The 72,089-nt window shown below is 36.6% G+C and overlaps 1 protein-coding gene across 3 annotated transcripts; it reads left to right on the plus strand.

The window, feature by feature from the left end:
* The first annotated feature begins 41,153 nt into the window (after positions 1–41,153).
* On the plus strand, positions 41,154–54,097 carry LOC110694685. Of its 3 annotated transcripts, none has more exons than XM_021871852.1 (10): positions 41,154–41,439; positions 41,532–41,612; positions 49,914–50,013; positions 50,118–50,314; positions 50,593–50,695; positions 52,191–52,291; positions 52,372–52,546; positions 53,187–53,357; positions 53,456–53,556; positions 53,760–54,097. In XM_021871852.1, the coding sequence occupies exons 1-10, from the start codon at positions 41,317–41,319 to the stop codon at positions 53,835–53,837; spliced, it is 1,230 nt and encodes a 409-aa protein (XP_021727544.1). In that variant the 5' UTR covers positions 41,154–41,316; the 3' UTR covers positions 53,838–54,097. The 3 variants fall into 3 exon arrangements, with proteins under 3 accessions (XP_021727544.1, XP_021727558.1, XP_021727550.1); XM_021871866.1 differs by having other exon boundaries at positions 41,388–41,439; positions 49,878–50,013; XM_021871858.1 differs by lacking the exon at positions 41,154–41,439 and having other exon boundaries at positions 41,446–41,612; positions 49,878–50,013.
* The last annotated feature ends 17,992 nt before the right edge of the window (positions 54,098–72,089 follow it).

Below are 72,089 nucleotides of genomic sequence, written 5' to 3' on the forward strand. Positions count from 1 at the left end.
AACAAAAGAGCACGAAGAAAAAGATGATCTTCAAATTCGCAAAATGAATTACATAGGGAACAAACGGGAGGGACATCAATATTCTGAGAAACCAAAGTTTGTCTAGTAGGAAGACCGTTTAGGAGAATTTTCCGTAAAAATATCATAATTTTGGGAGGGATATCTAAATTCCAAATCCAATGAAATTCCCATTTAAGGGGTAAGATAGAAGGAGAATGAGCTAACCAAGTTGTAAATTTAACCGAGAATTGATCATCCTTAGAAAGTCCCCAACAAGGTTCATCTAGAACAAGGGAGAAAGGAATCAGAATACCTCGAATAAGGTGAACAAGATCATGTGGGAGACAAGATTGTAAGAGGGAAACATTCCATGAATTTTTGTTAGTGATAAACATATCAACGGTAATATCAATATTGGAAATAGTATCCAGGTCCAAATCCAGTAAGGCTATAATATTAGTGTCAGCACACCAAATGTATACCCAAAAGAGGATAGAAGAACCCTTTCCAATCTTCCAACGGAGACCTCTAATCAAGAGTGGTCGTGTTTGTAGTATTTTTTTTTCCAAATCCAAGAGTCTTTAGACTGAGAATGCTAAGTTAAAAAATGGCTAAGATATTTAGCTGTAACTAATTGAACCCACAAGTTAGTAGTATCCAATAAGAATTTTCCATCCTAACTTAGCCGAGAAAGCAGAATTAACAGCAGCAGATTTACGTAGGCATAAACCCACTTGACTATTAGGTTGACAAATAGCGTCCCAAGCAACCATAGGCATACCATTCTTAGACGAAGATTGCTTCCAAAATAAATAACGATTAATTTTGTCTAGAGAAAAGGTAACAGAAGAAGGTAAACGAGCTATAGTCATGGCATAGGAGGGGATAGCCTCAAGATGACTTTGAATTAAAAACACCTTTCCAGCTTTAGTAACCAAATTTGAGGTCCATGAATTCATTTTCGTATCAGCTTTTGCAATAAGATGCTGAAGATTATCTTTAGTATAACGCGAAGAGTTAAATAAACCCCTAAATATCGACCAAGGAAGGACTTAGGGGTCATATTAAAGAAACCTGCTAAAGAGGATTTAGTATTATTAGATACATATTTAGAAAAAACCATAGAAGATTTATAAAAGTTAATAAGTTGACCAAATAACATGGAAAACACGTCCAAACTATTACGAAGAGTAGACACGGCTGTAGAAGTGGCTATACAGAAAAAGAAAAATATCGTCCGCAAAAAGTAAGCAAGGTATATTAGGGGTTGCTGGTGTAATTTTAACCTCGAGGCCTAAAGATTTTGAGTATGAATGAGGATCATAAGAAAAGAGAGAAAAAGTTAAACATAAAATTGCAAGTGGGATTGGTGTGATGTGAGAGTAATTATAAAATATAGAACAATATATTACCTTTTACTAAATTAGAAGATTATGATGTCACCATTACCCACGTGTTGCTCTCTTAATAAAAAAATTTCCGCCTAAATGCAATGATGTCATCTTTTTTATTTTTTTTGTTGGTAGAACTATCATTCTTAACATTTTTAAAATTTCTACATTACAGCTAAAACCTATCAATTTATCGTAGGAAATTGAAATAATTTAAAATAGCACTCTAATAAATGACCTCGTACATTGAACTATGAATTAGACGATGTTGAACAGATACTATGTCACAATTTTGATGAAAATGAAAAATTTTAAAATTACAAAATGTATGTAATTTTTATTTATATTCATGTATAATAGAGATTTATTTTTAAAATTTTCAAATTAAAAATTGATTTTATATAAACCGTGCATCACACGGGTTCTAACCTAGTGTTCCACTAATTTAAAGAATTGTTACATTGTTCAAAACAAAAATAATATAGATTTTGTTATGAAATATAAGGTGGATGCCCATTATCCTCTTGTATTAAAAATATTCTAAATCTAGGGTTTATTGTTATTCAAGAAAACCCTAATTATATTGTATGTATTTATACCCCGTCATATGGAATAAAGGTATACAGATTAATTCTCTCTCAATCTCTCTCATATTCCCTTTATTTTAAGACAATTATATAAATGCTTCAGTCATTATAACTTATACCTTCCAATCACTACAATAAGTGTGTCACAATAATTATAAGCTGGGATGATTAAAATAGTTTAAGCTTCATCATGTAGCATGTAGAGTTGGTGGAAGATTTGGAGTCCATGAGTGGTGAGAATCTTCATTCTTAATTACATTTGATCCTACTGTCAAACCAGGTAATCTAATTACACAATTTTGGTGGTTTTAATTAGTTCAAAATAATCTTTAGTTAGGAACTATCATTCCGAATTGATTTTGTTTGCTCTTCAGTAATACCTAGCATAGATGATTTTATGACTGAAATTTAAGTTTTATGGTAATTTTGAGATTATTTTGTGATGATTTATTGCATCTTTGTATATTCTAAATTCTATATTACAAGTATATGTGTGTTGGTAATATCTTACATTATTTTGAAATCATATGATATTACTTTTATTATCAAAGTATGATCTATAAGTTTCAAAGAATTAAATATCACAGGAATTTGTGGTCAATGTTATAAGTCTTATTGCTTGATTATTAAACTCCTACTTAGATACATAGTGAATGATTATATGTGTAATATTATGTTTTGAGTTTTCCAAACATTAATTTGATTAATGTTTTAATATGAATTTTTCAGAACAATATTTTTAATTCCATTTGTATTTTAATTGACTTCAAATCATATATTAGGAGAAGACTTGGCTTTAGATAATATTTCTCCTATTGTAATTTTAATTCAATTATAAGCCCAAATTTAATACCAAATACCGTTTGATATGCTAAAATGTATAACCATGTTAATTGGCCTTCACTACGAGTATGTCAAAATAGTTTGCGGGTTCTATGAGATATATTTTAAAATCAAGATGTATATATATAATTCTATAGATGCAAATAACGTATTGAATGTGTTCATTTCTTCCAATCAGTATTCTTCTACAGCTTTATTGAAATCCCAAACTAGTTATCAAGAACTAATTTATTACTTGTATAATTTTTACTGAATACGCATTATGAATACTTGATATTGGAAGTCATTGCTTTGCAAAAGGTGTTTGATTAATTACATGCATTTACAATTATGTACTCCATAATTGATTTCAATCAAATTTGTATTCTGAAAGCCAGCTTTGCAAGTCTTAAATGAAATTATAAGAATTAAACAATTATGATATTTTAGACTCAGTTTATTAATATAGGATAGTTAAGAATTTTTTTATTTTTTAATTTTTTATGATGGTGGACTTAATTAGCTTATCAATTTAGTAGTATTTATCTTTTGCAAGTTAGCTGATTAGCACTGTTTATTTAGCTAATGATTTACTAATTTAATATGTACATTTAGCGACCATACTGCCTATTTAAAGCTCATGCTAGGCACTTCAATAATTATTCAAAAATCAAGAACTTTGTGCGGACGATCGACCATGAATTTTAGTTGACCATGAATCTTTATGGAACATTGATTCAAGACATAATTTTTTTATTCTATTAATGTGTCTATTCATCCTCTTAGAGGCCTACTTAAAGTTGATCATGAAGTACATAAAGTTGATTTTTCTCCGTAGAAATAATATCTATGGGTATGTTTTGGTCCTTCATAAGATATAGCTAGCATTACTTTTAATCACTCTTATGAGGGAGATTGCTATATTGATAAGATATAAAATATGCATGATGTTATAGACTAAATTTCCTAGATTCACATTTTATAAATAATCTCAAACTATATTAATAAATATCCATCTAGCTTAGTGTTCCACATACAATAAAGAGTTGATTATTAAATTAGTTTGTGACAATAATAATAATAATGACTATTACATGAAATACATATTTTTTTTATGAAATAGAGAAAACAAGTAGTGAACTACTAGTAACTTGCAAGTCAATACTTTACAATTACATACTCTTTTAAATATATTCGACTATAAGTTCTAGATCTTATTAGTTAAGTTTATATTTTATGAAGCATAAACAGATTGTGTGATTTCATTTAATTAAATGTGATTTTATAAACACAAAGTTATGAGGTTGATTTTACAAAAGTTTAGAATAGTATTCTAGATATCGAATTTTGGGTCAAAATTGATGATACATAAATTACTAGAATTACTGAATCCCATAAGTGAATAAGTCTTGTATGATTGGAAAGAAGTATGTTTTCACGATGTTTTTGTTATTAAAAATTATTAAAAAGTCAAATTAGAATTGCAAACATGATTATATATATCATTTATTTGACCTAGAAATAATGTTATGAGGTCAAGTAATTAAACATGTTATTGTGAGAATGTGAGCAACTTGCATTGCTTGAAAAATGTATTTATTATGCCCATAATTTAAAAAAATTTCAATATAAAGATTAATATAATTGGGAAAGAGTTACAAGTAAGAGTTTATAAGAATAATTTTATTATGCTTGATACAACATTGCTAATAAAATTTACGCCTTAAAAGGTTAAAGAGATTTATATATTGTTGGATTCATTTCATGCCTAATATGCAAGGATTAGAGGGAGATTATATCTATTCCATCATTTTATGTAATCCTTGCACATATTAATTAAAATATATTGATGGTCAGTTTGGTACATACATTATGTCTACGTTTTGTTCAATGGAAATGGCTACATGTTAATTCATATATTTTGAAATAATGCCATCCTGAAGATGGATAAAAAAATAGATGTCATTAATCGTATATATACTATTTGTAAATTCTCCAACTAAAATTGGTGTCCTAAAAGGAGGACAACGTCTATTACTTATATACCTATAGCACGCCTAAAGCATGATAGATAAATAAGTTCTAAAGATAATTAAGTATCTTCGAAAAGAAAGAAGCCACGACAATGACAAAGTTAAGGAAGTGATAAGTCCCATTATATTTCTAGAAGAAATAACTTTTATTGAAATTCTTATGTTCCATGATTATATAAAGACTCTAGAAGAGTACGAAATGTCCAAAAAGATTAACATGTATCAATTTATAGTCAAAATTCCAGCAGAGCATGAGTAATTATTGGATAATATATTAATTGATTATCTTGCCAATTTTATAAAGAAACACATGTTAGTGTTCTAATATCACATCATATTCATGGCCATGCATAAAGTAAGTTTAATAAAGTGATCACTAGTGTGCGAAAACTGATTAGATTTTAATTTCAGAGATGTGATTGGATGTGATAACAAAATTAGGCCATTCGGGTTTAATAAATGCTCATTAAGGAAACCAAAAGTTTTATTTGGTAATGTGTTGACACTCTCTCAATGTCAGATATATAAAATGAATTGAATGTCAAGACATAATATTGAGATTGAGCTATATTTGGATTGTGATTTTTAATGATTTGTTTTGAAGAAAATTTTAAGAGATAATATATTTGTTTTGAATAAATTTTCATACAAAAGAGTAATAGGTGACTAGAAGTTCACAAAATACAAGTTGTATGTGGAAATTTTTAATATTTAATTAGTATCATACTTTAAGGTTTCTAGTGATATAGAAGATCATCACCTAGTAGAATTACAAGCAAGTTTATATTTGTATAACAATTTTATTTATTGGGGCTATTGTATGTTAGTACATAAGAAATAGGAAAAGAAGGAAATTCAACTGCACAACATATTTCTCCCCATTGATGTTGAATTTATTGATCTCCTGAAGAGAACAAACTATGAAAGATTTAATAATAAATACATATGCAATATGAAATGTATAGTTAATGAAGAAATGATTTAAAATTTCTCTTAGAAGAGATAAAAGCTTGTTTAATATAATTCTTCTAAGAGATAAATTTTGTTGATTATGATCCTCCCATGAAATGAATTTTATTGCAAATTTATATACAAAGTTAGAGAAGAATTGTAATGCCCTATATATGAGATATTTTACCAACTTATGGGGAGAATAGGAGTAAGTTGGCAAATATTAATTAAACTGATGATCCCTATATATATAATGGTAATTTGAAATGTTTTCTAGCAAACTTTCGTCCATATGTTATCAAGATATGTTGCACATGTATGATTTAACTTGTATACCGTTATGACCCTTGTAGATTTGGTCATATCATGTGTTTACATTGAGATAAAGCTTGCCAAGTATATATACTTGAGTCCACCCGAAGCGTTGTAGATTATATAATCGGCTCCAAAATAAAGATATGATGTATAGCAAGATAGTGCAGTTGACACTTTTAATAGTGTAATAATATATTAATACCAGGACAACCAGGTATATGAAAAACCCTAATTGAAGTTGTGTAGATATAATAATTATTATTCCAACAGATGTCTTATGATGTAAGAAAAATTATGATGGTACTAATGAAAAATGTATTCAGAAATCATTGTCTAAATAGCATGCAAATTAAAATTGTACCTGTATATGATGATACTAGTATATGATGGAACCGATAAATAATGCATATGCATGATATAATGGACTAGCGAATAAGGGATCTGAAATGTATGTCCATTTGATGTCGACATAATGATAATCATCATAAGTTTATCAAGGACCAGAAGACCAATGGTATATGTGTAGGAGTTTATAGGTACTATAAAGCGGAAAACCATGAATCATATTGATAAAGCACCTAATCCCAAGATTGCATGCATAACATAAAAGACACATAATCATACATTTAAAGCATGAATTCCATGTAGCTATTTGACAGGCAAATTAGGGAGAGAATAGAGCCCCAAGAGTTGCTCTTCTACTTAGTCCACGACATTCGAACGAGTCATCCACCAATACTAGATTGGTCGAGTGAAAGAGGAAAACCGCGATTACCACCTTTAATGGACTGAACCGACCACCACAAACCACCACACTAGCGCCGAGGGAGGAGAAGAGAGCCGTGAAAGGGAGGGGTTTTTAGAGGGGTTAGGCTTGTTTTTGCTAATTAGGGTTTGATCAAACTGATCACTTAATTATTCTAATGAAAACCCTAGGCAATTAATCTATTTATAATCCCATTATAATTAAACTAAGTCACGAATCCCAAAACCCTCTTTATTCCTCTATATGGCCGTCCATGCTAGGGGATGAGGCCCATTATGGGCCTCGTCCTCTCGTGCTTATTCTAGGCCCTTTGTGTGACCTTATAAGATCCGTCCAATTGGGCTTTGGCCTATTTTAATAGCCCAAAGATCGTTAGTACTCTAGCTATGATATAACGACGACCAAAATGTATGAACTTAATTATCTCCATAATTTGTTCCATTTACATATCTAGTAATTACACACAACGAAGACATAAATCTTTCAATCTCCCACTTGTCTGACACAAGTGTGCAATATTCAAATTCCTTAAGTTAATGTGTGTCGATTTGATTATATCATTGCATCACATGTTGAGATCATATTAATCGATAAATTGTTTCTGTAGGGAATATTTAAAGCCATCCGACAATTGAGCCCCACTTTGGTCATACACTTAAGCATGGTGGCGTCCAAAGGGAAGGAAGCTAGAGCAACAGAGTCGCCAACAAGTTTTAGGAACTTGTAAACCATTCACAGGGTAAAGTTTAACCCCTTAACGATCTAGGAGATCGTTAATTCCAATAGGTCTGGAACCATGACTGGAAGTTCGAGGAAAAAGGTAGAAATCAAACCTAAAAGAGATTGAACCTGCCCTAATAATGGGCCTCTACTTTATTATTCTCGTAATCATGTGCGTTTTCTGACTAACATGCAATCAATAGGTTTACCCTAAACCAGTTTAATCTATGTTGATTAATGCACAAACAAAACTATTATTGGCGATCACTTTAATTATAATCATATTAACCCTTAACAAGATTATTAATTATCTTTATAAGTATAAATTCCCTTTAAACATGTATAAAAGGTGTGATCAAGCAATAAAAATAAACATCAAGCAACATAATAATCATAATAATTATAATCATAAATCATGTTAAGCATAACATTAATAGCAAGATCCTGGACATGTGCAGAGAATATTTCAAGCATTACCCCAAACTTGGACCCCACTGTGATCATACACTTAAGCATAATGGCGTCCAAAGGGAAATAAGATAGAGCAAAAGAGTCGCCAACAAGTTTTAGGAACTTGTAAACCGTTCACGAGGTGAAGGTTACACCCCTTAACGATCCAAGAGATCATTAACTCCAATAGGTCTGGAACCAAGACTGGAAGTTCGGGGATGAAGGTACAAATCCAAACTAAAAGAGATTGAACCTGCCCTAATAATAGGCCTCTACTTTATTCTTCTCGTATTCATGTGCGCTTTCTGACTAACATGCAATCAATAGGTTTACCCTAAACCTGTTTAATCTATGTTGGTTGAATATTAATGCACAAATAAAGCTATTATTGATGATCACTTGAATCATAATCATATTAACCTTAAACAAGATTATTAATTATCTTATTAAGCGTGATTACAAGTACAAATTCCCTTTTAACATGCATAAAAGGCGTGAACAAGCAATAACAATAAAATATAAAGCAACATAATAATAATCATAATAATAATAATAGTAACAATAATAATCATGTTAAAGCATAATAATAGCAAGATCCTAGGCATGATACTAACAAGATTAATAACAAACCCTAGCATGTCACTAACATGATACTAACATGATATTAGGAAAGAAAATAGGAAGCATTCTTTTACTCATACTTGATATTAGAAACTTATTCTTTGCCCTAAACATCATACTAAGAAAAGAATCCTAACATGATACTAGGAAAAACATCCTAAACATGATACTAGGAATCAAGATAACAATCTAAACGTGATTTCTATATCTAAATATCAATTAAACAGTTAAAGTACTTACATGGAAGCCTTGTATCTCTTTCTAATAACAAAATACACACGTTAATAACTTTAAGGAAAATATAAAATTAACAATTAAATTAAATAATTGAAGTAGAGATTTGGGACCAAACCCTCAGAAATATCAAACCTTTCACGTCTAGGGCAAAGGCTACTTCGAATTATGCTACGTGTGTCTAGATCTTGTGAATGCGGAATTTTATTTGTGAAAAGGGCTAGTTTAGAAAAGAGAGAGAGAGAGTATCAAGAATTTCTTGATGGGAGTTCGTGATTAAAAACGGAGGTTCAAGGACGCTATTTATAATGAAAATCAGCCGGAATATGATAAAAAAAAAAAAAGAATTAGAGTTTCAAAAAGAATAAAACACGATGCTATCGCCACACACGCCTCTGTTGCAAAATGACAAAGCCTGTTGCCGAGTGTAGACACCTAAAAATGTCTCCCCAAAACCAAATCCGATGATAAATAACCTTTCACCGCCACTATTGGTCGGGTTTAGTATTTAATCCCGAGAGTGCTTAAAAAATCGTATTTTATTAAATTCATATTTTTGAAAGGTCCATGGATTAGTCTTGATGTTTGGTAAAAGCATAGTTTTAATTTTAGCCCAAACTTGTTAATTAATTTTAAGCCCAAACCTTTTTATTTTATTATTTTATTATTTATTATTTTTGGCCTAAATATTTTATTATTTTCTTATTTTAGCCCGAATAATAAAAGTCAGAAAAAAGCCCGAAATTATCAATCGGCACCTTAAAAGCCGAAAGAAACTAGGGTTAAAAATGAATTTAGACGGAAAAATGGACTGGAGCTGACCGTGTCACGGTACGTCTTGACCGTGTCACGGGAACTGTTCCGTCTGACGGTGGGACTTCCCGTGACACGGGAGGTCTGCCGTGACACGGGAAGTTCCGTGTGCTTTCCGCGTAAACCCTTAACGCGTTTTCCGTCCTGTTTTCTGAAAATTTCCCGCGTTACTCCAAAACTGACTGTGTCACGGGAACTTGTACCGTCTGACGGTACAGTCTTACCGTGTCACGGTACAGTCTGACCGTGTCACGGGATACTTTTTTAGGGTTTTTATCATTTTAGGGTTCCGTGTGCTCCCTCAGCACATTTTCCCTATAAACACCCCCTCATTTCTGATGTACAGGGCAACGAGAATTCGATTATTGTTATTTTTCTCTCTTCTATGCTCTTAACCTAAACACTAGTCTACCCTTTTCACTTCAAAATTCCTTCTTCAAGCACTCAAAGGAGTCCATATTTCACTCGAGGTTCTGTCCTTAAACCAAGGCGTGAAAGGTAGAATCGTTTGAGGGTTTGGCCCCAAAATCAACCTTATTTAATTTAATTTAATTTAGTTATTGTTTTATTATTTCCTTAAAGTTACTAACTCGTTTATAATTTTGTAGTTGCAAGCAAACAGATTCAAAGTAAGGATCATGCTCTTGTTATTATTATTATTTTTCTAACGATTTTTATATTGTTGGAATTATGATTAAATTTGTTTTTATATTAATATTGATTCTATTATTATTTTTGATCACCATATTGCATGTTAAAGGGAATATGTAATTGAAAATCACGCCTAATAAGATATTTTGGACAACCGGTTTAGGATCCTTTTAATCTTATTATTAATTGAAGTGATCACCAAATTTTTAGAATTATGTGTGCATTAATTTTAAACCAATTTAGTTAAATAATGCCATTCGGGTTGAAAACGCGGGTGCCACCTACCAAAGAGCAGCTACAGCATTGTTACATGATATGATGCACAAAGAGGTGGAGGTCTATGTCGATGATATGATTGTCAAGTCTAAGGATCGCCCAGGCCATATCGTCGCACTTCGCAAGTTTTTTGAAAGACTCCGTAAGTACAACATGAGATTATATCCAGCAAAATGTGCATTCGGAGTCACGTCAGGCAAATTACTTGGATATGTGATCAGTTCCCGAGGGATTGAAATAGATCCTTCAAAATTAAAAGCGATCATGGCCATGCCTCCACCCAAAAATGAGAAGGAGATTCGAGGCTTCATTGGAAGGTTGCAGTATATAAGTAGGTTCATATCATAGCTCACAGCGATATGTGAACCTATATTCTAGAAGCTCAAGAAGAATGTCCCAGTCACATGGGATGATGACTGCCAAAAGGCTTTCGACAAAATGAAAGAGTATTTGGCAAAGCCACCCGTGCTAGCGCCAGCAATACCTGACTTTCCTCTTCGACTCTACCTTACGGTCACAAGAGAAACGATGGGGGCAATGCTAGCACAAGAGATTGAAAGCAAGGAAAATGCAATTTATTACCTGAGCAAGAAACTCCAAGGATATGAGACGCGATACACGCCTCTCGAGAAGTTGTGTCTCGCACTTGTATGGGCCGCACAGAAACTAAGACATTACATGCTCACTCATACAGTCCATGTCGTGTCTAAAATGGATCCTCTCAAATACCTGTTCGAGAAAGCAACACTCAACGGCAGATTATCAAGATGGATAGTCAATCTAGCTCAATTTGACTTGAGATTTGTGCCACAAAAGGCCATCAAAGGTTCTGCAGTTTCTGACTTCTTAGCAGACTTTCCGCTAGAAGAAGCTGAAAAAGAAGAAGATGAGTACGATTTCCTTGATGAAGATTTACTCATGACCGAAGACGATAGTTGGACGCTCTACTTCGATGGAGCTTAAAACCAAAAAGGATGTGGTGTGGGAGTCTTGCTCGTATCGCCCAATGAAGAACACATCCCAATTTCCATGAAGCTCGACTTTGCTGTCACTAACAATGCCGCAGAATATGAAGCATGCATTTTGGGATTAGAAACAGCTGTCGCCTTGGGAATCAAGAAACTCAGAATCTATGGTGACTCTTCACTAATCATTAACCAAATCTCTAAGAGATAGAAAGTGAGGAGTGAAAGTCTCGCTACGTATCAAGCTCATCTGGAAACTCTCACGGAGCAACTAGATGAAGTGGAATATACGTATTTGCCAAGAGAAGAAAACCAGTTCGCCGACGTACTAGCTAAGTTAGCATCAATGGTGCGAATTCCAGCTGACACGATCAGGATGCCACTGACCATAGAGAGAAGATATGAGCCAACTTATGTTCATGCACTTGACGATGAACAAGAACCACAGGAAGAAGATGAAGAGCCATGGTATACAGACATCCTTAATTATGTGACAAAAGCAGAGTACCCTTCTAATACTGATAAAAGGGCACGCCGTGCTTTGAGGCTCCTAGCCTCACATTATGTGCTCATCAGGGGAAGGAATCTCTTATGTATAGCCAAGAAAGAAGCACATAAAACCATGGAAAACCTTCATGCTGGTATATGTGGAACTCACATGAATGCAAAAATGTTAGTCCAAAAAATTCAACGACAAGGTTACTATTGGACTACTATGGAGCGAGATTGTCACGAGTACGTCAAAAAGTGTATGAAGTGTCAAATCTATGCAAACTTACAGCATGTTCCACCTTCACTTCTCTACACGTATAATTCTCCATGGCCTTTCTCCACTTGGGGCATTGACATCATTGGGAAAATCACACCACCAGGACAAGGGGGGCATGAATTCATTCTCGTAGCAATCGACTACTTCACCAAATGGGTTGAGGCAGCCTCATATGCCAAGCTAACGGCAAAACATGTAGCTCAATTCATTGAGAAAAATATTATATGCCGCTATGGGGTACCACATGAGATGATCAGTGACAATGGAACACATTTCCAAGCCGAATGCGCGGAATTGTTGCAGAAATATCATATCAAACATCATCGATCATCACCTTACAGACCACAAACGAACGGAGCAGTCGAATCGGCCAACAAAAACGTGAAGACCATCATCGAAAAGATGACGGAAAATTAGAAAGATTGGCCAAGTAAGCTACATTTTTCCCTTTGGGGTTATCGAACCTCTGTTCGTACATCGACAGGGGCTACCCCCTTCTCCTTCTCCTTGGTCTATGGCGTCGAAGCTGTACAACCAATCGAGCTCGAGATACCTTCTCTCCGAATCACATTGGAAAGCTAACTAGATGAAGTCGTTTGGATTAGAGCAAGATACGACGAACTGGTCTTGCTTGATGAAAAAACGCTTGGCAGCTTTGCATCATGTCCAAACCTACCAACAGCGTATGGCACGACATTTTAATAAAAATATCAAGACCAGGAATATCAAAGAGGGTGACCTAGTGCTTAAGGCACTTCGCAAAAATGTGTTAGATCCAAGAGGAAAATTCAGACCGAATTGGTCAGGCCCGCACATCGTTAAAGCCATCCTGTCTGGCGGAGCGGCACAATTGGTAGACATGGACGGTAACGACTTCCATAATTTAACCAACTTGGATCAACTCAAGAAATTCTACGCCTAGTCGCATGGGTTCATGACCCAATAGAGCTACGTCTGGCCTGATTCCTTTTTAGGATACGTAGGCAACCCCTTAAGGGGGCCCGACCACTTTTTAAAAAAAAAATCCTCCCTCTATTGATTTAATATGTGCCCGGTTCAACATTGCGTCACGGCAAAAAAAAAAGGGGTAAATATGCCGCGACACGGGAGATATTCCCGTCTGACAGGAGAAAATCCCGTGTCACGGCAAACTCTGAACGGCAAAAAAGGACAGAGTGCCTCCCGTGACACGGGATTTGTTCCCGTCTGACGGGAGAACTGTTCCGTGCCACGTCACCCTGTCTGCCAAAAAAAAAAAAAAAAAAAAAATTTGCCGTGACGCGGGAACTTTAACCGTGTCACGGGACTCTTTGACCGTGACACGGCAAATTTTCAGTTTCCTGTTTTATTTATTGGCGCATTCGTTGCGAATTTCCTGTTCGAGTTTTGTTTTCGTTCTTCCATTGCGTCCGACTCCTTGACTCGGATAATAAATAAAAGTCATTGTAATTTTTATTTTAAGAAATAAATGCGCTATTATTGTTAAAATAAATGCGACTACAATATTGGCATCATACGCCTTATTTTAAATAAAAATTATAAATAATAAAATGCAAAGCACTATTGATCTAATCTCTCTTCTCTTTAGGAACATCCTTCTCTTGCTCAATTAGGTTGGCCTTCACCATTAAAGTGTCTTTTGTAGCCCAAACCGTCACACCCCTAGTCGAACTTTCACCCCTTTCACCTTTCTTGAACTTTTTTGGTTGCTTCTCCCTATACACCATCTTTTCTTTACCCTTTCCTTTCACATAGGTCTTCATTCTTGGCATCTTAGGAGTCTTAAACTCAATTCCTTGTGTTCTCGGACCTAGGCGATCTTTAAGAGGAGCTTTCTTATCTCCAAGACGACTCTTTACATCAGACTTGCGTGATCCGAATCGTTCCCTCCTGCTTCTAGGGTTCAACCATGCCTTGTATGCACTAGATAAGGGAGGAGGAGCTTGGTCACTTGCAGAAACGGTCCACAAAGGTCTTCCAATCCAATAAGCCTCGTACTTGTGAACGTTACTTTCATGCAACGATACTTCACGAGGACTATCGTTATAGCGTGGAATTACTTGTTCAAGTCCATACTGCCGCATCAGTCGAGAGGGAAAGTAAAAGGTCAATTTGGAGATACTAGGAACTCGACAATATGGAGTTTCATTCGTGCCAACCATCCTAGTAAGCCTTCACCAAGGCACCACCCAGCGAATGGAAAATTCTCTCTTTGCAAAGAAATTTTTCCAATCTTCATACGACATATTCGCAGAGTAATTCTTCTTCCTACGGACTAAGTCGTTGGGGCCATATTTTTCAATATCGTCAGGGGCTTCAAATAATTCCAGACGCTCCATCAACCATATCTGCAAAAATAAAAAAAAAATAAAAAAAAAGAAATAAATTAGTCAAAAATAAAAAAAAAAATAAAAAATAAAAAAACTGCAGATTCCCGTGACACGGCAGTTTTGACCGTGTCACGGCAGACTCTAACCGTGACACGGGGACTGTTTTGTGTCACGGGGGCTATTTGGAGCGTATTTTTACCTGTAATAGTACCAGAGAGCCCTTCCTGATGGCTTTCCGGTCAGCTTTTGCCTCGTCAAGGCCACAAAATGTTTCTCCAAGGCACGTTGGCATAGGAGATCTTCCGGAATCTACATGCTCAAATACAGACGCTAGACAAGCATGTCCTACCCTACCATTTGCAAATAGTAGCTTGCTAAACATGCAAAAAATATATGCCCTTCTATGATATACATGATAAGACTCAGAGATAGGGCGATTAAAATATAAGTTAGCAAGTTTTTCTAAGTCTACTTCATTACCACAAACAATTCTATTTAAATCTGGATCTGTTAGATTCAGATGGCGTTCAAAGTCTTGGTAATAATATTCACGTAAGGTAGGCATGGCAATAAGATTTCTAGCAGGAAATCCAAAGATTGCACCAAATTCCTCCGGCAGAGGACATTTTTCATCATAATCAAATTTGAAACAATGTGTTTCTGGACTCCAATAGTCTAATGCTGCTCTAAGAAAATCATGTTCAATATCTACATGTCGCAGGGAAAGCAAACCCCTGACATGAAATAATTCTAACTCTCTTTTTTCAGCATTGGTCAAAGAATAAGACCAGTCGCGCAATGTATTATCAAAATTCTGAGACATGATTATTGAAATATGAAATTCTAAATTATTATGTGTTTCGTAATTATGCACATCATGAATAATCTAGTCTTATTTTATAGCAAAAGCGCTCGAAACTGCCCAGAATTTATCTTTTCGCACGCGTGAAACAAACCGTTGAATAATGCGCTTCCCGTGACACGGGGAATTCCACTGTGTCACGGGAACCTTTGCCGTGACACGACAGGTTTTGCCGTGACACGGTGAACAGTGCCGTGTCACGGCACTTTACGCGCCCGATTTTTTCATCTTTTCCGTATCTATCCGGATTTTTTTATATTTTCTTATCTTTAGCGTTTTTTTAGTCTTTTCTGAGAGTTTTATTTCTAATAAAATTCTCACCTTTTTTATCTTTATTTCAAAATTTTATTTCTTTTTTTAGTCTTTTCCGAGAGTTTTATTTCTAATAAAATTCTCACCTTTTTATTTTTATTTTATATTTGTTTTGTTTTTTCGAAAATATTTTTTATATTTATTTACTCATTATTTTATTTCTTTTCTTTTGGGGAAATTTTATTTTAAGTATTTTTTTTTTATTTTTTTATTTTATTTATTTCTTTTCTTTTGGGGAAGGTCGGTACCCTCCACTACTCCACTTATGTTCTTCGTCGCGTCATTAATAAGTACACAATCACACACAAAGATTCTCAAACACATACTAACACACGTATAAACTGTAAATAATGTATAAAGAGTCGTAATACATAAATGTGTCAAGTGTCATCACAGTATGCACAAAAACCCTCGGTAAAAAATCTCTAGAATCAGAATCAGTCTCATCTTGTCCCTGTGCATGTGAACCTCCCTGTGTGTATGGGAACGGCGAACAAAGAGTCCCTCGACCATCCGAGTACGGGGGGTAGCATCCCTACTAGTCCCCGTAGGCCCAGTAGTAGTCAAACTCAAAGCAGGACCCGTCCAGCCGGAGAACGGAGTAGACTGGCCCAAAGACACTGGAATCGTCTGCGAAGGCATCGTCCCATACAGCGGAACCGAGAACAAGCCCGACAGTGGTGGAGGAATCCCGGATAATGGGGCCGAGAATGAACCAGGATCCAAAGGAGACCCAAACTCAGGAACTGGAGGCTGTGAAAATGACGGACGCTGAGAAGACTGACCCTGGTGCCACTAAGCCTCCGGGAATGGCTGAGTAGTCTGCGGCTCTCGCTGAGAACGCCGGTGAGCCTCGAAAGATCGTCTACCATGACCAAGCTCCTCCTCGTCCGAGCCTCTGGGCCTCGAGCGCGAGCGGGACCTCCGTCGCTCCTGAAAAACACAAAATCAAAAGGTGTCAATGATGCAAAATAAAACAAATGGCAGAAATGAAAAAATAATAAGTGATACCTCAAGGACATCGCTAGAGCTCCGACAACTCGCACCACGCCGAAGCTTGATGATGCATTACTTCAGCGCGTCCACCAGCTTCATGATTCCCATCACCTCCGGGCGGTTAGGCTGAAGATAAAACAAAGAAAAATCAGTAATAAGCAGCATTAAAAGAGTGGATAATGCGTCGAAGAAAACTCACCGGCTCAAAAACCTCGGGCACTGACTCCTGCGCCTATCTGTAACCCTCCGGCGCGTCGGCAATATGGTCCTCCGTGATACTGATCGGCCCAGGGTAGCGGACAGACTGAGGAGGAATCTGAATCCTCCCCACCGGGTGAATGGTCGTCTAAAAATATGATCGAATAATCAAGTTATTCGACTATTTAAAACAGAGATTAGCAAAGCAGATTCTCGAAAGAAATCATACCTCGGGAAGACGGGGTGGAGGAGCCAGAGAGGGAAGCAAATCCCGCGCATAGTCGCTCTCCATGTGAACGAGCTCCTGCCACGGAAGAGTGTAGCGCTCTCCCCTGTTGATCAACCTTCTGATCAAGCGGGAGTCCAACATCGACTCTGGCGGGGATGAAGGCACCACGAAACGATCGCCGCTATGCTAACGGACGACACGCTCCCCCAAATACCATACGAAGAGCCCAGTACCAACCAAAATGGTACGGTACACTAAAAGACGTAGGGCCTCGGGTAGATCAGTCATCCCGGCCCAAGGACGATACTGGACATCGATTGGAACCTAGAAACCATAAAAAGTTAGGCATGAAACAACATAAACAACATCAGAAGGAAAAAACACAACAAAGCTAATCCTTACGCCAACGGAAGAGGTGCCTCGGCGTAGTAGCCCACGAAGCGCCGGAACAGACTCCACCCGTGACTCTCCTCGGTCACGCCAGCTGGCTCCGACGGGGAAGTCATGGACCACTGCCCGACGCCGGCGAGGAGCCAAACCTGGGAAGTACTCGTAGAACCATAACTGCAACAAAAATAACATTCAGCACACAAATCGAACAAGCCGAAATGAAACAAGAAGGGAAAAGATCATCACCTCTACGACTCTCCACAGGCCGTAAATGGTGATAGGGACTCGTCATTCAGCTGGCGGCAGCCATGACGTAGAGATAAAAGAAGATCCGCGTATCCAAGACTGGCCTAACTGTAGGATCCTATCTCGGGAATCCTCGCTAAACAAGGGAGGTAGCAGAGGAGCACGCGTGAACTCTTGTCGGGAGAGAGGGTCATAGAGATCAGGATCAAGATGAAGATCTGCACCCGCTGCTCGGTCGTCGTATCCTCCATATCGAAGCCGCGAGCAAGAACTGAAGCCGACTCTGATCGTCCACTCCTAGGACCACCTCGAGACAGCGGTTGGGTCCTGATGTGCTGAACGACCGGACCCAACAAATCAGCTACCTCAGCCGATGTCCAAGATAGATCAGACATCTGGCCTACTGCCCGGTCAGTAAAGCGCAGCCCGCTGATCATGTTGAAGTCCAGGGGGGTCACCGTCATCTCCCCCCAAGCAAAGTGAAACGTGTTGGTAGTATCCAAGAAATACTCCAACAATGCGCGAAGGACCGTCGCGCTGCAACCTCGGGGGCTGCGAAACCCTACAACCACCGTGTAGAAATCGACCAAGCCAGACGACTCCCATAGGGCGCTCGTAGCAGGATCCCCCGTAATGACCTGGTAAAGTCGAGGGATCAAATCACCGGCCCCGGAACCATGCTGGCGAAGTGTGCCATCGACTATGCCGGAGAGTGCGCGGTGAGAGATGTGGTTTTCATGGCAGAAGACCAACTGGTCTGGGGTCCACGGAGGTGGAACCCACCTACCCCTACTCGTAGAAGTCCGAGGCTCGGACTCCAAGACGTCGTCGTCAACGCCCTCAGGGACAGTGGGAGTGTCCTCCCGAAAAGCCCGACGCCGGCCACGGGTAGAAAGGTCGCAATCTCGTCATCTAGGCATGCTATTATAAAAATCTAAATGTTTAGAATCATTTCCTAAATATTTTTTTAGGTGCATATTTATAATAAAAAAAAATATATCTAAATACTTAGCATCCTTTCCTAAGCTATTTAGTCGTTTATTGAATTATATGCTTAATATCATCTAAATGTTTAGCATCATTTCCTAAACATTTAATTCAAGTCGCATATTTACAATAACAATCTGAATACTTAGCATCATTTCCTAAGTTATTTAGTTGTTTATTGAATTATATGCTAATTTTTACTTCAAGGCTAAAAATTGGCAGGCAAAATTATGGTATTTAGTTTCTCCACGACAAACTGATACTACAGTTCTCCTAGCCGCATGATACTATGTTCTCCATGACAATATAGTACATATGCAAGATATGAATCAACACATCATTTCACAAGATTCACCACCATTTTTTCACCATTTCAAAGCATGAACATTATTTCACAAAGTAGCACCCAAAAATGGTGATTTGCACAATTCTCCATCAAATCATGCAATTTTTGTCTCAAATTTCTCACAAACACACATGCACACATATACAAGTAAAATCATGGCAAGAATTTCAAAATAAAGCTTCAAAATCAAAAACCCCCAAATTGATTTTTTAGGGTTTGTCATGAAATTGTTTATGTGAAGCAAATTCAAAGAAAAAATCAAAGGGAGCATACATGGATGTTTGTAAAGAGTCGAAAATGAGGAGAAGATTGAGAAATTACAACAAAATTGATGGAATTCGAACTCCAAAATTCGAAAATGTGTTCCGGCCACCAGCGCAGCTGCCGTGGCACGGACAAGACTAACCGTGTCACGATCAAGAGCAACCGTGTCACGGCAAACCTTCAAGGCTGATTGAGCTCCGGTGAACTGGGCGACAGTACAGGACCAGAAACAGAAGCAGCAACGAAACAGTAGCAGCGCAGTAACCAAACAACCGCAGCAAAGCAAAAAGAAAAACAGAAGAAAAAAAAATACTAACCATGTCACGATCTCCGTTACCGTGTCACGGCGAGTTTTGAACGGTCGGCGGTTAACCCCTGGCGTGGCGCGGCAGCTTTTGGAAGAGAGAAGCTAAAATGGTGAAAGCAAGTATGAAAGCAAGAAAAATGTGAAATGTGAAATGGTGGAATGGTGCAAGCGAATTTAAAGGCAGAAAAGGACAAAAAAGAGCCGTTGTTGACTGATTCAAACAACAAAAAAGGAAAAAAAAAAAAAGAAAAATAGGTGTCCCGTGACACGGGATACTAATCTTGTCAGACGGGAATCCCTGACCGTGTCACGGGAACCTGCTGACGTGGCGCGGCAAATCTGAGCCTGGTCAGGGAATATTCTTTGCTTTTTGACCAGTTTGGTTGACTTTTCGAGTTTATTGGGCGATGATTTTTCGCTACGGTTACGCAGAAAATCCCAACTGATATTTAAGGGGGGGCTTAAATTACCATTTTATCTCTGGCAAGCGTCAAAGCCTATTTTTCGGCATTTTAAACATTTAATATGGTCGGATAATCGGCTTGAAATTGTGAATCATCTACGACCCACGTTCGGGGATAATCGAACCACCATACACTTATCAATTTTCAGCAACCGTCGGCTTTCCTCAGGCTTGGAAAGCGTTATCGGTGGATTTTTCTTCAAGTATAGAAAACCGCCAAGTCGGCTTTCCTCAGGCTTGGAAAGCGTTATCGGTGGATTTTTCTTCAAGTATAGAAAACCGCCAAGTCGGCTTTCCTCAGGCATGGAAGGCAACATCAGTGGATTTTTCTTCAAGTATAGAAAACCACGAAATTCCTTTGTCGGCTTTCCTCAAGCATGGAAGGCATTATCGGTGGAATTCTTCAACCATAGAATGACACCAAATTCGTTCGTCGACTTTCCTCGGGCATGGAAAGTATTATCCGGTAGCTTTCTTCAGGCTTAGAAAACTATCAAACTCTTCAGTCGGCTTTCCTCAAGCATGGAAAGCGTTTCAACAAATGTCACTCGGTGGATTCCTTCAAGCTTAGGAAGGTGCCAAACTCGTTTGTCACCGACACACTGGTGCCAGATATGTATTCTATCCTTTTACTCTTTTATCTGTGGAATTAACATTTTTCTGTAGGTATCGGCGTATACAGAATGATTTAGGATCGCAGAACGTCTTAAATCATTCTCCGTCCCTATCGACTACTTTGACTATCGTTTTCGAAACTGTCGTTCCTACAAACTCAGTCAAAGTGGGGGCTTCTGTAGACACCTAAAAATGTCTCCCCAAAACCAAATCCGATGATAAATAACCTTTCACCGCCACTATTGGTCGGGTTTAGTATTTAATCCCGAGAGTGCTTAAAAAATCGTATTTTATTAAATTCATATTTTTGAAAGGTCCATGGATTAGTCTTGATGTTTGGTAAAAGCATAGTTTTAATTTTAGCCAAAACTTGTTAATTAATTTTAAGCCCAAACCTTTTTATTTTATTATTTTATTATTTATAATTTTTGGCCCAAATATTTTATTATTTTCTTATTTTAGCCCGAATAATAAAAGTCAGAAAAAAGCCCGAAATTATCAATCGGCCCTTTAAAAGCCGAAAGAAATTAGGGTTAAAAATGAATTTAGACGGAAAAATGGACTAGAGCTGACCGTGTCACGATACGTCTTGACCGTGTCACGGGAACTGTTCCCGTCTGACGGTGGGACATCCCGTGACACGGGAGGTCTGCCGTAACACGGGAAGTTCCGTGTCCTTTTCGCGTAAACCCTTAACGCGTTTTCCGTCCCGTTTTCTGAAAATTTCCCGCGTCACTCCAAAACTGACCGTGTCACGGGAACTTGTACCGTCTGACGGTACAGTCTAACCGTGTCACGGTACAGTCTGACCGTGTCACGGGATACTTTTTTAGGGTTTTTATCATTTTAGGGTTCCGTGTCTCCCTCAGCACATTTTCCCTATAAATACCCCCTCATTTCTGATGTACGGAGCAACGAGAATTCGATTATTCTTATTTTTCTCTCTTCTATGCTCTTAACCTAAACATTAGTCTACCCTTTTCACTTCAAAATTCCTTCTTCAAGCACTCAAAGGAGTCCATATTTCACTCGAGGTTCTGTCCTTAAACCAAGGCGTGAAAGGTAGAATCATTTGAGGGTTTGGCCCCAAAATTAATCTTATTTAATTTAATTTAATTTAGTTATTGTTTTATTATTTCCTTAAAGTTACTAACTCGTTTATTATTTTGTAGTTGCAAGCAAACAGATTCAAAGTAAGGATCATGCTCTTGTTATTATTATTATTTTTCTAACGATTTTTATATTGTTGGAATTATGATTAAATTGGTTTTTATATTAATATTGATTCTATTATTATTTTTGATCACCATATTGCATGTTAAAGGGAATATGTAATTGAAAATCACGCCTAATAAGATAATTTGGACAGCCGGTTTAGGATCCTTTTAATCTTATTATTAATTGAAGTGATCACCAAATTTTTAGAATTATGTGTACATTAATTTTAAACCAATTTAGTTAAATAATAGTTTGGAGCGAATTGAATTATTGTTTGTATGCCTTTGAGATCATAGGAATGCTTTTCAATATAAGAATCGAGTAGAGGCCAATACGGGCGAATGTGACTCCATGACTCACTTCGTACCATCATCCCCGATCCTCCTATCGTGGTTCCGAACCATATGGAGTTAGTAATCTCATGGATTATGAATGGGGTGTAACCTTCACGGGTCAATCGTTGTTGCCTATCGTTGTCCCTTATCGTGGTTGCCTTTTTATGATCCGTGAACGGTTTACAAGTTCCAAAAAAAACTTGTTGGCGGCTCCCTACTTTATTTGTCCCTAATCGTAATGTCAATTCCCACTTCCTATGAGTGCCAAGCATATTCACCACATGCTTTTAACGTAGGCGCACTTCAAACGACGCCTACACCGAGCGACTGACGTGTCGCCGCAGCGATAGGCCTGTCGCCAGGCGACAGCTTGTGGTGCGGCGCTGTAGACAGTTTTTCCACGCGTTTTCATATTTAGATAAAATTTAAGCATACGAAAGGGTAAAACTATAATTTCCTTTATCACACTTCTTTTATTCTAAATAAAACTCTTAAAACTTAATTATCAACGCTAATCACATTAGGCTTTAAAAGAACCTTCTAGAGGATTCTAGAAGACTATAATCAATCCTAAATGCATTGGGAATGATAAATCATAATAGGCCCTCCTCTAGATCATTGGGCCGCATATAAAGGTCAAAACGGGCCTAGCTTAGTAATTTGGCCATAACTTCCTCATTATTTATAGGAATTCGGCTTATAAAACACTAGACTTTCCACACACTTTCATTTCATTTGATTATGATTCGACGTGAAAGGTATTCATCACCGGGTTTGGTTTTGGGGAGACACATATGGGTGTCTACAGAAGCCCTCACTTTGTCTGAGTTTGGAGAAACGTAAATTTCGAAATCAAAAGTCAAAGTATCGATAGGGACGGAAAATGATTCAAAATGTTCTGCGATCCTATACCATTCTTGTAACGCCGATACCTGCAAACTAGTGTTAGTTAAAATAGATAAAAGAGTTAAGAAACGCGTATCTTGCACCGTTGAGCACACGTCTCTGAAGGTAACTGATTGCTGTTACATTTTCTGTTGTGACAACCTTCTAGAAGCTAGGGAACATCATCTTGCTGTTTTGATGTTGATATGTCTACGCGTCTCTGAACAAAGAGCTTTGAATGATATGCCCACGCGTCTCTAAGCAAAGAGCTTCTTTTGTTTGACGATCTTCCTCAAGCTAGGGGATACCACCTAAAGACTGCTACGCTTGAAACTGCCTCTAATTTTGTTGTGATAATCTTCTACAAGCTAGAGAATCCTATCGAAGATTGCTTCGCCTGAAACAATCTTCTAGCGCTTTGTGACCATTTTCCGCAAGCCAGGGAACATGATCGAAGATTGCTTCGCCTGAAGTTGTCCTCATTTGTTGCGATAATACTTTGAAGAGTATCACCGAAGACCAACGCCTGTCAATCCAATAAAGTTTGCTCAAACTTTTCTTTTGCTATACCTGTGCGTTGGCGCTTTTGCTGCTTGTGAACCAGTATGTCGGTGCTTCTAAACTATGAACCAGTATGTCGGTGCTTCTGTTTGTTTGTGAACCAATATGTCGGTGCCTTTGCAGTGAGCCAATGCGCTTTAACCTAAGTGAGAGGATTATTTATTAGGTCGATCACTTGATGTGATTGTAACCGAGCCGATTACTAAATCATGTCAAATTACTTATAGGGGGCTAAGTGGCGTACCAAGGAACCAAAAATTGTTTGAGGTCGAAATCATCACTCTGAGAGGCTTCACGTTCTGTCGCCATTGCAACATCACCGGCGCCATGATTTTTCCCAGTCGCTCGACGACAGAGTTGTCATGCAATGCTGCAGTTGGGATTTCTGCATAAATCCCCTTCTTCCCTCATTTCCCTGCTACTGCTCTTATTTCGTTCGAGTTCCGCCACGAAACTTTGAATTGCTCATTCTCGCTCGTTTCTCAACCAAATTCGCTCAAGTTTGATGCAAATCAAAGCTTTGTTCATCTAGTTTTCTAATCTATGTAAGTTTTTCCCAAACTCACTCGAATTTTGATGAATTTCGCGCATGTTCATTCACGAATTTCTTGAAAATTCGAAACTTATATTGCTCAATTTGCTTTGTTTGTCAAATTTTATGCCATGAAATTGCTTGATTATGTTTATATATTGCCTTGGGAGTATTTTGAGACTTGTTTGACTCAATTTGGTAAAGAAACAACGATTCACCATTGTTGAACCTCTTAAGGTCGGGAAAGCAATGTGGCTCGTTCTTGATGTTTTTGCTAACAATTCTTGTTCAATTTGTCACAATAATTATCATAATATTGTGAGAAATTTTTTGGTTTCTTGAAAAATGCCATATATGCTTGAATTGAAATTGTGCTCTGTTTTATTACTACGTACTTTGTTTTTTGCGAACATAGTATCATGCGGCTAGGCGAACCTTAGATACTATAGAACCTTAATTTTTGTTAATTTTGCACAATGTAATATAGCTAGGAAGCGAGGTTTCGGTTCCTGGTCCCGAGACACACGACGGGAGCACGATCCCATTTAGGAGGACACCGATCCGTCCACCTTTCTCGGTCCCTTCCCTGAGTGGGACGAGCGGACACTGTTCTTTTCCCCCGAGCACCATATTTCAGAGAAGGTGTATCGAGGGATCGTTAGTGGCAGGACACGTAGCCATGGCTTGGGCAATGACACCCTAGGCAAGCTGTACGGCAAGTATTTCAACGCCGATAAGGGGCAACACCTTCTTTGGGAGTCTTGTGGGCTGACTTCCATGTTTCGGGCCACGCAGGCCATGTACTCATTTGACGCGAGCCACCATGTGGTTTGCGCTTAGGTGGAGTTCTTTTGGGACACAACCAACACTTTTCACTTTCCTTGGGGTAAGATGACTGTCACCCTAGTCGACTTCAGTCTCATCTTGGGACTAGAGTTTAGCTCGAGCGCTGCCGTTTGACAGCTCCATCAAAGTTTTCTCTCCTGTGATTGATGAGCTGTTGGGTCCGATTTCTGTTCGGGCCCGCGCTGAGGTGGAGCCATCACGATTCATCTCTAGGTGCATTCGCGGGTGTGCATCTTTGCACTTAGTTTGCTGTCTGGGGCATTTTCCCGTGACAAGGGTAGTCGGGTGCTGCTTTACTACTGTCCGCGAACTTCAGCTGATCGGGACCTACAATTGGGCCAGCTTGGCCTGCGTTGACTTTCTACGAGGATTGCGAGACTCCTGTCAACACTGGTCTTACACAGGAGACATCGCTCTGTCTAGCTTCTGGTGAGTCGTAGAGGTATACTTTATCTCTTAAAAGTTAGCTATAAACTCTTATTAGCACTTTCTGGTATCTTTTTATCTTTGTAGATGTGGTTCTACGAGTACTTTCCTTCGCTTCCGCTGGCGAGACCATCTCCACGCCAGTTCCCCATTGGCGCCTGTTAGGGAGGTCGCTTTAGTAACCAGGCAAGTACTGCCCGTGTTCGAGAGCTGATCCTCTCGGTATGTTCTTTTGCATAGTTGACATCTTTATATCGCTTTTGGTAGAGCTTTATCCTATAGAAATTCTTTGCAGGAGGCTGATGTATTATACCGGCCATAGTGCGGTTTGGTTAATCCTGCGCTGGCTGCGCAATACACTGCTGAGCGTCGATACTTCCAGGGGACGTATGAGGCGGCGGTGTACCTAGGAGAGAGAGTTTGTATTAAGCACTCCTTAGAGATTTTTGTCGTCCTTGCTCCTCCGCCACGCCACATGTTCCATGATGCGATGCTACTCAACTTGCCGGAGAGGTCGCCAGCTGGTACCCCTTGGCGATCTCATACTAGCTCGAGGCAATGCTACGAGAAGGATCTATTGCCGTTGTTATCTTCCTCCCCTGTTCTGTCTAAGGAGGCGGCTGTATGATTTTTATCTTTTATCTTTTGCTAAGTAGCCCCCAAGTGGTATTTTATTCACTTTGGTTTGCTTTTTGCCAGACTGAGCCTACTGAATTCGTTCCCCCTCGTATGTCCATCCACTATCTATGGGCCTATTGAGGACATGATCCCTCCGGCTCTCGAGGATCAGCGTTTCGTAGAGCTATCTATCCCTCGCCACCAGACTCGGGTGAGTTATTTGCTTGCTATTTATTTATATCTGTCTTGTATTGTTACTGACTTTATTTCTTTGGCAATTCTCGCGCGAGGTGGTTACGGCGATGGCGAGGTGCATAGACGCCATCCGGAGCCAGCTCGTGAGGATGAGGAACGTGGCTTCTTGTCGCCGCGATGACACTTTCGGGAAGTAGCTTTTCCACTTTTTTCTGCATTGTTTATATTTCCATATCCTTTGCACCTGACTTGATTTTTTGTTACAGGGACAGCCTATTCCTTCCCGTACTCGGATGAGACCAGAGGCTCGGAGAGAGCCGGCTAGGTCTAGCTTGAGGCGTCGCTGCACTACTTCAGGTTGTTGGGGTGGCCAATCTGATGGTGCTCAGACTGAGGCGGTGGAGGGCTCGGGCTCTTCATCTGAGAGTTCGGCCGATGGGCCAGGGAGAGGCGACATCGGCTTCGAGAGGTGGTGGGACGTACAAGGTCGGCTTGTCGTCGCAGCAGCCTTAGCTTCTACTGATTCATCACCAGGGCGACCTTGGGTGGACTGGTCCTGAGTTCAGTTTCCCTCTTTCTGGTAAAACCGGAGCTGGTGGGGTGCATACTCCTCGGTCTGCGCAGTTCTTTGATATGATGAACATTCCTCATCATCTGCGTCCTCTAGCGCCATAGTTGTACCTGTGTTTATTTATTCTGACTTTTATAGGACTTTGCCTGACTGACACATTTGTTAGACATCTTTTGCATATACAAACTTTATTTATTATGACTGTATATATTATCTTTGCATTTATTTTTCATTTTTATATGATATGTGTGTGTGCAAAAAATTGTGATACAATTGTGATTAATTTTGCGCAAAAATTTCCGTCATTTTTATTACTAATGGAGGGTATCCGACTTTATCCCCCAAAAAGAAAAAATGAAAAATGAATTGGACTTAAAACAAACCTAAATTTGATTAAGTTTGAATAAATCTAAAAAGAAAATAGAAGGAAAATATATTAAATTAATATACATGGGATATTTAAACAAAGGGCGAAATTGTAAAATCCTTAGATGATTACCATGTTGAAGTCAACACAAATCATGACATTCCATTAATGATTGTTCATTAATTTTTTGACATTATTCATCAACAAACTTGCTTAAAGTGAATTCGTATTACAAGGATTAAAAAAAAGGAAATAAAACAATCATTTGGACTTTGATTCATTGTTTGAATGCTTGGAAGAAAAGGTTTAAGTGAACGCACTCAATTTCTCGTGACACACATTACTAAATCATATTCCACATTCGAATACTAGTCCAATCATGGGTGACAAAGCAGCATTGGATAAACTTAGAGAGGAACTCCAAAACCTAATGACCTTACGAGAAGAAGAAGCCCAAATAAAGGCTCATAAAAAAGCGAAAAGGCTAAAATAAAACCTGAAAAAGAAAAAGAAAACATTCTGCAAGAAAAAGCAAGAGCCGAAAGAGTAGAGGCCTTAAAGAAACTTGTCCTTCGAGCTAATTCAGGGAATAAGTACTTCAATTATGAGCTTGCACCACAACCTAGTGGCAAGACTCTCCTAGAAAAGTTCTTGACTACGAATTTGCCAACCTTTAAGGTTACAAAGAATCCTAGGACTCACTTAATGAGATTAATTGGAATTATGGCATTGAAAGGGATTGAGCCAAGCCTAGCCACATTACAACCTTGTAAAGGCCCTCCTTGAGGTGGACCATAACCATATACCAAAATCATCATTCCTTGAAAATATGGTCAATCTTAGGCCTTTACATATGTGGACCTAATATTGAGTAGTCATGCCCATACATAAAATGCATGAAGTGTTGAGTTATGTTTACAAAATCATATAAAAAAATCAAATAATTTGGATGATTTGATAGTCATTGGATTGATGACACCATTTTAGTAAAGCGATCGAATCAAACTAAATTCGATGTTTTACATGTTTTTGGCCAAGAAAAATGAGATGATTAATAACTTTAAACACTCATCTTATTTTCTTTTAATAATATGTCTATTTATTACCGAGGTAATTCAAGTTCTATATACATTGCCTGGAAAGAAAAAGAGTTAACACAATAAATTGATTTGATATATCGGCAGATTCAACATCAACTTTAGATGTCTTTTACAACTCTTGAGCATTGGTATTCTCACATATCATATGTCCGTAAACGTGGGATGTCTCCATCTTCTCTAAGTGAGGAACATTGATTGAACATGTTCACTACATGAAAAAAGTGATCGTTATCACTATCACACGCATAACTGACTGCCAAGTCATCACGATGATTCAAATATTAAGACAATGATCCTTAATTTTTGAAAACATGTCTAATTCTCTTTATTTATATATTCTTCTATGGGAAAGGTTGATTCCCCTTCCTTTTTATTCAAATCTGTCTTTTTTGTTCATTTCTTTTTTAGAGGGTAAGTTGGGATGATCCCTCCCATTTGGCAACTAAGTACATGAAAAATAGTATAATTTTTTCGCTCTTTGCCTCGAACCGAGGGCTAAAAAAAGCCTGGACATCCCCACTTCTCTCTATTTACAAATTTGAACACGCTATTTTTGCTGCAAAATCAATGTCATGCAAAGCTTATTACGAACCATCTTAATAACATTAAATGATAAAGGGAAGAATACCACTTCCTATTATTTGACTAAGATAATTAATTATGTTACTTGATCTTATAATACAATTCATGATAAAACATATGCAATATTTCACAAATTAAAAATACAAATCTTGGGGCTTCAAATAAGCATGAGAAATATCTCCTAGCATGTGTATACATGAATTGCAAAAGCCAACTAAGGTTCACTTTTCAACTTTTGTTTTGAAATAAGACCATATTTTGGAAAGTGGTTAGAACGATTTTATAAATTATTCTAACGCTCCACCAAATCTTGGTTTGATAAACATTCGTTTTCAAACTAAGATGCTTATTTAATTGAAAGAACTTCACTTTCAATTAGCAAAATTTGACTATGATGACAAACACTATAAAGAAAAGCATAAACAAAATCAGATATAGGAAAGTTTGCTCCATTTCATATCTTTGTTGAAACAATTTGCAAATTACAGCTTACACTAAAAGAAAATAACCTTTTCGTAGCGATTATTTTAACCTTTAGTATCGATTATAATTGCAACAAAAAGCTTTCCAAACGAATGGTCATTCGATACAATTTCCCTCGTTGCCTTAGCTTTTAGTAGTGATTTTCAATATCGCTGGGGTTGGCCTCAAAAATCGATACGAAAAACTACATCCAATTGTGGTGATTATTGTAGCGGTTATAATTGCTATAAATGTTGAACTTGTTTTCTTTAAAAACAATCATACATATTATCTTCACAAGATTCAAAAATTCAACCTCAAACTCTTATATTAAAAGTTTCACCAATAAACTGTGACATATTTTATGTATTCTTTGTTAAACAATATTAATATATCTAGTGTAGAAAAGGCTTTTCGTATAGATTTTTAGGATTTAGAGGCGATTGTAAATTATACGATTTCCCATAATTTTATAAATGTGAAAAAAGTGTGGATTTGTCTTATTATGATTTCCGTATCAATTTTATAAGGGAAAACCATGGGGATTGTAAAATGATACGATTTCCTTAATTATTTCACAAACATACTTGCATATTGTAGCGAATGTACAATCGGTACAAAATAATCGCTACGAAAAGACAATTTTCTTGTACTGTTACCTTCATCAATCTTGGACAAAAAAAAATCACACTCAATTACGAGTTAGACTTTTCTTTCCATTTTGGGTCTATTTTTGAAAATAATATGATTATGTATTTTGCCTACGGACTAGAAAAAGTTGTTTTTCAAAGCAAACTTTCGTTTAAATTATTGGGCCCTTTTCAAATTTTGAATTCTAGTTCGAAATAATATGTTTCTAACAAAACATAGTATTCTAAATTTCCTTTCTGAATTTTTGTTTCATTTTATCAAATAAATAAATTTTTAGATTCTTGGTTACCGTTTGGATAATACATGTATATACATAACTATTTCCAAAATGAATGAACTAAGATTCGACTTCTTCTTGACTTGACTTGCTCTCATTGGCTAAGGGATGGTAAACAAATCACCTACAAGACCAATAAAAGATTGATAAGAACAAAGAAAATATTTGATGTTCTGAATCAACTTTTAGAATAAAATCACCGCAATGATCTTTACAAACGTTTAAACATTAGATAGGATTGCTAAACCTTAAACACAATTGTTTTTGGTTTGTAGATATAGCCAAGCAAAGAACTAACTTGCTTTCTTGAACATGACTTTAACTAAAATGAGAAGGCCATGTAATTATCCTAAATATCTCAAAACAAAAATAAGATACATAGGTCCATCTCAATATCATTATTATATGAATGGCCTAAACAATAGCAGGTCATTAGAACTACCCCAAATTGGGGGCTCCAAGACTTGTGAAATAGCAAGAATGCGCATAACCTGATATATGGAGACTCCAATATCCACGAAATAACAAAATGAGATATTCATGCCATTTGAGCTACTTTTGAGAATTGCCTAAACTGTAAATGGTTTACGTAGATCTCGAGCATTACAATTTTCAAATTTATCATAATGATTTAATAATCATGATGTTCCTTTGAAAATTAAGTTTGCAACTGAATTTGGCCATTACACATGTTAAATACTCAAGCTATTTTAAATTTCAAACTAAAAAACTAATCTTAGTGCATAATTGTTGTTTTAAATACTTCAAATTTATTCTAGAGATTAGCGAGTATGACTAGTATAGACCAAAAGAAACAAAATCATGATGCATAAAACATACTTGCTCACACGAAAGTTTAGTACTCAATCATTCTTCATGAAAATTGTATTAAGACACTTTATTAACATAAGACAAACAATTTCATGAGTTAGAATGTAAACAAAAGACTCCTAAATTAAGGAGTCTTCGTTTTAAATTATTCCTCCATTGTTGCACACATTGGAATTTCGCAAGGAGGATAACATCTACTTTCTTGAGCTTCAAAACGGTAACAAAACTTAAACTCAAAAGAAAGAATTCGAAAGTAGCAAGAATAGAGGAAAAATTTGAACAACATTTCATTTTCCCTCTTACTTGTTCTAATGAATGACCATTACTACAAGGCTTAGAAAATTTCTTTGTTAAAACTATTAATGGTCAAAACGATCCAAACACACTAGTTTAATTGTTACCAAGATCCTAGCTGTTATTATAATAAGACAAAATACAAGATTTCTAGACCCATTTCAAGCAACATGAAAGGGTTTAATTATTAAAAACAAACAAGTCATCGAAGTCACCCAACATTGGGGGCTACAATATTTGAAAACATAAAATGGGGGCTCAAAAGACTGAAGTATAGCCACACTACTCTAAGTCGATGATGTCTTCAAGAATTTCCTAAACTAACTAGTTTTGTGGAAATCTTGAAATCACGGTTTTATAAGTGAATAATAATAACCATCGATCATTTTTATCATTAATAAAACCAATTTTGCAACTTACATGTGAAAAAAAATTAAACATGAGTTGAAGAATAATTTCATGCTATTATCAAAAGTTCAAAATTTCATAATTTTAATGCATAATTGTTGTTCTAAACACTTCAATTTACATTAAAATTAACAAGTATAGTCTATGTGAGCATAAAAATGAGAAATAAAGTTCGAGCACAAATTAAAAATAATCTTATGCATGCTCATACAGGATCAATACTTTATTACTTCACATTAAATTTGTTGCAATATATTGCTTAAGCATGTCACAGCAACAAACAAACAAATTCATGAAAACAAGTTGAATCAAACACCCCAACTTCAAGTTAGGATTCTTCATTCGATTTCTCCATTTTATTGACCAAGATCAAGGTCTGGTAAATTAAAAGGAGCAAGATTTACTTTCCTTATCTTTAAACGACAACCAAAAAATGGAAAGAGATCAAAATTGGAGAAAAAGGAGAAGAAGAAAGTGAGCTGCATATCGCGCTTCTCCAATTCATTTACTATTTATATGTTGCGCGCAACGCATCAAGTTGCGCGTGGCATCCTAGCGCAACCTAGTTTCTTGCGCGCGCCTGGCCTGCACAACCCACTGAGTTGCGTGCGGATAATGTTCACTTTAAAGACCGGTGTTTGAATTTCAATCCGTTCGATTAATTTGTAACGGTTTTTGCTCGTTGTTAGACGCAATGGCGCACAAATTATCAAGATTCCTTTTAATTGCTTTGCATTTTGTTGTTTGTTTTCTTCTTTGATAGTTTTTTGCATCATTCGGCATGCACATCATGCTTTGTGCCTCCCCTAAGCATACGTTTTGAACGTTTTTATAAGAGAGGCTTAAGACGTTCCGTGGTGGTGCTTTACGTAAAAGCTCCCATAGACAGGTTTGTCATTTTATTGTACTGAATTTATAAATGTCTGGTCTTTTCTTCCTTTTTCACGTCCAAAGCAAAAAGGATGGCGTTATCATACAGCGTAAAATTGTAAGGCGTTATCAGACATCGTAAAAATGTATGGCGTTGGTGTTGCGTAAAATTTCACTTTCTCCCAGCTTTTAGGAGATTTACCTCTTGTAACTAAAAGGTAGAATTACTTTACTTTAGGCGTTAGCTAACGAGTCGACAGGCGCGCCGAACCATTCGAGAACAGACACTTCTTGATTGGAAGAAAATACGGTAATTAGTGAGCATACTGGCTTACCGGACAGTTAAGGTGTCGTTCACCCCCTGTATAAAGAGCAACAAGCAAATTGTCACATCTATGTAGGCATGTGCCCCCAGTCATGAGACACGTGTACTCATCTTATGGACAAAACTACTAAGAGAGTTGCCGATTTTTGTTCTCTCTCACAGGATTTGGATATATGCCTCTAGTCGTGAGACATGTATTTCTATCTTGTGGACACCGAGTATTGTGTTTTGACAAGTGAATTGTCGAGAAATTTATTTCGGCTACGAAAGCCGAAACACTCTTTTATCATCATTTCAAACTTGTGAAAATCACGTTAAAGTTTCAATGACATATCGAGGGACTTTAGACCAACAATGACATGATTGGGAGGACATCATCCCATTTAATCCTTCTTAAACCGATTTCTTCTCATAACATGACATCACCCAGAACACCTTTACTTGTAAAAGCGTTCTACAATTGCAATGGATCAATCTAGATTCTTTAGCGCGTTAAGACTAGAAAGTACTCTGTTCTAACCTTGAAAGCTATTTGTCTCAAGCATTTAGCAAACCAAGGACCGTTTCGACATCCTTAAACATTTGAAAGATTCTTTATTCTTTGAGAACTTTGCAGAAAAATTCTTGGATTTATTTCCTTGGCTACTTTGATCCTCGTCTATCCTAGACTCAATCAAAGTGGGGGATAACTGTAGACATCTAATTTTTTCCTCCTGTCCCAACAAGAAGTGCAATGACAATAAATAAAACCATCTTCGTGTTAGATTAATGGGAAGAACACTTGTGGATTACTGATTGAATTGCAAGAACATTAAAATAAGCTAGCCTAACCCAAAAGCAAAAGCATTACGGTCCAATCAACTAAGCCCGATCATAATTAGGCTTAAGCTCGAGCTTAACCCAAATAATGACAAATTTAGAGGCGCCCAGGTTAAAATGGGTTGCGCGCAATTGACCATCGCAAGAGATTTAGTTGCGCTGCTATAGGCAGCGTAACAGATTGTCTTACGCGCAGTATTATGGTAAGATTCAATTTCATGTTTTTATAAATTCTTAATCTTCAGCAAGCGCATCACTAGAGGTTGCGCTAGGGGTCGCGCATAACTGTGAGTTGTGGCAGAATGCTCAAAACCCTAATCATATCCCTTCCCTATAAATAGGGGATTAATACGAGGCTCAAACACACATAAATTAACTTAAATTACTAGCAGAAAACTTGTGAACTTGTGTGCAACAAAACCCTCTTGTCCTAAACACTCACCCCACTTAATCTTTCTTATTACGGTCATATGGTGGAGGTTCCCAAACAAGAAGGAGTCCATAAGTGTTGTAAACGAAGATCTAGCAAAGAGAAGTGGTAAGTTCCCGAGAACCTAGATCAATCAGCTTTATTTTTATTGTTTAAAAGGACTTTAAATAACTAATTAGTGTTGTTTGATCACTTTAAACGGATTTCTAATTAATCAATTTCACATAGTATCTTGCATTAAAAAAGAATAGAATTGAATAAATTATTGTTGAGTGATCACTTAAGCCAAGGCGAATCTTGTTTATTTTGTTCCTATCATGAACTTGAATTAAATAAAGAATAACGAATTTGCAATGTAATTCCTACGTGATTAATGCAAGTAAATAAAATCAACTAACTTAGTTTTAGGTATCACGTTGCATATATTGTTTCGTAATAAAATTGTGAAAAAAGAAGTGATAGTAGAGGCCGTAACTAGGGCTAGAATAGCGATTCCTCCCTAAAGGGAACATTATTTTAGTACCCTTGCTCCCGAACTCATTTCTGGTTTATGTAGACCAGTTTGGGCATGGGTAAACTTACGATTCATGCTAATTATACCTTGAACTGTACTTGGGAGAAAGGCATGAACGAGGATTATGAGTATTGACACCCAAATATGTCTCCCCAAAACCAAACCCGGTGATGAATACCTTTCGCGTCATTTGATTATCGAACAAGGTGAAAGTGTTGAAATTGTAATGATGAGGACGTTTCTATTAAAATATTTCTTTTTCAGTTTTCTAAAAATATTTCTTTTCTTACACCTATTTATGAAAAATAGCCAGTCTAATTTGGTTTGGTCCATAATAAAGGTCCACTAATAGTGTAGTTGGATTAGGTTCGAAAAGAGCTTTCCAATGATATATTATAGGCCCAATTCCGATGACTTATGAGGAAGTTATGGATTAAATTAGATTAGACCCAATGAATTTCAAAGGTGGCTCGATGATCTAGAGGAGGGCCTATTAGCTATTAACTATTATTTTAAAAGAATGTTTTATTTTGAATAAAATATATTAAATGTGATTTTGAAAACTGCTCAGACGCATGATTACCTGCAACCGGTCTTGAAGGTAATTACGCGTGGACAAGAGCTTTACTTTTGGACCAGCATGAGACGACGGAGTCGTCGCCAGGCGACGAAGCTCGTCGTTTGGCTCTGGCTCATGTCGTTTGCGACGGGAGAAGTTTTATTGCGATTATGATTTTCTTTGATCCCGTGCTATTTTTCTTATAAATAGGGGTCGTTTCTCCCTATTTAAAATCATCAACACCTAGAATTTCCTACATCTTTCTCTCTCTCTAAAAGCTAGAATCTTTCCCTCTCTCTCTTTTCTTTTTCTAAACCTTCCCTTTTGCAAACAAAATTCCTCATACTTTAGCTTAAGAAACGCCTAGCCAAGTTCGAAGTTTCCTTCGCCCTACACGTAAAATGGACAAATAATGTAGGGAGCCGCCAAAAAGTTTTTAAGGAATTTGTAAACCGTTCACAGATCATAAAAGGCAACCACGATTAAGAGATAACGAAAGGCAACGACGATTGATCCGTGAAGGTTACACCCCTTTTCATAATCCATGAGATTATTAACTCCATATGGTTCGAAACCACGAAAGGAGGATCGGGGATGATGGTACGAAGTGAGTCATGGAGTCACAATCGCTCGTATCGGCCTCTACTCGATTCTTATAGTGAAAAATGATTCCTGCGATTTTAAAGGCATACAAACAAAAATTCAATTTGCTCCAATCTATTATTAAGCTAAAATGGTTGAATATTAATGCAACACATAATTCTAAAATATTAGTGATCACTTGAATTAATAACAAGATTAAAAAGGAACCTAAACCGGTTATCCAAATTATCTTATTAGGCGTGATTTTCAATCAATATTCCCTTTAAACATGCAATATGGTGATCATAATAATAATAGAATAAAGATTAATATTGGAAGCAATTTAACAATAATAGCGCTAGTCAAATCAAATAATAAATTAACCTAATCTTGATATTAGCAATATAAAAATAAAATAAGAGTAATTAAATTAATTAATTACTCACATTTCGCGCGTTCCTTTAAATTGCTACATCATGAATAAATTGTTAGTAACTTGAATAAAAAATATAAATCAAATGAAAATTAAATTAAATAAATGTAGATTTAATTTGATCCAAACCCTGAGTTATTGGTACCTTTCACGCCTTAGTTTAAGGACGGAACCTCGGGTGTTGTATGGACTCCTTGGAGTGCTTAAGGAAGAATGGTATTATTAGGAATATAGGTTTAAGGCTTAGAATAAGAGAGAGAGAGAGAGAGAAGAAAATGATTTTTGGTGTAAAAGAGAGGAAGAGAGAGTGATTTGATGCCCTGAACTGTAGAAAGAGGGGTCCTATTTATAGGGAAAATGACCAGGGGGAACACACTGAACCCTATAAAGATAAAAACCCAAAAAATTAACACTGCGACATGACATTTTTCACCGTGGCACGGTGCTAGGCACCGTCAAATGGGGCACACTCCCATGACACGGTGGAAAACAGTGCGACACGGGAAATAATTAAGGTACGGGAGAGAAAACGCGTGAAGGGTTCGCGCGGAAAGGACACGGAGATGCCCCGTGTCACAGCACAGGCACCGTGACACGGAATTTTCCACCGTTTCACGGTACAGTACACCGTGTCACGGTAAAAAAAAGTACGCGGGAATTGCATGGAACATCCCCGTGTCACAGAATGGGCACCATGACACGGGAAATTGTACGGTGACATGTTGCAAAATCCAGTGACACGGTGGATTAAACGTGCAAAATCACACAAAAAAGGCACCGTTCCACGGCAATAAGCCCCGTGACACGTCAGTATTTGCCGCATCGCGGCGTTTTAGCTGCTGCGCGGTAATTCCAGTTTTTTACCCGTTTTTAAAATCATTATAACTTTTGATCTATAACTCGGAATAAGGCGTATAATATATAATTGTAATTCTTATCAAGTTTTCTTTACAACCCAATTATAATAAGGTCAAAATGATTTGTAGATTTTAAGATTTGACTGTTTTAGTGGAAGGGTGTCGGTTTTGGGCCGAGTTTAGTGTTTTGCTCATATCTTTTTCGTTATAGCTTGGAATTGGGTTTATGATATATGGTTGGAAAGCTTATTTTAAGGAATATTTAACCAAATAATAATTGAATCAAAATTATATAGCCATAAAATCATTTCATCTCGGTTTTGTGATGTGGATAAGGAATGTGGATAACAAGTTATGATTTAGGGAAATGAGCTAGGAAATGGATGGGTTTATGAAATGTATTGGATAGAAAATGGATTTAAGAAGTCCAAAGATTAAATACTTAACCGAACCAATAATGAAGGTGAAAGGTGTTCATCATCGGGTTTGGTTTTGAGGAGACATTTTTAGGTGTCTACAAGAACACCCTCCTTACAATCGTCATAAGTATACTTATCATTATGGCTATCGGAACCTATTTCCTCAACCATGAGTATTGTGAGTTTTCTTGTATTAGTAATAGTCCGATTTAATGTTGTCAAACATTTGTCGTAATAGGCAACTTAGCTTAAAATCGAAGCGCACGGGCCACATTCATAAATATGACAATGTTTGCGTTCAATCACATTCATAAAAAGAATTTCAAGCCTGATTCCGCATAAAACATATACTAGAATGGTTGATTGCATGCAAACAAAAAGTCAATACTATTTTCATGACGACTACTAGAAATTCCCAAGAGGGAACAAACCACTTGCATTGACGAATGCCCAAGATGCTCTTGCCATAACAGACTTGCATCCAAAACCACCACTTTTTTTGCCTGCGGATTTCGGACACAAACTTGCTTAAAACTTCTATAAGATAGACATACAAAATATATCAAATGTACAATAATATTAACATAACTAACCAATAAACTTCTAATAATAGTCTTAGCCATTATCATAGTGGTGGTAGTAAAACTTTAGCTATTTCCTTAAATAATATTTAGTTAAATAGATAAAAATAAAATTTTAAACATAAAGTTAATTTCTTAAGTGTTACATAAGTATCTTACCAAGTGAGCCAATATTTTTTTAAATGGTTAAAAGAGGGCAATATATTAACTATGCATAATAAAGTTTATGGCAAAGGAATAATCCAAAGCAGCTTACAATAGGCCCCCTTCATGATCAGGGTGGCTCTTGGGTGGGTGAATTACCACCCCCATTATGCATAGAAGCTAGATTTGTAGTAGTAGCAGCATTAAACCTGTAGTTAGAGTTATTACAGACAAAAATTGGAGCCATATGCAGCTACAAAATATTAACAAAAGTACTTAGATAGTTCCTGCTGAAAACATTGCTAGAAGTGTGAGGTAGATCCAACACAGCTCTTCTTGCTACTTTGTCTGCTTCCCTGACTTCCCTCCTGGTAGCTTTCTCTAGCTTTAGCCTTCCTTGCTCGGCCAGGTCTCTGCAAATGACATAGAAATTTTCCATTTCATCCAGGTAGGGAGTTAGTTGATGTATTCCAAAAATATCTCCTTGACAGTCTGACAAGACCTTGACATCATTCCATCCTTCTAACGCTGCCCATTTGATAGCAGATATGATTGCAATTGTCGTAGCCAATACGGCTGAAATTAGGGATGCATGGATAACTATTCTTTTAACCCAATTTTCCTAATTATCCCTGCAGATACAAGTTATTCCCACATCCATATTTTGTGCATGGATGGAAGCATCAACCATTGAACTGATGGGTAAGAAGAGGTGATGAAGGGGCTTAGATGATTTGCATTTGGTACTGGAGAGAGCTGAGGCCTAGGAGAGATAGCTCAATAACAAAGTGTTTGAGGGATTCAATCATGGTTTGAGATTAGGTGGATTTTTTTGTTGAAGACCCCGTCATTCTTTCTCAACCAGATTCTCCAAGTAATAATAACAAAGCTTACATTTTAAGGAAGATTGAGAAAGGGGTGCAAGGTTGTATGCTCAAGGTTTGCAATCCACCAATCCCTATAAGAATTAGAGAAGGGGGGCTACAAGAGGTTGAATGATATTCCATATCTACTGGGCTCTATGGGAGTCTTTGAATATGTGAATGTTAGTTTCATCCACACCAAGGCAGAAGGGACAAAAGCCCGAGGTTATTATTTGCTTATAATGGAGATGATAGGTAGTTGGTAACCTACCCCATAAGCATAACCATAGGAAGAATTTTGAAAGAGGAGGAATGTGCAAATTCCAAAGGTTTTGAAAGAAATAATTCTGATTTTGAGGTGGGAGCTTTGAGCTCTAGAGATGGTGATATGCTTTGGCAGAATTGAAAAACGAACCCTAAATATTATGTTGGTATCATACACATAACCGCATAGAAGTAACCCCAATAATGACTCATAAAAATATGTGTTTAGTATTTTACTATTCAATTATTGCATTCATCTCTCTTTGTCTACCTTTTTTTTTTTTTTTACAAATTTGATCTCCTTATTTTTATCAAATTGAATCCTCGCATTCACGCAACAACTTCAAAGTTGTTTATGTGTTTATCATATATCCCCTCTATCCTATAATAGACATAATCAAACTTTGCATACATGCGAGATAAACTAATGCAATCATATTTAAATATTATTTAATATTGGTAAAAAAATAATAATAATAACAACAGTCATGCATATTATGAGCAAGTTATCAATATCGAGATTCTTGTTTAAATTTGACTGAGCTCTCTGAATCGAACTGTAAAATCAAATCATATAAGTTAAAAACCTAATATTTAATAGAGTCTTTAAAAAAAACAAAAAAAAAAACTCATAGAAAATAGTCATTTACCCACTAAGCCACCAATAATTGGCAATATATATTTATAAATAATTATGTGGAATGTTTTAAACTTCTATGGTTTTCGCTAGTTAAGAGAAACAGGTAAAAATGTGTGGAATCATAAATCAAATTGTATGGAAATATATGAATTGTAAAATCATATATTCTAAGATTTAAATTGAAATTTTAGTAAGTATGATTATAAAACTTTGGTACCAATTTAATTTCACAATATAATGTTTTTAATACGTTTGAAGGAAAAAAAAAACTGCATTTAAAAATTAATATATGAATAATGAAAAAGAAGTCTAACGCATTAATTATTTTGGAATAGAGGGAGTGTCTCAAATCCGACACGTTTTTTTCTCCTTAGATTATTGTAGTTTTGACACATAAATAAGGACTTTATCCACAACATTCTTATTCTCTTAACATACCAAATTCACACGTTTTTCTTTCCCTTTTAATCATTCTAAAAATAGACCAATTCATCAAAATTAGGTTTCATTCAACAGCAGATAAATTATCTCCAATCTCACATTCTCACCCACATTTAAAAGATCTTAATAAAATTTCATGTGGTAGATAAACATAGTAATGTTAATGTCAGTCACTTGGCCACGAAACCCTCAATAACACTTGGTCCTATCCAAAATAAATACTTCTACTTTATAATCCGTATTTATCCATTAAAATGTGGACCCCACAAACATATATCCATTGACACCCCGCTATCTCACGTATAAATATAAATACATGTGTAATTTATTCAATTTTCATGATAACATAAATTCAAAGTAGTAGAAGTGTAATTTGGAGTAGTGTACTTATAAGAAAAATGAAAATGATTTCAAAAATGGATATAAATTTTGTTAAACAGGGTATCCGTTTAATGAAATGGGTAAACCCGATTCGTCAAAAATGGATCCAATCACGATTTGGGAACGATGAAAGTGAGAGCAGCAATGGTAGAAAAGCCAGAGAATTGCACAGCAGATGAACTTCATTATGTAAATGTTCCAAATATAGATTGGCGACTTGCACTCTGGCGTTACCTTCCTTCTCCTAATGTCTCTTTCTTTCTTGATTTTATTTTTTTCTTTTTTGGGATATTTTTTTTTCAGATATTTGGAGGTCTAATGAAATCAGTGATTTGATGCAGGCGATGAAAGCTAGAAATCATCCACTGTTATTGTTGTCTGGTGTTGGAACTAATGCTGTTGGATATGATCTCTCCCCTCAAGTCAGTCTTCTCATTTTCTTTTTTTTGTCTTTAATGCAAAGAGTTTTCAGTTTTTTAATATGATTGTTTTTAGGGGGTGTTTGGTTCAAGCATATTAGGTATAAGGTATGGGTTTGGAATGACCAAAACCCATACCTTGTGTTTGTTTCTTGAAATTTCATTTTTCAAACCCATACCTCAAACCCCCAAGGTATGAGTTTTTGAAACCCAAGGGGGGAGGTGGGTATGGCTCATACGGACCCATACCTTTAGGTTTAAAATTAAAAGAAAGACTATCATTCTTAGATAAAAACCAAAAATATGAAATCAAGTATTAAGTTCCAACCCCATACCACTCAGGTTTCATTCCTCATTCCAAACCCATACCATTGTTTGAACCAAATGCCCCTTTTGTTTCTAAAACTAGTTTATTCCCGTAAATGCACGGATTAAAAATACTACATTCGTTTTATAAAATCTGGTGCATGTAATTAATTAGATGAGAGAGAAAGTAACACCACTAGCACCTACCCCATCAGCATCAACACCCACCTTGTAACAACCTGTCACCACCACAACCACCCAAAAGCCACTTGGCCAACTCGCATCACCACCAACACCCTACCCCTTAAGGTCGTAACCACCCTCTCACCGCCGCCACCACCACCACCAAGATCTTAAACCTCACCTCACCACCACTATGATTCAAACCCCACCTCATCACCACCAATTGAATCCCCATCTTACCACCACCAACGAACCAAAACCCCACCTTACCACCTCCAACAAACTAAAACTTCCAACTCACCACTATCAACGAAACCCGGGTTACCTCACCACGACCAACGAACCTGAAACTACCACCTTACCATCCAACAAACTCGCACGACCACCACTAATGTAGATCTGAAACCCCAACTTACCACCACCATCCAATTTCGAAAAAGGAGTGAGAAAACCTTTGGCAATCAGATCTTGGAACACCGAAGAGTACTATTGAACGGATTTTCGCCAGATCCTGTAACACACGAGGTGGCGACGACTTTGGAATGGGATATTGAGGCGGCGACGTCTTTGAAAAGGGATAATGAGGCGGCGACGAACTGGCGAGGGTGGAGTAAAATGGGCAGCGACCAGGTGGTAGTGCGGTGGTTGTGAGAGAGGATATGGCTGCTGTTGCTGGTGGTTGAGAGGGAAGAGAAAGAAAAATTAGTGATGGTGGTGGTGGATATGGTTGTGAGGGAGGAGAGAGAATGTGGGTTAGGGTTTTAATTATGAATAAATTAATTTGGGTTAAAGAATTAATAGGTTGTTTATTAGAGTTTAGGAAAATTTAGTAAGGGTATAACTGTAAATTCACACATAATATTTTACTACATTAGTAATTTTTTTTTTTTTTTTTTTTTTTTTGCACATAATGTGTAGTTTCCGTTTCAGGAAAATGTTGCAGGTTTTATGAAACGGAGGTAGTCTATTATTTATTTCCTCCGTTCTTTTTTTATTGCACCATGAGGGATTTCATGTTTGCCAATGCATTTTTTAGCTATTAATATCTGCAATTATACTTTTGTAAAAATTATAAAAAATTGATATTTGAAAAGAAGATTTCGAGACGAATCTAATGAGATCCCACATGACTATATTTTTCTTAATAGATAAATCACAAATGATGGTCGAAGAAGATTAAGTGAATAGTGTAAAAATCCTAATGGTGCAATAAAATAAAAACGGAGGAAGTATTTAAAATAGTTGTCAATATTTTTAATTCAAAAAAATGTTTATATTCTCATAAATTAATTTTGAAAGAATTATTATATTTCTGTAGTCTTAGAACTTAGGAAAAATTAAAAAAAAAAATGATTGATGTCAAAAATAGTTTTGACGGGAAATTTTTTCATAAAAAGTTAACATGTGTCTCTTAATGATGTCAGCATGTTTTGTTTTAGTAATATTTGGCACTCACGGTGCAGCTGAACTATAAGCTCATGTATCATGCCAGTATTTCTCATGTTTAAGTAGAATTATATAGTAAAATTTATGTTTATCGAATATGTTTTGAGAAACAACATCTAAAATAAATAGTTAAAATCTCACAAATTACCCATTCCTAATTATATCATAATCTGTTAGGAAAATAATTCAAGCAGGGGTGAGGCGGGTCGGGGCCCGACCCCTCTTAATTTTTCTAAGTTATTGGTTAAAAGTAATATAATGTTTGATAATTACAATTAAAAAGTTATGGCATAGTAGTTAAGTATTGTTATTTTTTAATAGAAGGTTGGAGGATCAAACTTTGGCCCCCTTGAAAAATTAAGGTTCTTAAAGTATTATTTGCCTCCACTAGTAAAGTAACATAAACATTACAAGTGTGAGAGGAGATATATTTTCAAGTTTATCACAGAGATAAACTTGAATTTTCCCTTTTATTTTTTCAATGTGGGAAACAAACAAATAAGTATAATATTGACATCACCAAAAATATACAAACTTTATAAATCAACACAAACTTCTCTAATCTTTCTATGTGGGAATACTTCTACGTATATTGTTAGAAGACTACCTAGTGATATATTACAACAGAATGAGCTGATAGTTTTAGTCCAGATCTAATTAACAAACTTCCAAACAGTTACATCAAGAACATTATTAAGAGTAATGATTTTCTAGATGTAAGTTATCCGAGCAGTAGGTACCATCAAATAAACTATAACTGATTTAATGAGCCATTTGTAGTTTCACATTAGTTCATACTTACACATGCATTCTATGGTATTTTTTTGCAAGAATTATTTCAAAAGTATAACAATTTTGGGGTTGTTAAACAACGCTCTCACCTTACAAGGCACCGCTTGCATTTTAATACAAACTTTTGTATTTACCCCTTGTAATAAATAAATGCTCATAACACTCACACCATTCATTTCTCATTTTTGGAATCACAAATTCACAACTCTCTCGCAACTCACTCTTATTTCATCTCGCTAATTTTTTTTTTTTTAGAAAAAGTCAAATTAGAAGATGGAAAAAAAAATAGAAAGAGCCAGAACATTGATTACAACAACAATAAAAATACCATAGGACCTGTTCACTTCCGCTTAATTTCAGTTCAGTTCAACTCCATTCTGTTCACTTCAGTTCAGCTCTAATCAGTTCAGTTTAGCTCCTAATTTTCTTCTCTCATAAAATATTCATTTCAACTCTATTCAATTCAGTTCAATTCAGCTCCAATCAATTAATTTCAGTTCAGCTCACTTGTTCAGTAAATGTGAACAAGCCCTAATTGTCTAATTAATCAAATAATCACAAAATTAATAATGATCATAATAAAAATGCTAATAATAATATAAAAATACTAATAATATTAAAAAAATTACAATAATAAATTTGATTAATTAATCAATTCAAAAGAAAAATTGACATTTGCCCAAAAAATTAGGATCCACCTAGGTGAATCCACTTAAAATTTCCAAATCTACCCGGGAAGATTCGGAAATTTTAGGAGGATTTGGGGGATCCGCCTAAAATTTCCGGATCTACTTAGGCGGATCCGGAAATTTTAAAGTGGATCCACCTAGATGGATCCTAATTTTTTAGGCGGATGTTTTATTTTAATTTTCTTTTAAAAAATGTACGATGAATTACAAAATCCTCTGATAAAGCCTCTGGTGTCCGAACGTTAGTTGTTGTCGTCCATTGTCTTAAACCCGTTGCTAATGCTTAATAATTTTTTTTTTTTTTAATACTCAGATTTTTGGTGGTGGATCAAATGTGGTGGGGTCGGAATTTTTTTTTACAACGTAATAATAGGTGGAGGGATTAGGAATGATATTACACCATTATATACTATAAGTTACACAAAGGGCAATATCGTCCTTTCATGTCAAAAAGAGAGCGATGCCTATAAAATAAAAGCGTCGTTTAGCAGTTCACCAATTATATTGTCAGATTCTAACAAGTTGACTTGGCTCTTTCCCTTTTGTTTTAACAACCTTTTTCTCCATGCTTTTGTTGGCCCTTTTTGTTGTAGTGAAACCTGTTAGCATCAGATTTTTTGGGCTCCACTAGATTAGCACTAAGAAAAACAGAACTATAGAAGCATAAGAATTAGATGGTTTATACTTTGATCGGTTTTCTCCTAAATATTAAGATGGCCAACTAAATCATCTAGGGTAACGTCCCTCTTTTTGTGCCAGAGTTTGTTGTTATACTCCTTGCGTGATGGTAACAATTTTTAAATCAAGACAACAACAACAATCTACCTACATATGGACAAACCCTTAGCACCAATACTAATACAAATGTTATGTTTAACTAATACAGTAATGCTTAGTCTCATCATCATCTAACCCATACTTCGTTTCTAAAGCATCACATATGCCTTTAGCATGGTAAAATTCATATAAATGTCGAGCAATGCATTATACATGTATCGCAACAAGCCAACAACATAACCGTACAAGCTTTATTATTTCCCCAAGTCCGTCATCTCGAACTCTTTTGTCATTGAGGACCTGAATTCTTCAAACAGATTTTGTGATGATCCCAAATAGATTATATCATCCACATACACGCACACAATCAGGAAATCAGACAACTTACTCCCTTTCACATACAAGGTTGGTTCATTATCACTACGCACAAAGCCATTTTGCAGAAAATATGAGTCAATTCGCTTGTACCAAGCTCTTGGAGCTTGTTTTAGGCCATAAAGTGCTTTCTTCAGCTTGTACACCTTATGCTCCTTCCCATTTACCACAAAACCTTCAGGTTGGGACACAAAAACTTCCTCCTCCAAGTTGCCATTCAAGAACGCAGATTTGACATCAAACTGGTAAAGTGGAAGTTTTAATTTGGCAGCTAAAGACAAAAGCATTCTCACTGTTTCAAAGCGTGCAACAGGAGAGAATGTTTCGTCGTAATTAATACCCGGATTTTGTGCATATCCTTTGGCAACAAGCCTTGCCTTATATTTTTGAACACTACCATCAGCATTATGTTTCACCTTGTAAACCCATTTGAGTCCAATTGGAGTTTTACCGTAAGGAGGATCAACCAATTCCCATGTGTGATTGCGCTCAATTGCAGTAAGTTCTTCTAGCATTGCCTCCTCCCATTGCTCATTCTCCACTGCTTCTTCATAACAGGTTGGTTCAGACACATACAAGGCAAACGAACATGATTCATATACTTCGCTTAAAGACTTCATTTTTCGTGGTGGTGTGTCTGATGATGAGCTGGACTGATCTGATGAGCTGCTTCTCTCACTGCTTGGTGTTGAGGACGCACTTCTGGTTGGTGATATAGGAGGTGTGTGAACCTCATTGTTATTTGGTTGAGGCATTTCATGTGCAGTCTCTTCTTCTTCATTAGTCAAGAGAGAATTAGGTGATTGAGCACTATCTTTCGCATCTTCCCAACTAGCCTATTCATTAAACTTGACATTCCTGCTTATAATTACTTTGCCACTTACAGGATTATATAGCTTATATGCCTTAGATTGGGTGCTATAGCCAACAAAGATATATTTTTGTGATTTCTCATCAAGTTTTGAACGAGAATTGACTAGAGCATAAGCTATACAACCAAAAATGCGTAAGTGACTCACCTTGGGCTTGCGACCTTTCCATGCCTCATATGGTGTTTGATCATAGACTGCTTTGGTAGGAGAAATATTGAGAATATAGACTGCAGTAGCCACGGCTTCAGCCCAAAATTCCTTTGGAACGTTTCTTGCGTTTAGCATACTTCTTCCCATTTCAACAATTGTGCGATTCTTCCTCTCGGCAACGCCATTTTGCTGGGGCGTATAAGGGGCAGTGAGCTCTCTGTGAATGCCATTTTCTTCACAAAATTGATTAAATTCTTCTGAAACAAACTCTCCTCCACGATCAGTGCGAAGGGTTTTAATGTGACAATCACTTTGTTTCTCCACAAATGCCTTGAACTTCTTGAAGTGCTCGAATGCTTCAGATTTTTTCTTCAGGAAATAGACCCAATTCATGCGGCTAAAATCATCAACAAACAGTAGGAAATAGCGACTCCCACCTAGTGAATCAATTGACATTGGTCCACATAAATCCGCATGAACTAGCTCTAAACAAGTTGAGGCTCTCCATGATTCCCCACTTGGAAAGGCTGGCCTGCTTTGTTTGCCAAACACACATCCTTCACAAAACTCAATAGGCTCGATTGTAGGCAAGCCAAGAACCATTTGTTTCTTGCCTAACAACCGTAAGCCATTAATATTCAGATGACCGTATCTCAAGTGCCACAAACTTGATTCACTATTTCCCTTTGCAATGAGGGCATTACTGGTTTCACTATGTGAAATATTTAAGGGAAACATTTTGTTTGGGGTCATTTTAATACTCATAATTTTGCGATTTTGGTCATGAATATCACAATGGCCATTTTCAAAAATTACAGAATATCCACCCTTAATTAATTGACCAACACTCAATAAGTTGTGAGTAAGAGAAGGTACATACTGAACATCATGGATGAGTTTCGTCCCGCCATTACAAGTTGGAATTGCCACTATGCCTCTACCTTCCACCTTAACTTGCTTGTCATTGCCGAGTCGCACAACTGACTGCTTTGTGTTATCGATTGACTTGAACCATTTCCTTTCTCCTGACATATGATTAGAGCATCCACTGTCCACGAACCAGATTCCATGCTCCATCGGTTCAAGCTTTGAATGGGCCAAAAACAGATTGCTTTCCTCTTGTGGTGCCTCGGAGAAATTTGCCTTCGATTCTCCTCGTTGCTTGCTCCAACAGTTGGTCTCAGTGCGACCATTTTTCTTGCAGTAATTGCACTGAATATTGCTTCTGGAGTGTTGATTGAATCCTCCATTGTGCCTTCGACCGCGACCTCTACCGCGAAAGGCTCCTCGAAAACCACCTCTGCCTCCTCTGTTATTTGATGCTTCACCTTTTCCCTTTACGAAAGGCTCACCTCTCACTTGTAGAGCCTTTTCTTCACCTTTCTCCTTGTCTTTCTTGAACCTGGATTCATGAGCTAGCAAGGAACACATTAATTCGTCGAATGTGTAAGTTGAGAGATCTTTCGATTCCTCAATTGCAATAACGACCCCATTGAACTCAGGATCCAGGCTGCGCAACACTTTGCTTACAACTCTCTCGTTGCTCAAAAGCTCACCATATGATTTCATCTGATTAACAATACCTGATACCTTCGATAGGTATTGTTGCATAGACTCCTTCTTGGTCTTCTGCAAACCATCAAATTCAGAACGTAATGCTTGCAATTTAACAGAGATTACCTTCTTATCGCCAAAGTACTCGTGCCGTATGATCTCCCACGCTTCTTTGGCTGTCTTGGCAGACGATATGCGAGGGAATATGTCATCATCCACTGCAGATTGGATAAGAAATAGGGCTTTGGCATCCTTTTTACGATTGTCACGCAATCGTTGATCAGGTTCTCCTGATGCTTCGGTGTAACCTCCTTCAACAATGTCCCATAATTCTTGAGACTTGAACATGGTTTGCATTTTGATACTCCAAAGGTGATATTTTTCGCCTTTGAAGATTGGAATGAGAGGTTGTGCAGAAGGGTTTAGGCCGTTGTTAGACATAGTAGAAGCTTGTTTGATTGAGTGGTGAGGTTACGTGAGAGAAGAGAGGGATTAGAGCCGATTTTTTTTTTTTTTTTTTGTGGAGCTTGGTTGAGGAAAACAGTCTGGCTCTGATACCAGAATTTGTTGGTAAAATAGAGGGAATTAAAACAGAGTAAATTAAATTAAGAAAGCAAAAGGAAAATCTGATAATATGCTCTTAATATTGCTACATCAATTGATCAATATTTGTGCCTTTATATAGGCTTACATGAAAACAACTTAAGCTAGAAAAGTGGAAGAAATAACAACTTGCTACTGATTTATTCAAAACACTAACTAACCCTTAAGACTCGGACAAAGTAAAACAGAAAAGTTGAAGCATTCTTCATTCAATACACCCCCTTGCTTCAAAGCTACAGGGTCACCATTTTCATCCAATTCCTTGCTTTCATCAGTCACATAAGTAGTGAAAGCACATTGAGCTAGTTTACCCCGTAATTGCAAACGCATTGTTGTCTAAAATTTATCTCTTTGATCTTTTATTTAGCTACCAAATTGTAAATTTGGAAAACTTAATACTTCATCAATCTGCTGTTCTCAATCACCAGTATTTTGTTAATTTGTTTTCATGTACACTACACTGCCCTTCCTGCTTTCGCTTCATAAACTGCCTTATAACTATGACTTGTTTTTCTTCTCAGTTTTGAGATAAGACTGATGCATTCGGATGATTGCAGTCCTCGTTTGCCCGTCATATGTCAAGCGAAGGATTTGACACATGGATTCTTGAAGTGCGAGGTGCTGGATTGAGTATGAGAGGTTTAGAGTCCTTTAAAAGTGAGCTGCCTGCCAAATGATGCATGTATTTGTAATCGTAATTTTCTCTTGGGTAGGAACTTTCATTTATAAAGCAAAGCAGTTTAAGACTAATGAACTTGCAGGGTTATCAAAGTCGAATCAAACCACTGCTGGTCAATCCCAGATTAAGGATTTGAGTTTGAGTTTATCACCACTGCCATTTCTTGAAATGAATGAGCAACTTGTGCCGATGATGGAAGATATTCAAAGGCAGCTAAACCTGTTTTTGGACAGTGAATGGGATTTTGATCAGCTCGTAAAAGAAGATCTGCCTTTGGTGGTAAGGTTTTTCTTTCATTAGCTTAAACATTAAATCAGAAACAGTTTAGGTCCGAAAACTGTGACTTTCAACAAATGTCAAAGAAAATGAAGATAAAAATTCTCTTTGATGGTATACTGTGGTGAAAAATAATGATGTTTTATCAATGAAAATCGATAGATTCATGTAGTTTGAAACAGAGGAGTGCAATAAATACTATGATAAACAAGTAGCATTACATAGAATGAGTTATAAATAGTGTGTAAAGCTGATCATCTGCAAAATAATCCTTTTTGCAGGTAGACTACATTAAGACGCAATGCAACCCTCGTGATGGAAAATTACTTTCCATTGGGCACTCTATGGGTGGTATTTTGCTGTATGCAGTGCTCTCATTGTGTGGTATGTGAACGTTTTTTCATGTTTGCGGTGTTTTGTGTGCTGAAACTGTTGGCGGTTGTTGATTGTATGTCAATAGAGGGAGCGATAAAACATTAGCTTTTGGTTTGAGCTGAATAGCTGATTGAAAAATTACTTTAGATTCTTATTCCTACTGCCATTATACAAGCTCATTTTCACTTTCTGCATTCCAATTTCTTGAGAACAATCAGAACTACTTTTACCTTCACAGAAACTGCTCCGAGTTTAACTTTATTCAGAGATTTCACCTTTTCCCAGTTTTCTACTTAATTAATAATTTAAACCACAAAAGTATATATTCATTGATCTAGTGTCTAGTGTCTTGTTAGAAAGTTTGATGAAACATCTATTTCACTATTTGAGCCCTTTACCTTATTATAACTTTAGAGTTTATTTTAGTAATTTCGATATAACCCCCTTAAACTAGTAAAAAGCTAATCTTTTTCCTGTTTTTTGCTGAAAATGTAGGTTTTTTTTTTCTTTTTTTTTTTTCTTTTCCCCTTTTGGTAGTTAGTTTAACTTATGCATAGTCTACAAAATAGAGCCTAACTGACCGTCTTTTACAAGAATTTGCTATAAATCTTTTGGAGTATGTAAAAGTAGTTGCATGAAAGTTATCAGGTATTGTGCATATAACCTTTATATTTTCTTAAATTTTACAGAAGGTAGATTTCATGACTGGCCTTTAAAGCAACTTTACTGTCGAAGATTCACACTCAGGCTGAATATGCTATTTAAGGCCTTATATAATCCTGAGTTGGGGAGGATTTACACCTTTTAGTTGCCCTGAGTTCATTCTGTCTTCCCCTCAAAGCATAGATCTAATTAACAGTTCGACAACAGTTATAGATAAAATGTTGGCTGATTTATGCATTTCTATAGTGCATCTGGAAGTTTCGTGGAAGTATTTTGGAACTTTGAACTAACTTGGTGATAGGATAGTCTATAAATCAGCGTTTTTTGCAACTGATGGCAAGAAAGAAGGCTAGTGCTTGAAAGTAGGGCAGCCACTGATTAACTTTTTGATTCATCAAAAAGAGTGTTCTTTAAGAAATCCAAGCGGATGCTATATGACTTCAAATTTGAACATACCCTTAAAAGAGCTAGGCAAGCCTCTTCTTGTTTTATGTCAAGGAAATCAGATTTGAGATTCATCAACAAACCTTTTGGGGTAAATGAACATTTTAATTTGTTTGCATATTTTAGATGCCATCATGATGTCTTCATTAGCTTCCTGTATAGATATACCGAGGTTCCCGTAGCTTTATCTTGTAGACTTGGCAATAAGTTGCTTATTTAGATTTTACACAGAAATAAAGGCTTACATAAGTCAATTATTATGGTAGTTTCTTTCTAAATAGTGAATGCCTCTGATTTGTGTCACATTTTAATGTTTTGGGTGTTCTCTTATAGCTGTATAGCATGTATTTGTGTAAGGTTTATTATATCATGTAAATGATCAAAAAAAATTTCCTAGGATTTGAAGGAAGAGACTCTGATTTTGCAGCAGTTACTACACTAGCATCAACGCTCGACTATTCATCATCAAAATCTTCTCTAGAACTACTCTTGCCTTTGGTAAGAATACTGTTTGAGTAAACTTGGTCTTTCAGGTAAACATGTTTTTTAAGCTACTATATAACACTGTTGATTTGTAGACGGATCCTGCAGAGGCTTTAAATATCACATCGATTCCCATGGGCACTATATTTGCAGCACTGCATCCTCTAGCTTATCGTGCTCCATTTATATTGTCCTGGCTTAATTCTCAGATATCTGCTCAGGACATGATGCTTCCAGAATTGTTTGACAGGCTTGTGCTCAAGAACTTCTGTGAGTAATAGACTTTTTCTTTTATTTATAGTGACAGTATACAGCTTTATCACTTTGCTCATTTAGTCCCTAATCTATTTCTCTGAGGTTTTGGGTGAAAGTGTGAAGTTACTGATACTTGTATATCTTTAGCTATCTTTCAAATAACCTCACTATGTGGTAACTATCACTGATCAATGAATTGACACTATGTCATACACTAAATACATGATTCAGTGCATGATTTGCTATTGTTCACTTATGAAATGATACAGAGGTAGATACTAATGCTCATCCAGGAGACTAGCACACATCCGCATGCTTTTGATGGTAGAACCTCAACCATTTGCAATGAAAAATTAAAAACTGATACAACAATATTTGTTTTAAAATTAAAGTCATGAAAGAAATAATATTTACATTTGAACTATTTGAATATTGTGTTCCATGGTATTACAAAAAAAAGTCAATCTTCCATCATTTTTATTTTTTTGGTGATTGGTGTCATGTGTCTTGAAAGTATTATTGTTTGTTGATGAATTATTGCATCTCATTCAAATTTTAACCATAACTTTGAAGACATAGCACTATGTTTTATTCAGCATGTTTGTCAAAAAAAGTTCCAACTGAAATGCAAATCATTCATGAACTTGGGTTACAGGTACAATACCTGCAAAACTCCTCTTACAATTAGCAACAGCCTTTGAGAGCTCTGGTTTACGTGATCGATCTGGAACATTTTTATACAAGGATCATCTCCATAAGAGCAATGTCCCTATCTTGGCCATTGCTGGGGATCGCGACTTAATCTGTCCCCCTGAAGCTGTATACGGTATAATTATACTGCAGGAGTTCTTATGTGTATCAAATATGTACACTACTTTTATTTCTTGATATTGATTTTCCAGGTGTTTTAATATGATGTAACAGAAACTGTTAAGGTGATCCCAGAGAAATTGATTACATACAAAGTTTTTGGAGAAATTGGTGGTCCACATTATGCTCACTATGATTTAGTGGGAGGCCGTTTCGTAAGCTTTCTTCTTTAATGCCTTCTCTGTATTATGTCACTGACAAGCATATATATCTTTCACTTTTACGTGGTGCGCTATAAGTCTCAAAAGAATAGTGTTCCCTTCGTCCAGAAATAACATAATAGTTTCGTTTTTGCTTCCAGTGAATGGCTTCTGTTGGCATAAAATGGTATTAATCTCACACTATTTTCGGAATGCAGGCTGCCAAGAAGGTTTATCCGTGTATAATTAATTTTCTCAGTGCTCATGATGAACTCGATACATCTTTTGCGGGCTGAATTCTGTCACTGCGTCTTGCTCCTTCATCTAAACAACCTACGTAGTATAAAGAGTAATCCATAAGGCATGGGACTCATACAAAGATCTTATTTGTACAGTACACAGGAATATAGATAAGCTGATTTTTTTTAGTTTATTATTCTTCATTTCTTCTGTATGTATATACACACATACTTGTATAATTTTTCACATTCTTGAAAACAAATGGAATGAAACTACAGTATAAAATGAATTGTCTGCATATACCTCCGTTTTTATTATGTGCAACAAATGAATATTTTATGTCTCACAAATAATACCCCTTTGTTACACATAATAAGAAACGGAAGTAGTATAATAGTATAACATCTTGAGCATTCCATTAGTGACTACCATGTAAGTGCAGCACCACTAGAAAGTGGAAACTACTGTCTAATTCTCATTGCAGTTGCAGTCCTCAGGCATCAGGGTAGAATCTTTGATCTGTGAGGAATTCTGGACTGCTATTTTTGGGTATGCTATTTAGGGATTTAAAGATCGGCTTTCTTTGTTGATATAATTGTCACATTCATAGTTCAATCTACACCATCAAGTATCAACAAGAAATTTAGATGCAAAGAATAGTTGAAATTTTTAAGGTATAGACGGCTATACCATGCTTGGTACTGACAAAAAACGCAGAATGAACATGTAGCTGTTTTGATACTTTCTCAAAATGTCTCCACGCCATGATACATTTGGCCATGTAGTCCTTGATAATTATTCAAAATGGTCTACATTGCCCAAGGAGTAGGGATGTCAATGGGGCGGGGCGGGGCGGATGTTGGCCTTCCCATCCCCATCCCCACCTAATATTTTCATCCCCATCCCCGCCCCACCGGGTACAACTCCAAAACCATCCCCGCCCCACCCCCCACTTGGATATCCATCCCCACCTAATCCCCGCCAAAGACCCGTCTAATCCCCACCCAAAATCCACCTAATATCCGTATCTCAAATACACAATCTTACATAATTAATACGAATTATGAAATAAAGCATTCTATACACATTTTTGTGTTATAATATAAGTGTCGTACAAAGTATTATAATTAATATTGTATTTTATGTAATTATTTTATAAAATAAAAGTATGTAATTTTGCTTTAAAAGATATATAGTTGTGGGTATGAGGTGGGGAACGGGCGGGTACGAAGTGGGGTGAGTGGGGCGGGTACAACTTAAAATCTACCCCCACCCCATCACCCATGGCGGGTATGGTTTTTATCCCCATCCCCGCCCCACCACCCGCCAAATCGAGACCCATCCCCGCCCCATGGGGCGGGGATGGGGCGGGTCTCCTACTTGACCCGCCCCATTGACATCCCTACTAAGGAGCAAGCAAGGGTAAGTTGTATACATTCTCCTTTTTCTTATTATTTTAACTTTTCTTCTTCTCATTATTTTTCTTCTTTTTTTTCTACCCCTTGTATTTAAGGATTTGTTTGCTTTCAATAGAGCTATATATGGTGCTCAATGACATGTTTGTAGGGGCATGTGATAAATTACTCAAGACATTGGATTTTTACGATTATTGACAATTTGAGTAGGGTCGTGCGGGACCTTAATTAAAAACTCAGCGCTAATTGAGAGGCATCCCAATTTTATTTTTGCTTTTTCTTTAATTATTTTATTTCATTTTTTGTTATTTAAATAACAATGCTAATGTGTGTTTAAATGCTGAACTTTGTTGCTAGGTACAAACACAGCTAAGTTCCTTTGCTACGTCGGCTACCCAATTAGCTCTACCAATTGTGGTGGAGGTGTCTATACCTTTTAACTCTCCCTTTTCTTATCCATCCCTTTGTGAGTTGTGCCTCTCCCTTATTTATGCTTTAGTTCCTCTTTGTTAACATCGAGGACAATGTGAAGTTTAGCTTGGGGGAGGATGATTGGCATTATCACTTTTGTGCATATTAGTTATGTCAGTTTTAGCTTAGTTTTTATTGATTTGTAGGTGTTGTATAGTTTGTACCATTCATTAGGAGTGGATGTTTACATACAATGTGACGACGGGAAAGACTAGGTCGTTGTCATGACTAATCTTCCTATGGCCAAATAAAATTTATACACAATCAACTTAACCAAAATACTAGTATAATGGCAAGCTAAGAGGTCAAACCCATAGGAATGGAAGGTGAATGTTATAGTCGCGTCATCGCGTGTTAAGTTATCCCAAAAATTATAGAATTTGTTTGGTTAAGCAAGAACTAAGCAACAAAACAAATCAAATATAGAAATCAAAATCACAAACACTAGGAAATTAGGATCTACATGCACTCATAATAGACATGCAAATTGGATAAGAGATGGATCAATCGAACAATGCGAGGGAAAATAGTAATTGCAATCAAAAGGACTCGAAAGACTATTTCCTAGTAGTCAAACTAGGGGTCTCTACGAATGACTAGTATAGGAACATCACAAATAAAGTTCAATCAATAAATGTAATTTCCAAATTAATGTGTCGTATCAATGGAAAACTACAATGCAATCTAGCTTGAGAATCATGGTTAGCTACTTCTCAACAAATCAAACACATGCATAATATCTATCAACAAATTTAATCACAATATCAAAGCAATCAAAATTCCCCAATTAGCTATGATCTATCATTCATACGTGCTTCACCACAACTCTAGCAAAGAATCTACTCACTACACATTGTAGAAATGAAGAACAAAACCAAACAAGTCATCAAAATCATCATCAACATTGCAATCTAATTAACAAATCTAATCAATCAATCAACTAGAATTTCAACAAAATAACAAAATCAAACATTAAGATTGGATTAAAGAGAAGGAAATTCTTACAAAACTTTGAGCCGCCAACAAGTTGTTAAGGAACTTGTAAACCGTTCACGGATCATAAAAGGCAACCACGATAAAGGGACAACGATAGGCAACAACGATTGACTCGTGAAGGTTACACCCCATTCATAATCCATGAGATTACTAACTCCATATGGTTCGGAACCACGAAAGGAGGATTGGGGATGATGGTACGAAGTGAGTCATGGAGTCGCATTTGCCCATATTGGCCTCTACTCGATTCTTAAAATGAAAAGTGATTCCTGCGATCTCAAAGGCATACAAACAAAATATTCAATTCCCTCCAAACTATTATTATGCTAAACTGGTTTAATATTAATGCAACATATAATTCTAAAATATTACGATCACTTGATTAAACAATAAGATTAAAAAGGAACCTAAACCGGTTGTCCAAATTATCTTATTAGGCGTGATTTTCAATTACATATTCCCTTTAACATGCAATATGGTGATCAAAAATAAAATAGAATAGAATTAACATTAATTTTGGAAGCAATTCAACAATAATATCTTTAGTCAAATCAAATTATAATAATAACCCTAATCATGATACTAGCAATATAAAATAATTAGAGTAATTAAGTGAATTAATTACTCACTTTCAGCGTTTCCTTGAATTGCTACATCAGGAATAAATTGTTAGTAACTTCAATAAAAATATAAATCAAATGGAAATTAAATTAAATAAATGTAGATTTGATTTGGTCCAAAGCCTTATTTATTTTTACCTTTCACGCCTTGTTTTAAGGACTCGGGTTAAGTATGGACTCCTTGGAGTGCTTAAGGGAAGAATGGTATAATTAGAAATATAGGTTTAAGGCTTAGAATATGAGAGAGAGAGAGAGAAGAGAATGATTTTTGGTGTAAAAGAGAGAAGGATTTGATGATCAAGCTTGTTAATGATTGGAAAAGGGGTGATATGACCTCTATTTATAGAGAAAAAAAGAAGGGTCGAAGAAATAAGATAAGATCCGAATTAAATCGGAATAAAACATGATAGACTTCAGTTTTTGCGGTTTTTGTTTTTATCATATCTTTTGATCCAGATATTGGAATAAGATGAATAAGATATCGTTGGAAATCTATTGAATTCTAATTTCTAACCCAATTAGAATCAGATGAAAATATTTTTTAGAACAAAAGATATATCAGAAATAGTGAGACGGTGTCAGTTTTGGATAGAGTTTGACATTTTATTCATATCTTTTATGTTATAGCTCGGAATGGATATTATAATACATCATTGGAAAGATAATTTCAAGGGATATCAAACCATATAAAATTTGGATAAAAACTATGAGGCACAAAAATAATATCTGTCTATCTTTGAATGTCTTTCAATTCGAATAAAATTAGGACTTCAAAAAAAAGGAATTTTATTCAATTTCAAACTCTTTAATCTTATCTTTTCAAAAAGGATAATTAGTATCTTTTAGAAACTGATAGGAGTTTCTAATTAATCCTAATTGGTTTAGGAATTGGATTAAATCATTTGGACCCTCCATATGATTATTGGGCCGTAGGTAAGGTGGGCTTAGGTTCGGTTTGGGCTCGGCTTAATATTTTGGTCATAACTTATTGGTTATAACTCGGATTTGGGCTTATAATATATCGTTGGAAAGATATTTTCAAGCCCCATCCATATAATCAATCATTGAACACAGATTATGGACTAAAATAAAATGGAATACACGTTTGTATAAAAAGGACACGAAACAATTGATTTTAAAGGACACGAAATGAATTATTTTGGGTTTAAAGACACGAAAAGAAGAAAAATAAGTAATGGTTTGGGGAAATGGGCTAGGAACTGGGTTGGTTTATGAAATGAAAATATGGATAGAACAAGGATTTAAGCACTTCAAAGATTAAATACTCAACCCGACCAATAATGGCGGTGAAAGGTGTTCATCATCGGGTTTGGTTTTGGGGAGACATTTTTAGGTGTCTACAATCACTCATATCGTTGAGTACAACCAAAACCAACTTGCATACCCGGTATGCCTTACTGCCTATGAAAGGTAGTGATGCCTCACTTTGGCGTAGCCCACCACTACCCTCGTTCGGCCGGTAAGTGTTGTTTTGGAATGGCAAGTTTTTACTCAATATTTAGGGACCTAGGGTTTCTATGTTGGTTGATTTAAGTGAACTTAATTACTCATCACAACATGGGAAATCCTAAACATGCACCTAATATATAATTCATATACATAAACATATATATATATATATATATATATATATATATATATATATATATATATATATCGGAAAACATAAATATAGATGCATTTGGAAACTAGCATGACCCCTTGAGATCTTCAAATCTTCAAAAGGTCTTCATTTGCAACTTTATGCCTACGTCTTCTGAGAAACTCCATCATCAAGACTTTACCATAATTAAATGCAACTACTAGTATCTATGATTAGGACTAATCTAAATATTAAGGTACAAAAATACTCAACGGTACGCAGACCGTATTTAGATTTACAAAAATACATAACGGATTGCAGTCCGTATTTTCTATCCTAATCGGGCCCCACTAGTTTCCATTTCATAAAACCTTTGAGAGAATATACATTCCATTCATCCATTCACTAAATGGAGATCAAATTTAGCAATCATCAAATTATCAAGTTTCTCTCTATAGAATCTAAGAACAAGAATTCCAAGCACAAACTTTCTCTCTCTAAAAATCTAACTCTCTTTGACTGAGTTTGTAGAAACGACAGTTTCGAAAATGATAGTCAAAGTAGTCGATATGGATGGAGAATGATTTAAGACATTATGCGATCCTAAATCACTCTTTATATGTCGATACCTGCAGAAAAATGTTAGTTCCACAGATAAAAGAGTAGAGGGATTGACAGGGTAAAGTCGTATCCCCTAATCAAAAGTAATTACCTAAGTCCTCTAACTAAAGTAGATAGGGAAGTAGGGTCGAATCCACAGGGAAACAAGTCTTTCTACTCCTAATTAATTATTATAATCTAAATTATCAAGGTAACAAATATTGTTGTAATTAAATACTATACTACGAAGAATAAGATCGGAGGAAATAAAGTAGGGAGAAATTAAATATTAAAAGACTTAGGGCATAGGTTCACTAATAAACAATAATACAGGGCAAATCATAATAAGCAATCATCAAGCATTGATTAATCAGATTATAAAGGGCTTTTGCTACGTATTATAATCACAGAGTTAATTTATCGGTATTAAATCTCATATGTCGAATCTCGACTTAACCATTTATAAATTAGTCCGCCTATTGAAACTAAGCCTAAACATCAATTCTCATATGTCGAATCTCGAATTAATATTGCTAAACTCATACAATTAAATCTGGCCAAACCTAATTTCATAGCATTAAATCAATCAATAGGAAATTAACCAAGTATTGATAATCAATAATCACAAATTTACCCCTTCATAATATTTATTGGATCCCCATAAACCCTAAAAATAAAACTACTCAAGCATCATCATAACTAAACTAATCAAATAAATAAAGCAAGACATAATAAAAGAAGTAAATAAAATAACTAAAATTAAAAGGGAAGAAATTGTTACCAAAGAAATCTGGATTAATGAATGTAATTAAGAACAAAGTTGAGAGAGAATTTAAGAGAGAAAAAATATCCTAAGTAGAGAGAGAAAGTCTAAAAGAGAAGGTAATCCAAAATTACGTACATAATTCGTACTTAAACACTCCTAAAACAAAAACTAAAACAAAACTAATCAGCTACTTAGAAAAACACGCGCCCGATCGGGCGAAGGGCCGCCCGATCGGGCCCGCCTTTTTACAACGCCCCTTACTGGTATGCTGCGCCCGATCGAGCCTACGCTCACCCGATCGGGCGCGACTCCTTCCTTGAGGCTGCATTGCGCGCGCTCGCCTAATCGGGCGCATGCTTGCCCGATCGGGCCTGGCTTCTTCTTCAAGGCTTGGATTTCGATTGGGCTCGATTCCTCAGCCCAATCCGGATTTCCTCACCGGGTCTTGATTACTTGATCCAATAGCCCCGGTATCACATACCGAGCCCTTAATCACCGGCTCTCACTGATCCTGGGCTTCAAAAATGGTCGTGTCCTTCTAACTTCCGTAGTTCATCCATGAAAACCCGGGAAAATTCTCCAAAAGTGCAATTTCTTGTAAAACTCAACCAAAACTACGAAAACACTAGAAAACACAAATTAGTAATAAAAATGGCCATAAAGAGCCAAAAACACTACTAATTATGACCACGGAACGAGGGTAAAACACTATATAAATTGGACATATCAGGGATAGATTGCTTATCTGACACCAGTGTATCGGTGACAAATGAGTTTGGTAGCTTCCTATGCATGAAGGAATCCACCGTATGACGTTTCGTTGAGATACTTTCAACGCATGAGGAAAATAAACTGATGAGTTTGGTAGCTTTCTACGCTTGAAGAAATATATCGGATGATACTTTCCGTGGTTGAGGAAAGTTGACATATGAATTGATGGTTTTCTATGCTTGAAGAAACCCACCGATAATACTTTCCATGCTTGAGGAAAGTCGACAGATGGTTTTGGTAGTTTATATGCTTGAAGAAACCCACCGGTTGAGATACTTTCCATGCTTGAGGAAAGTCGACATATGATGTAATCACTGACTTCTTCGCTTTGAGAGATGACAACGACCGACAATTTTCCATGCTTGAGGAAAAACTTGTCTAATAAGATTGCAAGTCTCTATGTATCGAGAACCTTACGCTATGAAATGATGGTGGTTCTATTGTCCCCGAATGTGGCTGTAGTTGATTCGATTGTCCCCGTACGTGGGTTGTAAATGGTCTGCTTGTCCCCGAACGTGGGCTGTAGATGGTCCGCTTGTCCCCGGACATGGGATGTAGTTGGTTTGATTGTCCCCAAATGTGGGCTGTAGATGGTTCGCTTATCCTCGAACGTGGGATGTAGATGGTTTGCTTATCCCCGAACGTGGGTTGTAGATGAGACATGCAAAATAAAATTTGCCAAGGGACTCGTATAGACTATGATTGACTTGACCAACTAACTTGACCAAGCTTGAATTGACATGACATAACATGTGTATAACTTGTGATTGTGTGTATATGTGTATTGGGTGAGTGCGTGTGTGCACAAACACGAAATTGCAAAAGCAAAAAGTTTCCGTCATTTTTGTCATGAAACGAATTGAGGGTACCAACTCTCTCCCGAAAAAGAAAGACATGACATTTATTTTTGAACTTCCCTCGATGAGAAAATTTTGAAAAAGTATATGAATTTCCCCAAAAGAAAAAAAAAATGAAAACGGGAAGAAGTTTCAAATTTCCCTGTTGAGCAAGATAAAATGAATCGTATGGATTGAATTGCTTGTCTTGAAAATAGTGTATGCATGATGCATGTTCTTACGCCAGGAGGCTAAGGACAATTACATCATGTGACACGGTAAATGAATAAACTTAGGTCATGGAGCTAAGTATCATATATGGTGTAAAGAAACGATCTTGAACGTCACTTAGGTCTGGAAGCTAAGCACACATATAGATGAAGCGATTATTGCATAATGAACGTTGCTTAGGTCAAAGAGCTAAAAACGATATGCTTTGTATGATTACAAATCATTGATATAAAAATGTTGTTCAGTACATTATGCGATGTGTGAAACAATGAATATTGCTCAGGTCAGGAAGCTAAGCAAGTATATAATTTTTTTCTAATGAATGTTGTCTTGAAAGATTATGAAGCATGCGTGGTAGGGAAACAAGATTTCACGATAAAGGGTTCCTAAGGGAAAGATGATATGGCTATGTATGTGTGAAAGAAGTGTGTGAAAGTGATACTAAGGTGAGGCTGCAAAGGCTATGGTGATGGAAGGAGATGTGAGAAGAGTTAAAATGGTGAACCTTTAGGCTAGGTAGGCTAAATGATGTGGGTTCAAGCCCCCAAGTCTAGCTCTAGATGGATACGGTCATAGGGATAAGCATTGGATATTCTTCAATTCGATCATTCATATGAATGTGGCTGCACCTCAGTGTGAGGTTGCCTACGTATACGTTAGAAATCAGGCCGGACGTAGCTCTAAACGAACTTTGCGCAAGTGTATGTATACCTCAAAGAGGTCTTTCAAGGGTTGTAATGTGGTTGAGCTGATGGTTTAAGGAAGAAAGGGGTAAAAGGCTTAAGACTTGAGAGAAGCCCCTCAAGATATGCAATTATGTATTGGACTTTGCAAGTTTTATTTTTCATATATATATATATATATATATATATATATATATATATATATATATATATTTGTTTTGAATTTTTTTTTTCTTTTGAATCAATGTAGGAAATCTCATATCATGCGGTCCATCACTCACTTAGCATTCATGTTTCTCAGGCACATTACTAAGCACTCAATGAGAACCGCAATTGGAGACGTGTTCATATCAAAGATTAACGCTTGCCTTTAGACATTTTATTTTTCTAAACTTGCTATATGAATGTTACACAAATTTCACACCTTCCCATTCCAGGGTTAAGTGAATATGGGTTGAATAAACAAGGTCAATCATTAGACAAGGCTCAAAGTGGTTGATGAAGAAACGGATATGTGATTGAGTGGTTAATGGGGAGTAAATGGGTTGCAAAGGTACCTTAAATCATTGGTATACCTTGTGTTCGGTTCGAAAATTGATTTTTTTTTTATTTTTTTTTGTTTTTCTGTTTTTTTTTAATGAGTGAATGAAAAATTCTATGATCAAGATGTAAGGGAATATGCTCATTTTATTAATGGAAAAGGTGAATGAAACACATGAAACATATTAGAAATTTGAAATGGAAAACCTATGCTAGACATGAATAGAGGAATGGAGATGAATGATAAAAAAAGAATAAATAAAAGTAATCATGAAATCTTGCACAAAGGATCTGTTGTGCGCCATGCGTTCATTACTTCTTGCCGCCTGGAGGGGCAGGAAGTTTGTTTGCATCAACCAAGTCTTGAATGACGTCCTTCAAATTCCAACATTGCTCGGTAGTGTGGCCCCTTCCTTGATGGTACGTGCAATGGGAATTGGGATTCCATTTGACGCTCCTTTCTTCAGGTTTTGGCTCTGAAAATGGCCCAATAGGTGTGATCAAGCCTTGACCGTAAAGGCGATCAAAGGCCGCATCATAAGTCATTCCTAAAGGATTGTAAGTTCTCCTTTTCTTGGGCAATGGAGCATCAAGAGATAACACTTCATTGAGATTAACTTGGCTTATATTGTTGGTAGTATTTTTGTGCTTAGAAGACGAAGAAGAAGGATGGTCGTTCTTCTTGTTTTTCCAAGTGTTATTATTGTTACTACCAGAAGTCTTTATTAGATCATCCTCGATATTGATGCCGATGTCGTATACAGTTTTGAAAGTGTTATGTGGAAAAAAATTTAAGATGTTCCCTATACTTGTGAGTCAGATTTTGAATAAAGAGGCAAACCATCTCTCTTTCTTTGGGAGGATCTACCAAGAGTGAAGCCATTTCCCTCCACCTGTTCAGATAAGCTGTAAAGCCTTCATTCTCGCTCAAAAGTTTTAGTTTGAATGTTACACTTATAACGATTCACGAAAATGTCGGTGACATTTTGCCAAGTCGTCGTACGCTTGGCGTCTAGGGAATAAAAAAATGTTGACAAGCATGTTCAAAGGAGAGAGGGAACATCATAGGGAAGAGTGTTACGTCCAATCCCTTAAGATCCATGGTTGTAGATAACGCCTTCAAATGGAATATTGGATTGTCAATAGGCTTGAACTTTTGAATATCAGTGGAGAAAATTTTCAGGAAGCCTGTCCCTTATGGACAAAGAGGTGGCAGGTTGTTCCACATAGGTGAATTCTTCAGAGATCTTACTCATTTGCTCTTTGATCTTGTCCATTGCAGCCACAGTGACATTGTTTTGATTGTCTAGCTCTAGTGTGTTGACTCTGGTAGTGAGCGCTTGCATCATGGTAGACAATCTCTCGATAGACCTGTTAATGATCTCAATATCCTCCTTAGAAGCCATTGAAAGGTGATAAGTAATGTGGAGATGGCGAAGTTCTCTTTGAACGCTTCTTGGATTTAAGAATAGACAAAAGGAAAACAGTTCTCCTTGACCAAGTACTGTGAAATAAAACAGTTCACTTAATTGTTTGACTCATTGCTCAACATAGGAAAGGAAGGGAAAAAAAGACATTTGAAAACAGGTGAGAAAAACTCCACTCATTTTTTTTATGACGAAAAAAGGGTGCATGAACCTAGTATAAGATCATAAACGACATGGTGCACGACTCAAGTCGGAACATAAAGAAAGTGTGTGGACTATACTTGACTCGTGAGTGATTAAGTGATGTTATAAGACTGCTGGTATGATCGTATGGCTAGACATGTGAACAATAACCAAAATGACCAACACGTAGACCAAATTAGCACGGAAGACCAAAATAGGTGATGACTGGACTTAAACTTGGGCAGCGTGTTGCGGCGCAAATGTCGTGCACGGCAAACCTACACTATGGCGCGGTATAGGACACCGTGACACGGTACTGATTGCTGTGACGCGGCGTTTTTTGCCATGGCACGGTAATTAATTCCAAGTTTTTATGTGATTTTACCAATTGTTAGTCATAAAATACTCCACCATAGACAAAGGAAGATCGTTAAGGTTAGGATCAATGATCAAATATACACACATAGAACAGGCACAATGATGCAAAGAAAATTTCGCAACCTAAGGTCCAGTTCTATGTTCAACTATGGTCAGGTTTTATTTGGTGTTAAAAGGGTACCATAGTTAAGAGTTTGGACGCATTAGCAAGGCAGCCTCCCTTGAGGGTGTATGCCAACGGGCGGCTCCTCGAGTTCGTGATGAAATCGAACTCGAGTCCATGGTTTGGGTGGATTTAAAAACTCGGATGAACCCTTATTGCCATGAGCATTTTTGGGTTGATAGAGCTTAAATCCTCTGGAGCTAAGAAGTATGTAGAACACACATGTTTTTTCAGAAAAGCCGAAGGAAGCTGACTGTGAGAAGAGAAATAAAGCTACTTGAAGGATTTCAAGACTGCCATGACACGGTAGAAACACGGAAGATTCTACAGTGTCACGGTGCCAAACACCGCGTGACGGTGCCCAGCGCCGTGACACGGCAAGCTTTGCCATGGCGCGGTAGTCAGGAAATCTGACTGGTGCCTCTGTTTTCTTCGCTCATGAACAGGTTATCAAATTTTTCCTACGGGACAGACTTGAGATACGACGTTAAAACGTCTATGCATATGCAAAAATGCCAAATTAATCACAAGAATAATTTTCAAGAATATCTCAAGTCTCATCCACTCATCTTAATTAAATACCAATCACTCAAATCGATAAATAACCAAGAATCCTCCCCAGTGGAGTCGCCAAATTATTGGCGTCGTTCGAAGTGCTCCGACGTTAAGCATGTTGTGAATATGCTTGGCACTCTTAGGAAGTGGGAATTGATATAATACGATTAGGGACAAGGAAAGTAGGGAGCCTCCAACAAGTTTTTTAAGGAACATGTATACCCTTCACGCATCATTTAAGGCAACCACGATAAAGGGACAACGATAGGCAACAACGATTGACCCATGAAGGTTACTCCCCATTCATAATCCATGAGATTACTAAATCCATATGGTTAGGAATCACGAAATGAAAATCGGGGATGATGGTACGAAGTGAGTCATGGAGTCACATTCGCTCGTATTGGATTCTACTCGATTCTTATAATGAAAAGTGATTCCTGCAATCTCGAAGGCTTAAAAATAAAATATTCAATTTGTTCCAAACTATCATTAGACTAAATTGGTTGAATAGTAATGCAACACATTATTCTAAAGGAAATTGCTCCCATTAATCTGAACTTTGCCTCGTCCGCCCAAATTAATCCGAACTTTCGATTACTATCTATCACTCCCAACTTTAGGGGGTATTAATTTCTATTGCACCCAAATGACTTGCAACCGGTCAATCAGGTAAACAATTGTCAATTAATTTTTTTTGCACATGTGGCAATATGTAATTGGTTGAAAAAAAAGAAAAAAAATGAAAAATGTAAAAATAAAAAAAATCCTAAAACCAAACCGAGCCACCCATAGCAGCCCGCTACCACCAACGACTACCCCGCAGCAACCCACGACAAGCTCAACACCATTCCCCTCGAGCGTCGGTCGCCGCCCAGTCATATTTCCCCTCTCCTAGTGTCGGTGACGCCTGACCACCCTCCCCTTTCCAAGGATAATCGGCCGCTGAAAATGACCACCAGTAAACGCCGCACTTCTCCCTGAAAACGACCACCAAAATGGTAAAAAACGGTCGAAATCGACCGAATTTCAGGTTGAATGGTTGGTTTTAACCAAAAATCGACCGATTTTGGCCATTCATGGCTAATTTCGTTAGCGGTGGCTGGGCGGTGGCTAATTTCGTTCGTGGCCATTTCTTTTGTGGCTGGGCGGGATTTGGGGAAGGGAAGGGGTGGGGGAGGGGTTTTCGGGGGTGGGGGAAGGGAAGGGGTGGCTGGGCGGCAATTTTCGGTAGCGGGGAGGGGTTTTCGAGGAAGGGTTTGATTTTTCGGCGGGGTGGGGGTTGGGGTGTGGTGTTTTCCAGGATAGGGTGGGGGCTGGGTTTGGTAGTTTTTTTTTAATTTTTTTTCGTTTTTTTATAATTTTGGACCTATCACATGTTGACACATGTCTAGGTAACCTGCTACATCAGGTTGGATGACCTGTTGGGTGCAATAGAAATTAATACCCCCTAAAGTTGGGAGTGATAGATAATAATCGAAAGTTCGGATTTATTTGGGCGAACGAGTCAAAGTTCATATCAATGGGAGCAATTTTTCCTATTCTAAAATATTGTGACCACTTGATTAAACAACAAGATTAAAAAGGATTATAAACTGGTTGTCCAAATTATCTTATTAGGCGTGATTTTCAGTTACATATTCCCTTTAAAATGCAATATGGTGATCAATAAATAATAATAGAATAAAACTTAATATTGGAAGCAATTTAACAATAATAGCGTTAGTCAAATCAAATATAAATTAACCTAATCATGATACTAGAAAAATTAAAATAAAATAAGTAATTAAATTAATTAATTACTTACATTTCGCGCGTTCCTTTAAATTGCTACATTATGAATAAATTGTTACTAACTTCAATAAAAAAAAATATATAAATCAAATGGAAATTATATTAAATAAATGTAGAGTTTATTTGGTCCAAACCCTCAGTTATTTGTACTTAGGAAATTATATTAATTACAAATGGTGTAATTAGGAATATAGGTTTAAGGCTTAGAATAAGAAAGAGAGAGAAGAGAATGGTTTTTGGTGTAAATGAGAGGAAGAAAGAATAATTTGATGCCCCGAACTGTAGAAAGGAGGGGGTATTTATAGAGGAAATGAGTAGGGATCGCACGGAACACTAGAAAAGATAAACCCTAAAAATAAAGCCACGACACGACAAAGGTTGCCGCGACACGGCAAGGATTCCCGTGACCCGGGGTACTTTGGTGTGAATCGGGACAAAATAGACCAACGGAGGATAAAACGTGTTAGGGTAAACGCGGAGAAAACACGAGAAATTCCCATGACACGGAACATGTACTATGTCACGGTTATGAAATGTATTGAATGGAAACATGGATTTAAGTACTCTAAAGATTAAATACTCAACCCCGTCCAATAAAGGCAGTGAAAGGTTGTTCATAATAGGGTTTGGTTTTTAGGAGACATTTTTAGGTGTCCACAACGATCTTCCTCAAGCTAGGGGATATTGCCTGAAGACTACTCCGCTTGTAGCTACCTTCAATTTTTTCTGTTTTGTGACCATCTTCCACATCCTAGAGAATATGATCAAAGATAACTCCTCTTGTAGCCATCTTCTATTGTTTATGACAACTCTCCACATCCTAGGGAACGTCGTCGAAGGTGACTGCTTGTAGCCATCTTTAGTTTCGCTACTGTTGATTTTCACTCATCTCTGAACAAAATAGCTTCTTTCTTTTTTTAGGAACGTTCACTCATCTTTGAACAATGGAGCTTGAAAGGAATGTCCACACGTCTATGAACAAAAGAGCTTTGATAGGATGCCCACGCGTCTCTGAGCAATGGTGCTTGAAAGGAATGTCCACGCGTCTCTGACCAAAAGAGCTTTGATAGGATGCCCACGCATCACTGAGCAATGGAGCTTGAAAGGAATGTCCATGCGTTGTTGAACAAAAGAGCTTGATAATGTCTCCATGCGTCTCTGAACAAAAGACCTTGATAATATGTCCACGCGTCTCTGAACAACGAGCTTGATAATATGTCCACGCGTCTCTGAACAAAAGAGCTTGATACTTGAATGTTTATTGAGATCATTTAGTTGGCTGCGAACAGGAGCTTTGCTGATTGTATCTTGTAAAAATCAAAAGATTGCCAAAAGACTTTTCTAGTGTTTTTCTTAGGATGAACTTAAGGTGATTGACTGACTTGAGGTTGACTCAATGTGCTTTGACACGTGTGTGACTCTTGTGTGACTAAATGTTTTTGACACATGTATTATACTCGTTTCGAGGTGACATGACTCAACGTACATGAGTCGTGTGTGCATTATAATGTGATTGTGCTACATGAAAACAAAAAATTTCGTCATTTTTGTGGAGGGCACTGACTTTCTCCCAAAAAAGAAAGACATAAAGCAAGTGTTTGAGTGTTTACAGTGCATGTTGAATGAGTTTAGTCAAATGTATGTGTTAATGTTGTATTTTATAGTGCAAGGATTGATTCATCCTAGACTATCTCAATTGTTGACTCGATGATGAAAGTATTTAGGTAACTTAGGCACGGAGGCTAAGTACTTCATACTTTATGATGCAATGATGTTTGTGATGATGATATGACAAAGCGTATAACGTTGTGTCAAGATTTCATGACAAAAGGTTCCTAAGAGGAGAATTATTAGTCTATGTATCTGTGATGTGTGTGAAAGTGACACTAAAGCTAGGCTGCAAAGGCTTAATGTGTGGAAAAATATTTTGAACAGAGTCAAATAGTGGTGACTCTTAGGCTAGGTAAGCTAATAAGGTAGGGATCTAAATCCCAAGTCTAGATCTAAGTGGATAGGGATGAGCATCGGACATCCCTTGATATGATTGTAGACACCCATTTGTGTCTCCCCAAAACCAAACCCAGTGATGAGTACCTTTTGCGTCGAATAAAAATCGAATGGAGTGAAAGTGTGGAAAGTTTAGTGTTGCGGATAGTTTTAATTTCTTTTCTCTTCTCTCTGTTTTTGAAAACTTATTTTAAGAAAACAGACAATCCAGTTTGGTTGGTCCATGATATGGGTCCAATAGTGGTGTAGTTGAATGGGGCTTGACAAGATCTTTCCAACGATATATTATAAGCCCAATTCCGATGAATATTGAGGAAGTTATGGCCAATTTACCAAACTGGGCCCGGTTTGAGCCTTATATGCGGCCCAATGATCTAGGGGAGGGCCTAATATGATTTATCATTCCTAATGCAATTAGGAATGGTTTTAGTCTTCTAGATTCTTCTAGAAGGTTCTTTTCATTCCTAATTCAATTAGCATTGATAAATTGACTATTGTTGACTTTTCAGAGTTTAAATTAAAATCAAAGAACATTTTTGAGGAAAAGATACGATTTTATCCTTCTGTACGGCAAAATTTATCTGATTTTAGAAAACGTGTCAAAAACAGGATTAGCGCCTAACACCAAACATTGGCGACTGGCGCTAACATTGGCGCTTGGCGCCAATAAGCCAGCGTTGGCGCCAACCCTGTTTTACGTGCGCCAGACTCTGTTTTGATATTTTATCTTTTTGGTTGATTTTCTCTATAAATAACGTATTAAAAACTCCGTTTTGGATAACCAGTTTTCATTCGCAATCATCAATTCTTATCTTTTCTAATCATTCACCAATTCTCATCAAGTTTTCCTTGATTATTTACTCTCTCTCTCTTTTTCTAAACTAGTTTTTACATACAAAATTCCGCATTCGCAAGATCTAGAAACACCTAACCATATTCGAAGTTGTCTTCGCCCTAGACGTGAAAGGTTTAATTTATGAGGGTTTGGTCCCAAATCTCTCTTTCAATTTTTTAATTTAATTGTTTGTTTATTATTTTCCTTGAACTTACTAACGTGTGTATTTTGTTATTAGAAAGAGGTACGAGGCATCAAAGTAAGTACTTTAATGGTTTTATTGATGTTATGATGTAGAGTTCATGTTTAGATTGTTATTTTGATTCCTAGTATCATGTCTAGGGTGATTTTAATATTAAGTATGATTGTTACGATATCTTTTATTCTCTTCATAATATTTATGATTGTTAGTATCATGTTAGGGTTAAAGATTTGATTTTTATTGCTTAGTGACATGCTAGGGTTTTTTATTAATCTTGTTAGTATCATGCCTAGGATCTTGCTATTTTTATTATGCTTTAACATGATTTATGATTATTTTTATAATTATTTTGATTATGATTATAATTTTATTATTGCTATAATTATTATTATTATGATTAATATAATTATGATGATTATTGTTATGATTATGATTATAATTATTATTTTGATAATTTATTATGTTGCTTTATATTTATTGTTATTGCTTGATCACACCTTTTATGCATGTTTAAAGGGAATTTGTACTTGTAATCACGCTTAATAAGATAATTAATAATGTTTTTTAGGTTTAATATGATTATAATTCAAGTGATCGCCAATAATAGTTTTGTTTGTGCATTAATATTTAACCAACATAGATAAACAGGTTTAGGGTAATCCTATTGATTGCATGTTAGTTAGAAAGCGCACATGAATACGATCTGAATAAAGTAGAGGCCTATTATTAGGGCAGGTTCAATCTCTTTTAGGTTGGATTTGTACCTTCATCCTCGAACCCTTATTTAGTTCTAGACCTTATGGAGTTGACGATCTCTTGGATCGTTAAGGTGTGTAACCTTCACCCTGTGAACGGTTTACAAGTTCCTAAAACTTGTTGGAGACTCTTTTGCTCTATCTTCTTTCCATTTGGACGCCACCGTACTTTAGTGTATGATCACAGTGGGGTTCAAGCTAGGGGATTAACGCTTGAAATTATTCCCTACAGTTTTTGGCGACTCCACTGGGGAGGATTGCTATTTTAATTCCTGAATTTGTTTCGGCAATGATTTAGAATGAGTGGATGAGACTCGAAACGTTCTAAGTATTTCATGTGCGTAATTTTGATTAACATTATTGTCATATGCATAAAAAAGATCTCATTGGAAAGCCAACTGTAATGAGTTAAAAATATAGGATTTTACACGTAGGAATTTTGAGAAATATCTTTCACAACTAGGACCAAAATAACAC

This window comes from Chenopodium quinoa, unplaced genomic scaffold (assembly GCF_001683475.1).
Source record: "Chenopodium quinoa cultivar QQ74 unplaced genomic scaffold, ASM168347v1, whole genome shotgun sequence".
Taxonomy (NCBI): domain Eukaryota; kingdom Viridiplantae; phylum Streptophyta; class Magnoliopsida; order Caryophyllales; family Amaranthaceae; genus Chenopodium; species Chenopodium quinoa.

Excerpts from the sequence above, each read along its gene's own strand:
- LOC110694685 (XM_021871852.1), top strand. The coding sequence starts at position 41,317 with ATGAAAGTGAGAGCAGCAATGGTAGAAAAGCCAGAGAATTGCACAGCA. Across the intron at positions 50,315-50,592 it reads AAGAAGATCTGCCTTTGGTG|GTAGACTACATTAAGACGCA; the intron begins GTAAGGTTTTTC and ends TCCTTTTTGCAG. Across the intron at positions 50,696-52,190 it reads TGCAGTGCTCTCATTGTGTG|GATTTGAAGGAAGAGACTCT; the intron begins GTATGTGAACGT and ends AAAATTTCCTAG.